This window comes from Glycine soja, chromosome 13, assembly GCF_004193775.1.
Source record: "Glycine soja cultivar W05 chromosome 13, ASM419377v2, whole genome shotgun sequence".
Classification (NCBI taxonomy): Eukaryota; Viridiplantae; Streptophyta; class Magnoliopsida; order Fabales; family Fabaceae; genus Glycine; species Glycine soja.
In genome coordinates, this window is record NC_041014.1 from 3846834 (window position 1) to 3907781 (window position 60948).

The window sequence follows — 60948 nt, forward strand, 5'->3', positions numbered from 1 at the left end:
CTCAAAATTTAACAATGAAAGCTCTTGAGAAATTCAAATGGCCATAACTTTTCACTCGGATGTCCGATTCACGCGCATAAGATATCGAGACCCTCGAAATTGAACATGGAAGCTCTTGGCAAATTCAAAAAACCATAACTTTTGACTCGAATGTATGATCGGGGCCGATTATATATTGAGACACTCAAAATTGAACAACAGAAGCTCTGGAGAAATTCAAACGGCCATAACTTTTCTCTCGGATATTCGATTCACATGCATCATATATCGAGACCCTGAAAATTGAGTAGGGAAGCTCTCGTCAAATTCAAATGGCAACAATTTTTAAGTCGAATGTATGATCGACACCCATGATATATCGAGACGCTCAAAATTAAACAACAGAAGCTCTCAAGAAATTTAAATAGCTATAACTTTTCACTCGGATGTCCGATTCACGTGCATCATATATCGAGTCACTCGAAATTGAACACTGAAACACTCGGCAAATTCAAACAGCCATAACCTTTGACTCGAATGTATGATCGTTGCCCATGATATATTGAGACGCTCAAAATTGAACAACGGAATCTCTCGACAAATTCAAAATGGCTATAACTTTTCACTCGGATGTCCGATTCACATGCATCATATATCGAGTCCCACGAAATTGAACATGGAAGCTCTCGGCAAATTCAAACAGCCAGAACCTTTGACTCGAATGTATGATCGATGCCCATGATATATCGAGACGCTCAAAATTGAACAACGGAATCTCTCGAGAATTCAAATGGCTATAACTTTTCACTCGGATGTCCGATTCACGCGCATAATATATGGAGACCCTCGAAATTGAACACTGAAGCTCTCGGCAAATTCAAACGGCCATAAATTTTGACTCAAATGTATGATCGATACCCATGATATATCGAGACGCTCAAAATTGAACAATGAAAGCTCTTGAGAAATTCAAATGGCCATAACTTTTCACTCGGATGTCCGATTCACGCGTATAAGATATCGAGACCCTCGAAATTGAGCATGGAAGCTCTTGGCAAATTCAAAAAACCATAACTTTTGACTCGAATGTATGATCGGGGCCAATTATATATTGAGACACTCAAAATATAACAACAGAAACTCTGGAGAAATTCAAATGGGCATAACTTTTTCTCTCGGATATTCGATTCACATTCATCATATATCGAGACCCTCAAAATTGAATAGGGAAGCTCTCGTCAAATTTAGATGGCAATAACTTTTGAGTCGAATGTATGATCGACACCCATGATATATCGAGACGCTCAAAATAAAACAACGGAAGCTCTCAAGAAATTTAAATAGCTATAACTTTTCACTTGGATGTCCGATTCACATGCATCATATATCGAGACCCACAAAACTGAACACGGAAACACTTGGCAAATACAAACGGGCATAACTTTTCACTCCAATGTATGATTGACGCCCAAGATATATCAAGACGCTTAGAATTGAACAACAGAAGCTCTCGACAAATTCAAAATAGCTATAACTTTTCACTCGGATGTCCGATTCACATGCATCATATATCGAGTCCCACGAAATTGAACGCGGAAGCTCTCGGCAAATTCAAACAGACATAACCTTTGACTCGAATGTATGATCGATGCCCATGATATATCGAGACGCTCAAAATTGAACAACGTAATCTCTCGAGAATTCAAATGGCTATAACTTTTCACTCGGATGCCCGATTCACGCGCCTAAGATATCGAGACCCTCGAAATTGAACATGGAAGCTCTTGGAAAATTCAAATGGCCATAACTTTTGAGTCGAATGTATGATCGACGCCCATGATATATCGAGACGCTCAAAATTGAACAACAGAAGCTCTCAAGAAATTCAAATGGCTATAACTTTTCACTCGGATGTCCGATTCACGTGCATCATATATCGAGTCGCTCGAAATTGAACACGGAAGCTCTGGACAAATTCAAACAGCCATAACCTTTGACTCGAATGTATGATCGATGCCCATTATATATTGAGACGCTCTAAATTGAACTACAGAAGCTCTCAAGAAATTCAAATGCCTATAACTTTTCACTCGGATGTCCGATTCACATGCATCATATATCGAGTCCCACGAAATTGAACACGAAAGCTCTCGGCAAATTCAAACAGCCATAACCTTTGACTCGAATGTATGATCGATGCCCATGATATATCGAGACACTCAAAATTGAACAACGGAATCTCTCGAGAATTCAAATGGCTATAACTTTTCACTCGGATGTCCGATTCACATGCATCATATATCGAGTCCCACGAAATTGAACACGGAAGCTCTCGGCAAATTCAAACAGCCATAACCTTTGACTTGAATGTATGGTCGATGCCCATTATATATCGAGACGCTCAAAATTCAACAACGAAATCTCTCGAGAATTCAAATGGCTATAACTTTTCACTCGGATGTCCGATTCATGTGCATCGTATATGGAGACCCTCGAAATTGAACACTGAAGCTCTCGGCAAATTCAAACGGCCATAACTTTTGACTCAAATGTATGATCGATACCCATGATATATCGAGACGCTCAAAATTGAACAATGAAAGCTCTTGAGAAATTCAAATGGCCATAACTTTTCACTCGGATGTCCGATTCACGCACATAAGATATCGAGACCCTCGAAATTGAACATGGAAGCTCTTGGCAAATTCAAAAAACCATAACTTTTGACTCGAATGTATGATCGGGGCCGATTATATATTGAGACACTCAAAATTGAACAACAGAAGCTCTGGAGAAATTCAAACGGCCATAACTTTTCTCTCGGATATTCGATTCACATGCATCATATATCGAGACCCTGAAAATTGAGTAGGGAAGCTCTCGTCAAATTCAAATGGCAATAATTTTTTAGTCGAATGTATGATCGACACCCATGATATATCGAGACGCTCAAAATTAAACAACAGAAGCTCTCAAGAAATTTAAATAGCTATAACTTTTCACTCGGATGTCCGATTCACGTGCATCATATATCGAGACCCACAAAACTGAACACTGAAACACTCGACAAATACAAACGGGCATAACTTTTCACTCCAATGTATGATTGACGCCCAAGATATATCAAGACGCTTAAAATTAAACAACAGAAGCTCTCGACAAATTCAAAATGGCTACAACTTTTCACTCGGATGTCCGATTCACATGCATCATATATCGAGTCCCACGAAATTGAACATGGAAGCTCTCGGCAAATTCAAACAGCCAGAACCTTTGACTCGAATGTATGATCGATGCCCATGATATATCGAGACGCTCAAAATTGAACAACGTAATCTCTCGAGAATTCAAATGGCTATAAATTTTCACTCGGATGCCCGATTCACGCGCCTAAGATATCGAGACCCTCGAAATTGAACATGCAAGCTCTTGGAAAATTCAAATGGCCATCACTTTTGAGTCGAATGTATGATCGACGCCCATGATATATCGAGACGCTCAAAATTGAACAACAGAAGCTCTCAAGAAATTCAAATGGCTATAACTTTTCACTCGGATGTCCTATTCACGTGCATCATATATCGAGACCCACAAAGTTGAACACGGAAACACTCGGCAAATACAAACCGGCATTAATTTTGAGTCGAATGTATGATCGACGCCCATGATATATCGAGACGCTCAAAATTGAACAACGGAAGCTCTCAAAAAATTCAAATGGCTATAAGTTTTCACTCGGACTTCCGATTCACGTGCATCATATATCGAGACCCAAAAAATTGAACACGGAAACACTCGGCAAATACAAACGGGAATAACGTTTCACTCCAATGTATGATTGACGCCCAAGATATATCGAGACGCTCAAAATTGTACAACGAATGCTCTGGAGAAATTCAAATGGCTATAACTTTTAACTCGGATGTCCGATTCACGCGCATAATATATCGAGACCCTCGTAATTGAACACGGAAGCTCTCGGCAAATTCAAACAGCCTTAACCTTTGACTCGAATGTATGATCGACGCCCATGATATATCGACACGCTCAAAATTGAATAACGGAATCTCTCGTGAATTCAAATGGCTATAACTCTTCACTCGGATGTCCGATTCACATGCATCATATATCGAGTCCCACAAAATTGAACACGGAAGCTCTCGACAAATTCAAACAGCCATAACCTTTGACTCGAATGTATTATCGATGCCCATGATATATCGAGACGCTAAAAATTGAACAACGAAATCTCTCAAGAATTGAAATGGCTATAAATTTTCACTCGGATGCCCGATTCACGCGCCTAAGATATCGAGACCCTCGAAATAGAACATGGAAGCTCTAGGAAAATTCAAATGGCCATAACTTTTGAGTAGAATGTATGATCGACGCCCATGATATATCGAGACGCTCTAAATTGAACAACAGAAGCTCTCAAGAAATTCAAATGGCTATAACTTTTCACTAGGATGTCTGATTCACGTGCATCATATATCGAGACCCACAAAATTGAACACGGAAACACTCGGCAAATACAAGTGGGCATAACTTTTCACTCCAATGTATGATTGACGCCCAAGATATATCGAGACGCTCAAAATTGTACATCGGAAGCTCTTGAAAAATTCAAATGGCTATAACTTTTAACTCGGATGTCCGATTCACGTGCATAATATATCGAGACCCTCGAAATTGAACAAGGAAGCTGTCGGCAAATTCAAACATCCATAGCCTTCGACTCGAATGTATGATCGATGCCCATGATATATCGAGACGCTTAAAATTGAACAACCGAAGCTCTCGAGAAATTCAAAATGGCTATAACTTTTCACTCGGATGTCCGATTCACGCGCATAATATATGGAGACCCTCGAAATTGAACACTGAAGCTCTCGACAAATTCAAACGGCCATAACATTTGACTCAAATGTATGATTGATACCCATGATATATCGAGACGCTCAAAATTGAACAATCAAAGCTCTTGAGAAATTCAAAATGGCTATAACTTTTCACTTGAATGTCCGATTCACGCGCATCATATGTCGAGTCCCTCGAAATTGAACACGGAAGCTCTCGGAAAATTCAAACGGCCATAACTTTTGACTTAAATGTATGATTGATGCCGATTATATATCAAGACGCAAAAAATTGAACAACAGAAGCTCGCGAAAAATTCACATTGTATAACTTTTCACTCGGATGTACGATTCTCGTGCATCATATATCGAGTCCCTCGAAATTGAACACGGAAGCTCTCGACAAATTCAAACAGCCAAAACCTTTGACTCGAATGTATGATCGATGCCGGTGATATATCGAGACGCTCAAAATTGAACAACGGAACCTCTCGAGAATTCAAATGGCTATAACTTTTCACTCGGATATCCGATTCACGCGCATAATATATGGAGATCCTCGAAATTGAACACTGAAGCTCTCGGCAAATTCAAACGGCCATAACTTTTGACTGAAATGTATGATCGATACCCATGATAAATCGAGACGCTCAAAATTGAACAATGAAAGCTGTTGAGAAATTCAAATGGCCATAACTTTTCACTCGGATGTCCGATTCACGCGCATAAGATATCGAGACCCTCGAAATTGAACATGGAAGCTCTTGGCAAATTCAAAAAACCATAACTTTTGACTCGAATGTATGATCGGGGCCGATTATATATCGAGACACTCAAAATTGAACAACAGAAGCTCTGGAGAAATTCAAATGGCCACAAATTTTCTCTCGGATATTCGATTCATGTGCATCATATATCGAGACTCTCAAAATTGAATAGGGAAGCTCTCGTCAAATTCAAATGGCAATAACTTTTGAGTCGAATGAATGATAGACACCCATGATATATCGAGACGCTCAAAATTAAACAACGGAAGCTCTCAAGAAATTTAAATGGCTATAAATTTTCACTCGGATGTCCGATTCACGTGCATCATATATCGAGACCCACAAAACTGAACACGGAAACACTCGGCAAATACAAACGAGCATAACTTTTCACTCCAATGTATGATTGACGCCCAAGATATATCAAGACGCTCAGAATTGAACAACAGAAGCTCTCGACAAATTCAAAATGGCTATAACTTTTCACTCGGATGTCCGATTCACATGCATCATATCGAATGTATGATCGATGCCCATGATATATCGAGACGCTCAAAATTGAACAACGGAATCTCTCGAGAATTCAAATGGCTATAACTTTTCACTTGGATGCCCGATTCACGGGCCTAAGATATCGAGACCCTCGAAATTGAACATGGAAGCTCTTGGAAAATTCAAATGGCCATAACTTTTGAGTCGATTGTATGATCGACGCCCATGATATATCGAGACGCTCTAAATTGAACAATAGAAGCTCTCAAGAAATTCAAATGGCTATAACTTTTCACTCGGATCTCTGATTCACGTGCATCATATATCGAGTCCCTCGAAATTGAATACGGAAGCTCTCGACAAATTCAAACATCCATAACCTTTGACTCGAATGTATGATCCATGTCCATGATATATTGAGACGCTCAAAATTAAACAACGGAATCTCTCGAGAAATTCAAATGGCTATAACTTTTAACTCGGATGTCCGATTCACGCGCTTAATATATCGAGACCCTCGAAATTGAACAAGGAAGCTCTCGACAAATCAAAACGGCCATAACTTTTGACTCGAAAGTATGATCGACGTCGATAATATATCGAGACGCTCAAAATTGAACAACAGAAGCTCTCGAGAAATTCAAATGGCTATAACTTTTCACTCGGATGTCCGATTCACGTGCATCATATATCGAGTCGCTCGAAATTGAACACGGAAGCTATCGGCAAATTCAAACAGCCATAACCTTTGTCTCGAATGTATGATCGATGCCCATTATATATCGAGACGCTCAAAATTGAACAACGGAATTTCTCGAGAATTCAAATGGCTATAACTTTTCACTCGGATGTCCGATTCACATGCATCATATATCAAGTCCCACGAAATTGAACACGGAAGCTCTCGTCAAATTCAAACAGTCATAACCTTTGACTCGAATGTATGGTCGATGCCGATTATATATCGAGACGCTCAAAATTGAACAACGGAATCTCTCAAGAATTCAAATGGCTATAGGTTTTCACTCGGATGCCCGATTCACGCGCCTAAGATATCGAGACCCTCGAAATTGAACATGGAAGCTCTTGGAAAATTCAAATGGCCATAACTTTTGAGTCGAATGTATGATCGACGCCCATTATATATCAAGACGCTCAAAATTGAACAACAGCAGCTCTCAAAAAATTGAAATGGCTATAACTTTTCACTCGGATGTCCAATTCACGTGCATCATATATCGAGACCCACAAAATTGAACACGGAAATACTCAGCAAATACAAACCGGCATTAATTTTGAGTCGAATGTATGATCGACGCCCATGATATATCGAGACGCTCAAAATTGAACAACGGAAGCTCTCAAAAAATTCAAACGGCCATAACCTTTGACTCGAATGTATGATCGATGCCCATGATATATCGAGACGCTCAAAATTCAACAACGGAATCTCTCGAGAATTCAAATGGCTATAACTTTTCACTCGGCAAATAACTTTTGAGTCGAATGTATGATCGACGCCCATTATATATGAAGACGCTCAAAATGGCCATATATCGAATGGCTATAACTTTTCATTCGGATCTCTGATTCACGTGCATCATATATCGAGTCCCTCGAAATTGAATACGGAAGCTCTCTACAAATTCAAACATCCATAACCTTTGACTCGAATGTATGATCGATGCCCATGATATATTGAGACGCTCAAAATTGAACAACGGAATCTCTCGAGAAATTCAAATGGCTATAACTTCTAACTCGGATGTCCGATTCACGCACTTAATATATCGAGACCCTCGAAATTGAACAAGGAAGCTCTCGGCAAATCCAAACGGCCATAACTTTTGACTCGAAAGTATGATCGACGCCGATAATATATCGAGACGCTCAAAATTGAACAACAGAAGCTCTCGAGAAATTGAAATGGCTATAACTTTTCACTCGGATGTCCGATTCACGTGCATCATATATCAAGACCCACAAAGTTGAACACGGAAGCTCTCGGCAAATTCAAACAGCCATAACCTTTGACTCAAATGTATGATCGATGCCCATTATATATCGAGACGCTCAAAATTGAACAACGGAATCTCTCGAGAATTTAAATGGCTATAACTTTTCACTCGGATGTCCGATTCACGCGCATAATATATCGAGACCCTCGAAATTGAACAAGGCAGCTCTCGGCATATCCAAACGGCCATAACTTTTGACTCAAATGTATGATCGACGCCCATGAGATATCGAGACCCTCGAAATTGAACATGGAAGCTCTTGGAAAATTCAAATGGCCATAACTTTTGAGTCGAATGTATGATGGACGCCCATGACATATCGCGACTCTCAAAATTGAACAACGGAATCTCTCGAGAATTTAAATGGCTATAACTTTTCACTCGGATGTCCGATTCACATGCATCATATATCGAGTCCCACGAAATTGAACAATGAAGCTCTCGGCAAATTCAAACAGCCATAACCTTTGACTCGAATGTATGATCGATGCCCATTATATATCGAGACGCTCAAAATTGAACAACGGAATCTCGAGAATTCAAATGGCTATAACTTTTCACTCGGATGTCCGATTCACATGCATCATATATCGAGTCCCTCAAAATTGAACATGGAAGCTCTTGGAAAATTCAAATGGCCATAACTTTTGAGTCGAATGCATGATCGACGCCCATGATATATTGAGACTCTCAAAATTGAACAACAGAAGCTCTCAAGAAATTCAAATGGCTATAACTTTTCACTCGGATGTCCGATTCACGTGCATCATATATCAAGACCCACAAAGTTGAACACGGAAACACTCAGCAAATACAAACCGGCATTAATTTTGAGTCGAATGTATGATCGACGCCCATGATATATAGAGACGCTCAAAATTGAACAACGAAAGCTCTCAAAAAATTCAAATGGCTATAACTTTTCACTCGGATGTCCGATTCACGTGCATCTCATATCGAGACCCACAAAATTGAACATGGAAACACTCGGCAAATACAAACGGGCATAACTTTTCACTCCAATGTATGATTGACGCCCAAGATATATCGAGACGCTCAAAATTGTACAACGGAAGCTCTGGAGAAATTCAAATGGGTATAACGTTTCACTCGGATGTCCGATTCACGTGCATCATATATCGAGTCCCTCGAAATTGAACACGAAAGCTCTCGGCAAATTCAAACATCCATAACCTTTGACTCGAATGTATGATCGATGCCGATGATATATCGAGACGCTCAAAATTGAACAACGAAATCTCTCGAGAATACAAATGGCTATAACTTTTCACTCGGATGTCCGATTCACGCGCATAATATATCGAGACCCTCGAAATTGAACAAGGCAGCTCTCGGCAAATCCAAACGCCCATAACTTTTGACTCGAAAGTATGATCGACGCCGATAATATATCGAGACGCTCAAAATTGAACAACAGAAGCTCTCGAGAAATTGAAATGACTATAACTTTTCACTCGGATGTCCGATTCACGTGCATCATATATCAAGACCCACAATTTGTAACACGGAAGCTCTCGGCAAATTCAAACAGCCATAATCTTTGACTCGAATGTATGATCGATGCCCATTATATATCGAGACGCTCAAAATTGAACAACGGAATCTCTCGAGAATTTAAATGGCTATAACTTTTCACTCGGATGTCCGATTCACGCGCATAATATATCGAGACCCTCAAAATTGAACAAGGAAGCTGTCGGCAAATTCAAACAACCATATTTTTTGACTCAAATATGTGATAGATGCCCATGATATATCGAGACCCTCAAAATTGGACAATGAAAGCTCTTGAGAAATTAAAATGGCCATAAATTTTCACTCGGATGCCCGATTCACGCGCATAAGATATCGAGACCCTCGAAATTGAACATGGAAGCTCTTGGCAAATTCAAACAACCATAACTTTTGACTCGAATGTATGATCGGGGCCGATTATATATTGAGACACTCAAAATTGAACAACAGAAGCTCTCGAGAAATTCAAATGGCCATAAATTTTCTCTCGGATATCCGATTCACGTGCATCATATATCGAGACCCTTGAAATTCAATAGGGAAGCTCTCGTCAAATTCAAATTCCAATAACATTTGAGTTGAATGTATGATCGACGCCCATGATATATCGAGATGCTCAAAATTGAACAACGGAAGCTCTCAAGAAATTTAAATGGCTATAACTTTTCACTCGGATGTCCGATTCATGTGCATCATATATCGAGACCCACAGAACTGCACACGGAAACACTCGGCAAATACAAACCGGCATAACTTTTTACTCGAAAGTATGATCGATGCCCATGATATATCGAGACGCTCAAAATTGTACAACGGAAGCTCTGGAGAAATTCCAATGCCTATAACTTTTAACTCGGATGTCCGATTCACGCACATAATATATCAAGACCCTAAAAATTGAACACGGAAGCTCTCGGAAAATTCAAACGTCCATAACTTTTGACTCGAATGTATCATCGATGCCGATTATATTTCAAGACGCTCAAAATTAAACAACAGAAGCTCGCGAGAAATTCACATGGCTATAACTTTTTACTCGGATGTCCGATTCACCTGCATCATATATCAGACCCTCGAAATTGAACAAGGAAGCTCTCGGCAATTTCAAACAGCCATAACTTTTGACTCAAATGTATGATCGACGCCCATGATATATCGAGACGCTCAAAATTGAACAACAGAAGCTCTTCAGAAATTAAAATGGCTATAACTTTTCACTCGGATATCCGTTTCACGTGCATAAGATATCGAGACCCTCGAAATTGAACATGGAAGCTCTTGGCTAATTCAAATGAATATAACTTTTGACTCGAATGTGTGATCGATGCCGATTATATATCGAGATGCTCAAAATTGAACAACAGAAGCTCGCGAGAAATTCAAATGGCCTTAACCTTTCACTCGGAATTTCCGATTCACGTGTATCATATTTCGAGACCCACAAAATTGAACACGGAAACACTCGGCAAACACAAACGGGCATAACTTTTCACTCGAATGTATGATCGACGCCCATGATATATCGAGACGCTCAGAATTCTACAACGTAAGCTCTTGAGAAATTCAAATGGCTATAACTTTTCACTCAGATATCTGATTCACGCGCATAAGATATCGAGACCCTCGAAATTGAACAAGGAAGCTCTCGGAAAATCTAAACGGCCATAACTTTTGACTCGAATGTATGATCGACGCCGATTATATATCGAGACGCTCAAAATTAAACAACAGAAGCTCTCTAGAAATTCAAATGGCTATAACTTTTCACTCGGATGTCCAATTCACGTGCATCATATATCGAGTCCCTCGAAATTGAACATGGAAGCTCTCGGAAAATTTAAAAAGCCATAACCTTTTACTTAAATGTATGATCGACGCCCATGATATATCGAGACGCTCAAAATTGAACAACGGAATCTCTCGAGAAATTCAAATGGTTATAACTTTTCACTCGGATGTCCGATTCACGTGCGTCATATATTGAGGCCCTTGAAATTGACTAAGGAAGCTCTCGGCAAACTCAAATGGCCATAACTTTTGAGTCAAATCTATGATCGACGCCCATGATATATCTAGACGCTCAAAATTGAACAACGGAAGCTCTTGAGAAATTCAAATGGCTATTACTTTTGACTTGCATGTCCGATTCACACGCATAATATATCGAGACCCTCGAAATTTAATAAGGAAGCTCTCGTCAAATTCAAACAGCCATAACTTTTGACTCGAATATATGATCGACGCCAATTATATATCGAGACGCTCAAAATTGAACAACAAAAGCTCTCGAGAAATTCAAATGGCTATAACTTTTCACTCGGATGTTCGATTCACGTGCATCATATATCGAATCCCACAAAATTGAACACGAAAACTCTCGGCAAATACAAACGGGCATAACTTTTCACACGAATGTATGATCGACGCCCATGATATACCGAGACACTCAAAATTGAACAACAGAAGCTCTCGAGAAATTCAAATGGCCATAACTTTTCTCTCGGATTTCCGATTCACGTGCATCATATATCGGGACCCTCAAAATTGAATAGGGAATCTCTCGGCAAATTCAAATGGCCATAACTTTTGAGTCAAATGTATGATCGACGCCCATGATATATCGAGACGCTCAAAATTGAACAACAGAAGCTCTCGAGAAATTCAAATGGCTATAACTTTTCACTCGGATGTCCAATTCACGTTCATCATATATCGAGTCCCTCGAAATTGAACACGGAAGCTCTCGGAAAATTTAAAAAGCCATAACCTTTTACTTAAATGTATGATCGACGCCCATGATATATCGAGACGCTCAAAATTGAACAACGGAATCTCTCGAGAAATTCAAATGGTTATAACTTTTCACTCGGATGTCTGATTCACGTGCATCATATATTGAGGCCCTCGAAATTGAATAAGGAAGCTCTCGGCAAATTCAAATGGCCATAACTTTTAAGTCAAATGTATGATCGACGCCCGTGATATATCTAGACGCTCAAAATTGAACAACGGAAGCTCTTGAGAAATTCAAATGGCTATTACTTTTCACTCGGATGTCCGATTCACGTGCATAATATATCGAGACCCTCGAAATTGAATAAGGAAGCTCTCAGCAAATTTAAATGGCCATAACTTTTGAGTGAAATGTATGATCGACGCCCATGATATATCTAGACGCTCAAAATTGAACAACAGAAGCTTTCGAGAAATTCAAATGGCTATAACTTTTCAATCGGATGTTCGATTCACGTGCATCATATATCGAGTCACACAAAATTGAACACGGAAACTTTCGGCAAATACAAACGGGCATAAGTTTTCACTCGAATGTATGATCGACGCCTATGATATATCTAGACGCTAAAAATTGAACAACAGAAGCTCTTGAGAAATTCAAATGACTATAACATTTCACTTGGATGTCCGATTCACGTGCATCATATATCGAGACCCACACATGCAGAGGATTGTGTTAAATTTTTAGTTTCAGTTTTCCTTCTCAATCAAGGTGCTCTTTAAATTAATCAAAGTTTCTATCCTGACATCGTATTTCCTTATTTGGAATGTGTTTTCCATTAATGTTATCACTCCATTTTTGTAGCTATCACTGCTTTGCTAAAATCATGTGTTCGATATTTCAGTTGCAATTTTTAACTTCATTGATGGCTTACGCAACTTTAATCTTGATTTTAACTACAGCAAAGTAGAACTATATAAAACAGGTCTAATCTATGGCGAAGAGAAATCAAAGAAAAAATTGTGATGTGCTGGACAAGGTTACATAATGCCAAATAAAAGATGTAAAATAGAAATTTCATATTTCAAATTGAACTCATGAGCTAATAGATTTGAGCGTACAAATTAAACAAATTTGTGTTAGTGAATGGAAAATTCATCAACATATATACAATGTCTTCCATTGCAAGCTTAGTAACAGCTACAGAAGTCAATATTTCCGCCAATAACTATGATCATTTCTACCTTACCTATTTTCCAATATGGCCTTGGTTTGTGTGTTTAGATTGCCACCAGAGTCCTAAATAGACAATATCTTTCATTACAAGTTTGCAACAGTCCCAAAACCCAATTTTTGCCGAAACCAAGTGTCATGATTTCTATATTACCAATTTTGCTAGCTGTTGATGTTGCATCATAGTTTTGCTATGTCATCTACCTTTGGTCTCATCTGTTTACCTTACAATTTAGGCAATTCTATCATTAGCCTTTTTCAATATATAGAATTGGCAACATGCAAACATATCTAATCCAAGAAATTCCACCACTAATAGCCAGCCTATAATGCATAACCAATGAAGTCCCCCATCTCCAATTTATTCCATCTTCTAATTTTATTGTAGTTTCTGCAGATTTAAAATAAGCGTTTGGTTCTTCGTTTCAACATAAATCTATTGTTTAGTTTATAATTCACCCAATTCTGCCTTTAGTCATTTTCAACATGCAGAACTATCAACATGCAAAGAGATCTGATTCTGCAAAAGCCAGGATCAACAGAAAACGTATTATGCAACAGAAGCGACATGGTCATGCTCAGTCATCTTCACAACCAACACTTAACTGCACTTCAGAATATAATAGTGAGACATCTCATATAGCATGTTCTGCAAGAAATTAATTTACTTAGCTGCCTTAATCACATTTTCTTTTGTTTTTCCTCTATGTTTTAGTGATTGCGTCTGATTCATCAAAAAGTGAAGATTCTAAATCCACACAAGGTACTGGAAAAAAAATGTTCCATCCTCTTTTTTGCTATGGTTTACACATTGCTATTATATGTATTTCTAATTTATGTCATCACTAATAGTCAGCCTATAATCAAGAAACAATGAAATGCTTCATCCTCGATTTTTTCCATCTTCTAATTTTATTGTAGTTTCTGTACATCTAAAACAAGTATTTGGATCTTCGTTTGAATGTGAGTCTATTGTTTAGTTCACAATTAACTCAATTCTGCCTTTAGTCATTTTCAACATGCAGAACTATCAACATGCAAAGAGACGTGATTCTGCAAAAGCGAGGACCAACAGAAAACGTGTTATGCAGCAGAAGCGACATGATCATGCTCAATCATCTTCACAACCAACAGTTAATTGCACTTCAGAATATAATAGTGAGACATCTGATATATCATGTTCTGGAAGAAATGAATTTACTTAGCTGCCTTAATCACATTTTCTTTTGTTTCCTCTCTATTTTGTAGTAATTGTTTTTGATTCATCAGAAAGTGAAAATTCTGAATCCACACATGGTACTGGAAAAAAAAATGTTTCCTGCTCTTTTCTGCTATGTTTCAAATATTGCTATTATATATATTTCTAATTTATGCAGGTTCAGGCTCTAATTTTATGACTCCCTTTGAGGATTGTCAATCTCCAACTAATCAGCCTGTAATCAACACTAAAGGTAATGACTATAATTCTTATTTCTAGTTTCAGATGCTACTCTACATGTTCTTAAGTTAATATTCAAAATTCTGATCATGATATTGTACTATGATATTGAACAATTTCAGGATATTTTGATATTGGTGAGCAACTCATCCAATGTAGATATTGTAATGCACAAATGTGGTATGATGAAAGAATATCAAAAAATAAGAATTATCAGAATCCAAGGTTCAGTTTATGTTGTGGAGATGGCAGAGTTGAATTGCCATTATTACAAAATCCACCCGAATATCTGCAACAACTTCTATTTCATGATGATACAATTGATAGTAAAAATTATCAACATAACTTGCGAGCATACAACATGATGTTTGCCTTTACTTCTGCTAGAATTAAGCTAGATAAAACAATTAATAATTCAAGAGGACCTCCTACGATCAGAATACAGGGGCATCCATGCCATAGAATAGGCAGTCTATTACCAATGCTTGGCAAAAAACCCAAATTTGCACAGCTATATATCTTTGACATAGAAAATGAAGTGCAAAATAGAATTAATGTCATGAGGTAGAAGTTCTTTTATTTTTGTCAGTGAGAAAATTATTCATTCACTTTCAATACTTTGTGCAGTTATCAATATTTTTAAATATTGTTTTTTCAGTCAATATTCCGGAATTCAGATTCATATTGTTTCAGCTTTAAGTCACATGCTAGATCAACACAATTCTCATGCTAAAAGTTTTAGAATGGCCAGAGATAGATTGGCAGCTGATCAAGCCAATAATATCAAATTGCAACTCATAGCTGCTCGGGGAAAAGATGGTCGTGTATATAATATGCCTAATGTTCCAGAAATTGCTGCACTTATTGTTGGCGATTTTCATCCAGGCTCAAAAAGAGACATTATTGTTGAAACTCAAAATGGAGAATTACAAAGAATCCATGAACTTCATCCTAGCTATCTACCACTGCAGTATCCTCTACCCTTTCCTTATGGAGAAGACGGATATAGAGCTGACATACTTCATCGTTGTACTTCATCCAGCAAAAAAAGAAAGCGAAACCGTCTGACAATGAGAGAGTGGTTTGCTTATAGACTTTAGTCCAGGTCAAATGAAGCATAGACTTTATTGCATTCTCGAAAATTATTTCAACAATTCATTGTTGAAGGTTATACCATGGGGGAATCTGAAAGACTTAGCTATATCAGAAACAACCAAAAGAAGCTTAGAGTTGATAAGTATTCTAGCTTACAAACTTCATTGGATACTAGAACAGCTAAAGGCTTAACCAAGGGAAAAAGGGTCATCTTACCCTCAATGCTTGTTGGGAGCCCACGTTATATGGATCAACTTTACTTTGACGGTATGGCAATATGCAGTCATGTTGGTTTTCCAAATCTTTTTATTACTCTAATCTGTAATCCAAATTGGCCTGAAATTCGTAGATTACTTTCACCTTTGAATCTCAAACCGACAGACAGGCCAGATATTGTATCACGAATTTTCAGATTAAAATATAAACACATGCTGCCAGACTTAACAAAGGGTCAATTACTGGGAAAAGTGGTTGCATGTAAGTTGACCATCATTTTTATGCTTAAATACAAATATAACTTGGTCATTTGGCCATTTTTGTTTGTTGTATAACGCAGATATTCATGGCTAAAATATTACAATTTAACCAACACTTTTACAGATATGAAATACAGAATTATACTTACCATCATAAGATTATCTTTTGTGAATCACAGATATGCATTTTATAGAGTTTAGTTGATCATCAATTTTTATACTTAAATTAAATACAAATATTAGTTGGTCATTTGGAGATTTTTCTCTGTTCTATAACGTAGATATTAATAGCTAAAATATTACAATTTAACCAACACTTTTACAGATATGAAATACAGAATTATACTTACCATCGTAACTTTATCTTTTGTGGATCACAGATATGCATACTATAGAGTTTCAAAAGCGAGGACTCCCTCACGTGCATTTATTACTATTTCTACATCCAGACAATAAATATCCATCTTCAACTGACATTAATCAGATAATATCAGCTGAAATACCTTCCCATGAAGATGACCCATAACTCTACAGATTGGTGGAGAACCATATGATACATGGCCCATGCGGAATTTTACAACCCAACTCTCCATGTATGAAAGAAGGCAAATGCAGTCGTTTTTATCCTAAACAATTTCAGCCTCAGACTCTTTTGTATTCAAACGGTTATCCAATCTATCGTAGAAGAAACAATGGTCATTCAATTTCAAAGAATGGTGTTATCATTGATAACAAATATGTAGTACCTCACAATCCAAAATTACTGAAAAAATATCGGGCTCATATAAATATTGAATGGTGTAATCAAAGTACTTCAATCAAATATTTATTTAAATACATAAACAAAGGCTATGACAGGGTGACTGCTGTTATGCTTTCTGATAGCGATAATGCAGCTCAAAATGTAAATATTCATAATGATGAACTTAAAGAATATCTAGATTGCAGGTAATTTCATCTTAACCTGCATAATTTATTATCTCACTATTATTTTTACTAACCAGGCTATATCACAGATACATTTCTCCCTGTGAAGCTGCTTGGAGAATATTTGCTTTTCCAATCCATGGCAGAAAGCCTGCTATTGAGAGATTGTATTTTCATCTTCCAGATCAACACAACATTATTTATGAAGATCATGATGATATAGATGATGTACTATCGAAACCAACTATTTCAGATTCAAAATTCCTAGCTTGGATGAACACTAATAAAGATTTTGATGAGGCCAGAAATCTAACTTATTCCCAATTTGTGTCAAAGTTTGTATATAATAAAAGAAACAGATCATGGCAACCCAGAAAAAAGGGATATACCATTGGAAGACTCATATGGGTACCACCAACCACAGGAGAATTGTTTTATTTAAGAATGATGTTTGGCAGCTGCAAAGGACCTACTTCATTTGAGGATATCAGGACTGTTGCAAATATCCAACATATAGAGAAGCATGTTTTGCAATGGGCTTTCTACAAGATGACAGAGAATATGTTGAGGCAATCAAAGAGGCCAAGGATTGGGGCACAACCAATTATCTAAGGAAATTGTTTGTATTAATTCTGTTAACAGGTGCCATGAGCAAACCTGAAGAAGTTTGGAATCAATGTTGGCATTGGCTAGCTGATGACATTGCATATCAATATACTAAATCAACAACCAACTCAGGTAGGTTGTAACAGTTTTTATGTTCCACAGCAATGGTCACAATCATTCACTACCAACTTCATTTTTCTTTTTTATTGACTAACAACTTGCTTTTTTTTCTTAGAAATACAGATCAATGATGATACTCTTAGAAATTTGACATTGATTGAAATTGAACAACTATTGCACATAAACCAAAGATCACTAAAAGACTATCCTACAATGCCATATCCTCAGGATATCAATCTCACATCCTACCTACAAAATAACTTGGTATTATCAAAACTCGACTACAACCATGATGAAACGAGATCAGAATTTGAACATCTTTTTGCATCCATGACAGGCAATATACCTATTCATACATTATAAATTCTATTAATGACAGTTAACATCTTATAAAAAATGGTCATTGCGAATTATAAATTATATTGATGCTTTTAACATTCTATTAATAACAGACAATCTACCCTCACTTAATTATTTCCATCAATGACTAAATTAATCTTCATTTCAATATAACATCAGCTTACCTATCAATGCAGATGAACAAAAACCAATTTATCACAGAATTATCCAAACTGTCAACAACAATGAAGGTGGAATGTTTTTTCTATATGGATTTGGAGGCACAGGAAAAACATTCATATGGAGAACATTAGCAAGTTCATTGAGAGCAGAAAATCAAATTGTAATTATTGTTGCTTCTAGCGGAATAGCCTCTTTATTATTACCAGGAGGCAGAACTGCACATTCCAGATTTATAATTCCTGTACTAATTTTTGAAGACTCAACATGTAATATCCATCAAGGCACCAAATTAGCAGAATTATTGAACCAGACAAGCCTAATAATTTGGGATGAAGCACCAATGGCCCACAAATTATGTTTTGAAGCACTTGATCAAAGTTTAAGAGATATTATCACAGATAAATCAAAGTCAAATCAAATATTTGGAGGCAAAGTTATAGTATTTGGTGGAGATTTTTGCCAAATACTACCAGTCATCCCAAGAGGAATGCGCTCAGACATTGTAAATGTAGCAATCAATTCATCCTATCTACGGGATTCGTGTGAAATATTAACCTTGACAAAAAACATGCGCTTACACAGCAATCTAGAATCAGTTGATGAACAAGAAACTGCCACATTTGCTAAATGGATTCTAGACATTGGAGATGGAATTATAGATGATGAAAATGATGGTTATGCTACAATTCAAATTCCTGCTCATCTACTCATTACTCAATATGATGATCCAATGAGTGCTATAGTCAAATCAACATTCCCAGACTTAGATCAGCACCATAATAATCCTGAATTCTTTAAATCAAAGGCAATACTGGCTTTAACAAATGAAACGGTAGAACAAATCAATGATTACGTGCTATCCTTCATTCCAGGTAATTATATCATTACTTATTTAATTGTCACTTGCTCAAACAAAAATATAACCACTGAAATTGAAATTTTGCAAATCATAGGTGACCACATGGAATATCTAAGCTCTGATTCCATTGATAAATCAGAAACCAGTGAGAATTCGTATTTCCAATCAATTACTACTGAATTCCTTAATTCATTGAAAACATCCGGTTTGCCAACTCATTCTATCAAACTTAAAATTGGAAGTCCTATAATGTTGTTAAGAAACCTCGACCAAAATCAAGGTCTATGTAACGATACTAGATTAGTGGTAACAAAGATGGCAAAACATGTAATTGTAGCTGAAATTATCTTAGGTAAAAACATTGGCCTGGCTATTTATATTCCAAGAATGTCAATGTCTCCTTCACAATCACCCTGGCCGTTTAAACTATTAAGAAGACAATTTCCGATTATGCTATCTTATGCAATGACAATAAACAAGTCACAGGGACAATCACTATCCATGGTTGGACTTTATTTGCCGAAACCGGTATTCACTCATGGCCAATTATATGTTGCATTGTCAAGGGTCAACTCAGCAAAAGGATTAAAAATTCTGATTCATGATGATGAGCAGAAAAGCATGAATTCCACCACCAAAGAAGTGTTCAGAAACATTAAAACTTAAATTTTAGTTGTTTAATATCAGATTCAATTCTATTGTCATGCTTTTTCAAACAGTTCTATTCTTTAATAATCAATTGTTCAATATTATATTATCACTGCATTATATAATTTAAGTTATTACAACCTTCAATACAATTCAATTGATATTAAATATTGAAAATTCACAATCAATTTCAATTCTTTTCTGATGCGTTCTGAAACAGTGCTCCTCTTTTGTGATCACTTCTTGCAGACAATTCCATTGATTTTAAATACTAAGAATCCAGCAAGAATAACAACAACCAATCTATAATTTTTTAAATAACAATGACAATTCCATTCATATCACCACTTTCACACAGACACACATCGAGAAAAATACATACATACATACATATATATATATATATATATATATATATACACGTGGTTTTATTAATAGCAAAATATGCTAGATCAGTTAAACATCTTATCTTTTAAATCACATTATAAATAAAAAAACTAAGGATAAATAAGGGTGACTAAGTAGCGGTAGTAGTAATTAGTGAACTACAATACTTTGGAACTTGATATGTCTGGGAGAATTAAAGTCCTCACAGAAAATCCTTTTCATTTTGTTTTAATTTATTTCAGTTTGAATTTCAGTTTTTTTACTCTATCTTGCCTATTCTTCTCTATTTTCTAACGTCCCTCCATTTTAAGCATTTTTTAGAAACTGCACACACAACAGTTTCACAGGGCCATTTATTGAGAAGATATGGATGACGACAGAGTTGATACTGCAATTACTTCAAGCACGGGAACGTGTAAAATACTTTAATGATTAGGTGAATTTTAAATTATTAATCTATTAATTAATCTATCAAGCCGAAAACCTCATGGAAAAAATTAAGGAATTTAAGGCCCAACTATTATATGCACACCACAAACAGCACTAAAGTCCAATCACTTCTGAAACCATTCAGAAAAAAACCCTTCGGTTACTTCCACAACTATTCATGTTGAGGCTCTTCATATCATCACTTCCTTTCACATTCAAGAAGCAACCATTCACTTACACCGTTTCCAACATAAACCTACCGCCACTTATGCCATCGAAAAGATAAATCAATTAACCAAGTGCACTCAACTATTAACCCATATTACCCGTTCCTCTGCAAACATCATCCTAACATCAAATCACCATACTTTTACTTCATAAAAACCCAACATGAGTACCTCATCCTCCACCGCTTCAATCAGAGTAAGGAGCCACTCTTACAAAGTTTATACCTTGCAATGCATTATTTTTTCGTTTAAACTTTTGACATTAGCAAATCTTTTGTTCATGCAAATCAGATGTCCAATTGTGAGACCACCTGCAATCATGCAATTCAGAGTAGCTTTCCACAATGACCAAGTTATAGTTTAAAATACAAAAAACTTTTTTTCCTTCCCTTGCATCTGTTGGTTATTGCTTACATTCCATTTGCATGGTTTTTGATTGATTATGTCATTTCTCTTCGTTCTGTTTTTTCCCTGTTTCCTGTCTTGTGTGTTCTGTTTTTGCCTATTTGTACTAACTTCCATGCTTCCATTGCATTTGCATGCTTTTCAATTCACCATATTTTAAATATATAGCATTTTGCTTTGACTGTGGATTTCGCGTGGAAGTTTATATCATTTTCATTTAGTTCCTTTAACTTTTTTCATTTTCTCTTTTGACATATTATTTCTTTTCATACATTTTCTTGCTTTTTATATTCAGACATTCATAGAGATACCTCCATTTTACCATGAACAATGGGCACCTAATTACCCATACAAAGTTCAGTTCAAATACAATGGAGCAACCTACCCAATACAGGTCCAACAACACCGAGGAAGATATTTTTTTGCAGATGGACTCTCAGAGGTCAAGGCAGATTTAAAAATTTACGAGTCTATTATCATCAACTTCTTTGCCTGTGATGATAATACCATCTTTGATCTACATTTTACACCTCCCCTGAATCAACAAACATGTGGTAGACCAATACTTCATTCCCTTGTACATGCCTAGAGAACTGAAATTACCCAATGTATAATGGGTGCTCCCCAACCACTGGTAATATACAATCACATTAACTTGCATTATTATGAGAATTTCAATAACATTATTAATCTCTATAAATGACCCGCAGGAAATCCCATCACATGCAAGGAAATATCTGAAACAATGTGAGAATCACTTGACAATTTTAAGGAAGAATGCACCTCCTCTGCAATGGGACGTCGTTACACTTGACCGCGACATTAAAGATAAAAGTATCGTCCGGCCATGGTACAAGTTTCTCAGGGAAAACGATTTCCATCATGGAGACAAGGTATCATTCTATTACCGGCCACATGAAAGAATTTGGGAAATAGTCATCAGAAGAGAAAGGAAGTGGCTATAATTTTCGCTTTATATGTGATTATATTTTGTTTTATATGTAATTATGTTTTGTTTATTTTCTCTGAACAATCTCTATTTCATCAACATTATAATTATATATCTATTTAATATTCAATTATACTCCTGTGATTGCAATTTTATTAACCAAGTGACCCGTGCGTACGCACAGGTTACAGACTAGTATCATTTATTTTCCTTCATGGTGACGAAAACCAGTCAAAAAATCCACCATTTAATATTATATGATTTGAATGGTTGGGAGTTGAATAAAGAAGTTGCAAGTTTCCCATAGGACACCTCAAATGCAGCGCAACAGGGTTAGGGACAAATAGCAATAAATTAAAGACCACTGTCTTTGAATTTTGTCACTACGCTGCACCAGGAAGCAGAAACGAGAAGAAGAAGAAAAATGATACGTATAAGACAAATTAATGTGCAGTACATACCCGATCCTTGCTATTCTGGGATTTCAAAGGCGAGCCATTATAAAATAAATAAATTCACTAGTATTTCCATCCCCGTTCCATCCTCCTCTTATTCTTCTTCTCTCTTCATTCTTTTTCAAGTCTCCATCCATTTGCATCCAGTGAAGATAAGTTTAAAGGCTTGAATTCAAGCACACAAGATTAGCCTAAGCTAGAAGTTAAATTCCTAAAGGACATTACCCCACAATTGGAAAAAAGAGCTAGAAGTAAATTGTCCAATGATACCAAAATAAATTCAAGAACATGAAATAATCGAACCTACTTTTCCTATATCAACTTAAAGGAGCAAGGAAAGCTTACAAAACATTTTCCCCTTCTTACTTTCTTGAAAAGTAAGCAGAGGATTGAAGCATTTACCTATCAAGTTCAGTAACTTTCACACTTACACATCACAAGATTCAGTTTTTCAGTAGGAGAAAAATGATGACAATGAAATATGCCTCTATAGCTCAACTCAATTTTCGGATTAACAAGTTGAGCTCGCGAGTAAATGAGTTCAGCATGACCTAGAGTAAAAAACAATGATGTTAAACAAATTAGTTATCTACTCATCCAATGTTTTGGTGAATAGATGCAGATCCAACCCAACAATCATTCAATCATATGCCTCACTCCATATATAAAAATGAAATCATCGAGCTATATAAAAAGGGTTTTGAAATAATAGAAGAAAATAAAAAACCTTTGTTCCCTGGGTACGAGAGACGAGGGTTTTGCCAACAAGAACATGATGTCTCTCGACTCTGCCGCACTCGTAGAAACCAACAAGCCCTTCTAGCGCTGAGGCTCGCACCTGTGAGAAAGGGTCCTTCGTGAACCTTAACAGCACCACGAGCAATAAACTGTGTCGAACCTCAAACTTTGCACTAGCGACGTGAACCACTCGTCGTCGAGGTGGAGGCACATGAGCGAGGGGGCGAGGCTCATGCAGGTACCAGAAGAGGAGAGGTGAGAGGGCGAGGTTTGGACGGTGAGTGAGTGAGGGTCTGAATGTATCTTTAATTTGTAAATTTAAATAGTGCGCAAATCTCGATGTTTTTACAAAAAAAAAAAAAAAAACCTCGTTAAACACAGAATTCCACAACAGTTTTTGTAAAGCCGTTGTCGTTGAACTCTTCCTATTTACAAAATTATTACCGTCATATATTCTAAGATAGTTATTTAATAGTTATTTAGAATCGACGTCTTTTGGTGTCATAGAATGTACTCTTTTTAGCCGTGAAAAAAAATATTATTCCTTAATCCATTACTGATCTTTCTTTTTTTTTTACTGCTGGGTGGACAAAATGTTTTAGTGTATCTCAACTTTTGTTATTTTATGAAATTATATTGATCACACTTTGTCATTTAGAAAACATATTTGGACATCGATACAATATATTTTTATATTCTAATACGGTTATTTAAATATTTATGTCGCACCACCTGACTAAAACGGTGGGAACGTACACGGTACACTAGACGGTGTCCACTGCTTTGTCCAAAATTAAACAACTTTTTCCTTTCAGCAATTCTAGTCGCGATCGATACAACACTACAGTACCAATAATACGTTAAAGATGTTTGCCAAGAAGTTTTCTGATTTTTTTTTAATTTTAAAAGAAAAAGAGAACACATTTTATTAAGTACCAGTTTGGAAATTAATATAAAAAAATATAAAAATGTTTTGATTCCCTCTTTTATCTTATATTTAGTAATTTTTTCATCTCATTCTTTTTTTATTAAATTATTTATCATTTTTAATACTTTTTTCTTCTTCTTATTTTTACCCGAATTCTCCCAAAATAGGGTACATGTTTGTTTTATCATATAATCCTTATATGAAATTACTGAACATATTTTTACTTTTTTTTCATCTCATTTTTATCCTATATATTTTGTTATCTTTATATGTCACTTATTTTTTCATCACATATATTTTTTACTTTCTCGGAGTATCTTTCTTTTTTTTATCTCTATTTCTTGATGCCAATCCACCTCATTTCGACGTGTGCATTTATCATTATTCATCCTTATATAAATAGGAATAATTACTGTGTTTGTTTTTTCCATTTTGAACCCATCAAATAAAGTTCAAGCAAGCGCAAGAATTTATTTCTTCTCACACTTAGATAAGTATAACGTGTATATCAACATGCTCATTATTATTTGACGAGATTCTACTCCTTCAATAAATTTTATTAATGTTTTGTCAAAATAAAAAATATTAACATAATATATTTCATTAAAAAATAAAAGTCTTAAAAAATTAAAGATGAAATCTTAACACATGAGACTCTCATTTTGTTTTACCACTTGAGAGAATATCTTTCCCCTAACATCTAGATAACACCTAAGGAGAGAAGAAAGAAATAAAAGTACAATAGATGAGAAAATATATTAAAATTGTGAAAAAAAATTATTTTTTATAATATCATTAATCATAAATCATTATTATATATATAATAATAAATTTATTAACTTTAAAAATAATTACTTTAAAATCACACTAAAATTATTAGTGTTTTTTTACGGGGTAAAATTGATTAGTTACGTCTCAGTACTTATTCATTTAACTTATAAATTTTTTTGAGAGCTTCATTTAACTTATAATATTTAATAAGTTTAAATATATTTTTTTATCTTAAAAAAAATCTAAATTTTGTTTATGTTCCCTACAATTTAAAGACACACGTCACCTATCCATGTGGTAGCAGACGAAACCTAATTAAAGGGAGCAAAGACAAAAAAAATAATTAATTATAAGAACCAACATTAAAGAAAAAAATTTCAGAGAACAATAATAAAATTTAACTATTTTTTGGAATAAAAAACATATTTAATTCCGATTAATATCATATCATACTCTAAATAAACGACCCCCGACTCTCCAACAAAACTTAAAACCTTTTCATTCATCATTCCTTCCTTCGAATCCCCAAGCACACATCAATGGCAACCAAAACCTCCACTCCAAGTTCTCAATCCCCAAAACTCTCTCATCTCCGCCCTCAATACATTCCCAACCACATCCCCGACTCCTCCTACGTCCGCATCTTGGACACCACCCTCCGCGACGGCGAACAATCCCCGGGAGCCACCATGACAGCAAAGGAGAAGCTCGACATCGCACGGCAGCTGGTGAAGCTGGGCGTGGACATCATCCAGCCCGGCTTCCCTTCTGCGTCGAACAGCGACTTCATGGCCGTCAAAATGATAGCACAAGAGGTTGGCAATGCTGTTGATGATGATGGTTATGTGCCTGTCATTGCTGGCTTCTGTCGGTGCGTTGAGAAGGACATTTCTACTGCATGGGAGGCTGTGAAGTATGCTAAGAGGCCACGGCTTTGTACTTCCATAGCTACGAGCCCTATTCACATGGAGCACAAGCTGAGAAAGAGTAAAGATCAGGTGATTCAGATTGCCAGGGATATGGTCAAGTTTGCACGGAGTTTGGGTTGCAATGATATTCAGTTCGGTGCTGAAGATGCTACTAGGTACGAGCCTTTCATTTGTCTTACTCTTTTTGGATCACGTTTTTAGTCTTTATATTTTAAAATAAACATATTTAGTATTTCATTTTTGTAAATTTTGGTGTTTTCATCAAATTTAAAAGGCATGATTGATAAGAAATTAGCATAATGTGATTAAAGTATGTTTTCACATTGAGAGAGAATGACCAAAACTGCAAATCTTGCAAAAAGTAGAGAACTAAATATCTTTATTTTAAAATAAAAAAATTAAAATTATGTATTTTAAAAAATAAGAAAATTAGATGTATTTATTTTAAAATAGGATCAAAATTAACGATTTTAAAAAATAAAGAGATCAAAATTTCTTTTAAAATGTTTATGAGAAATGCTAGGAACATCTCTCACACTTTCCTATTCATGATTAACTAAAATTTATTAAAAATTTCTCATTTTAGCAATTGTCAATTTTAAATCAGAAAAGAAACATTAAATAAGAAATATAGTTTATGAGAATATAAGATTGGTCTAATTCTAAAAAGAGAAGGAAAGAAAAATAAATCGGAGTTCAAATTTTTTCACTGACAAAAACTAATCATATTTACAATTAATAATTACTGATAAAAAGAGAGTGGTATTTACAATTAATAATTACGGATAAAAAGAGAGTGGTAGAGAAAGTATTCCTACCATTTCTTTAGAATTTTGATAATTTTATCTTCAAAGACAATTTTCATCTTTCTTTAGACTCATTTATACCTAATTTTATAATATTGGATGAGACAAGATTCATAGATGGAAATTATAAGTATATTTTCTTTAAAGAATTCAAGAGGTTATAGTTAATTATTTGGCTACCCACTTTATTCCTATCTGTGTTATAAATATATGTGTCAGAAGATTAAGATCCTTATATTTTTTTAGTGGCAGCCATGTTTCCATTATTTTGTGACACTTTAAGGCCTACTTATCGGAAATATTCGCTCTCACAACATCACTAATGGCTGTTGTTTTATTTCTTTCAAAATAAATAAATGTATCAGAAGATTAAGATCCTTCATTTTCTTTTAGTGGCAACACCATGTTTCTATTGTTTTTTACACTTTAAGGCACACCTATCGGAAATATGAATTCGCTCCCATATGGCATCACTCATGGCTGTCGTTTAATTTCTTTCCAGAAATATACCATGGTGAAGCCAAAGCAACCACCCTTCTTAATTACCTTCTTGTTGAAATTTCTTTTGTGCAGCGAGAGATTTTACTATTTTCGTTACAAGTACTAGGACGATGGACTAATTTAGGGAATTTGACAAATTATTTACTAAAATGAGGTTGTTTTAAAACAAAAATTGCTGACATAAGATTGGTTTAAATTACTAATGATTATCTTCTGAATATCTAAAAAAATACACTAATGATCATTTTTTGACAGTTTTTCTAGACTATAAAAAATGACATTGAGTAGTTTTAAATGATCTCATACCAGTGATTCGTTTTAAATAATCCTATTTTTGAAAATAATTTGTAAGAGAGACCCAAAGGTCAATCACTCTTGATATGATGTATTTTTAAAGTGTCAAACTTCTTTACGCATTATGTTATTTGTCTTACATGTTAATGTTAATTACTTTGAAATTCCTTCCCAAAAAAGGCCTTCACTTCTATCCCGGTAAAATCTATATTAAATTACTGTTGATATACACCGTTGACATGATATTTTGTAGCTCATATATACGCTTGTTCTAAGTTTTAAATATTGAATAAGGATTTAACTACACTTAATCACTTATGTTGAATCCTTGTTTTCTCTTAAAGTAGTCTAGAATGAAATCTTTTAAATTTTAAACACCGGTTTTATATTGAGATAACTTCCTTTTTAAATGGGTTGTCTCTAGTCCGAATTTGACTATTGAATTCTAAGGTTGGCAAGTGTACGATGATCATTTCTTCCTCTCAAGATATACTATATGTTTCGAATTTTAAAACTTATTCATGTCATTGGAATTTGTTTAAAAACAATATTTTTTATTTATTTAATAGAAAGCATTAAATTAAGAGTGTCAAATTAATATTTCGTTAAGATTTGAGAAAAATAAAGATTAGGTAATTGGCAAAGAAAAGAGGAGAACAAATATATTATAGGCTAACCCGCTAGATCAGTTGATTTAGTGGTTGAGAGTTTGAATAATATGTATGAGATTAAAGGCTCTATCTACCCTGTAACCATTGTTATAACAGCTTGTTACGTAAAGCTACAGGAGGAAGGAGGAGAGTATTCAGAATAGAGAGGGAACTAGATATTTTCTTCTTATTCCTCCTACAATGCGCTATCATATATATAGGCACTTGTAGGGCACCAAAAGATAAGCACTACACGAAAATACAAATATTATAATAGGGAACAAGCCCTAACATCAACTCGATAAGCATAAAGAAATATAATTGCCTAATAGCATATTGTTGTATGCTACCCATCACTCGACAAAGACATGCACTAAATAACAGAATCTAACAACGTCCAGCTACGCTTTTGAAACATTAGCACTTAAACGTAATCGCAAAAACGTTGATGAGGTGTGACCTTCCTCTGAGGCCTTCCATGCTGGGCTTCATGCATGTTGACTGGTCTATCACTCCTGATCCCTTCAAAAATCACCTTGTCCTCAAGGTGATATTTCTCCTTTAATGAAGCCCAATATTCCCAAGATGTGTCGTCAACTGGTAAACTGGCCCTTTGCACTAGCACATGTAAACGAGGTCCATTGTTTGTGTCTACCCAACGAGTATTGAGGATAGTTAGAGGGGTGATGAGAGGACGGTTGTCGAAGTCCTTTCCAGGTAATGGAAGTGGGCTGGGTTCATTTCTTGCATCATGCCGGAATGGCTTGAGGAGTGAGCAATGAAAGACAAGGTGGATACGTGAGTCCTACGGAAGAAGGAGCTTGTAAGCCACAGTACCTATACATTCCAAAACCTTGAAGGGGCCATAGAAACGTTTAGTGAGCTTGGTCTTGTTGGGGCCCGTTAGGGACGACTGACGTTGAGGACGGAGTTTGACCATAGCCCAGTCACCTTTTTCATAGTGTACTTTTGGACGGTTATTGTTTGCAAAATGTTTCATTTGAGCTTGCGCTTTTAACAATTTATGACGTAAGCTATCAAAAACTGCCTCCCATGTGGTGAGTAATGTGTCCACTGCCTCTACTAAAGAAGAGCTTGTGATATACTAAAGGATTGTCGATGGTTTATTGTCGTATGTGACCTCAAATGGGGAGGTTCAAGTGCTAGTATTTCTGGAAGTATTATACGACCACTCGACCCAAGGTAAGAACTTACCCCATGGCGATGGGCGATGATGAACAAAGGCACGCATAAATTGCTCAATTATGCGGTTCATAACCTTGGTTTGACCATTAGATTGAGGATGATAAGTCAAGCTTAAGTGTAACTTTGTGCCAGATAGCTTAAACAGTTCTTGCCAGAACTTACTAATAAACAAGGGGTCTCTGTCGGAGACTAAGCTCTGAGGCATGCCGCGAAGCTTGGAAACTATGTCCAGGAAAAGAGTGGCAACTTGATAGGCAATATTGAGATGGAAGAAGGCCCAAATGAATACCTTTGGAGAATCGATATACAACCACCAGTATTGTGGTGTTTCCTTTATATATCGGTAATTCGACAATGAAAATCGAGTGATAAGTTCTCCTATGGCTGAGTAGGAAAAGGTAGTGGAGATACAATCCTGCTGGTTTCCTGGTCACATATTTGGTGTGTCGACAGTTGAGGCACTGTGCAACAAAATCATGAACGTCCCGTCGAATAGAATTCCAGGTGAAGTTGTCTTGTAGTCTGGCCAAAGCTTTTGTGACACCCATATGACTGCCTATGGGTGTGGAGTGGAATTTATGCAACAAAAGCCTGATGAAGTTCAGTTTGTTGGGCAGCCAAATGCGACCATTTTGTAAGACCAACCCATCACTATAAGTTAGAGTAGGACGATTGGTTGGGTTCTCTTGTAAGCCTTATCGTAGAGCATTAAACTCGGGGTTATCAGCTAGCTCTCCTTTTAGTTCATCTATAAAAATGAAATATGGCATTAACAGAGTGAGGACCATTCCCTTGGAATGGTCAAAGGTACAAGATAAGGCATCTGTGACCACATTGGAGCGGCCAAAGCGATATTGTATGATAAAATCATATCCCATTAAACGTGTGAGATACTTCTGTTGCTCCGGTGTCTGGATAGTTTGAGCCATTAGTTCCTTGAGACTCCTATGGTTAGTGAGAATAATCAATACCCAATAGGTATTGTCTCCATTTTTTTACGGCAGCTGTTATGGCGCATAATTCACTAACATAGGTGGAGGCTTGAAGAAGCTTAGGGCACAATGGTTTACTGAAAAAAGCTATGGGGTGCTGGTAGGCATAGCACTGGTGCTGAGCTGACTGTAACGACCCGCCTCGTCGCTACGGTATCCACACTCTAATATTCGATGATTTCAATTTTTATTTTTTTTTATAAAAAGAACTTCCTTAATTTTTGACTATGAAAATAGAAGTGATTTTATCACAACATAAATTCATCCAACAACATGCCATTACTTAAGTGAATATGCATAATTACCTAGAAACAATAATTCGATACACGTCATACACATAACGAAAATTAAATATGTTCATAGATATAATTAAAATCCCAGTTTTACATCTTTAACTCAACAAAATAAAACTTAAAAACCAACTACGGAGGAGTTGATTACACTCTCCCAAAATAACGCCAACGCCAATCACGTCAGCTCGATGGCTCCTCACCAGAATCTTACTCCCTGCACCCTTCATCATCCATCCATGGACCCAATCAAGACTGCACAGAATGATGCATGCACCTGACTCAACACTCAGATGCAATGTGGTACGTACCAACAACAACCAAATCTCAGGAAATTGCCTAAGCGTGTCCACACGACACTCTCACTTAGGGAACTGTGCTGAGTTTGTCGAGACCACCCGGTTGTGCATGTAACAGCCCCCCTCCCATAGGTGATCAGCCTCGGAGCCCAAAGGTGTTCCCTACCAGGTGACAGCCCCCTAGTACAAAGTACACTTGGCCACAGTTACTCTATTTCCTGTGTTGTATGAGCTATGATCACGGCCAAAAGTAAGTGCCAAAGACCATGGACCAATTAAAGCGCCTAAGCATCCCCTCAGAAATGCTTAGATTCTCTAACCACGCTAGTTACCCACGTCTGGGCCATCCGACAAGGTCAATGCACTCTACCCCCCATGACATACACTTCATACGACGTATGTTCGTGGCCAAAAGCTAGTGCCAAAGACCCTGGAAGGTCAGTGCACAGTGCCCCCCACGAACATACACAACATGCACATGCTAATGCATTTCCAACATCAATCAACATTCCATTTCCATGTCATTCTCAACATGACGGTATCAACAACAACAACAACCTTATTTTATATTCACATATTCCTCAATAATAACAATTCATGTTGACATGGTCTTTATTAACAACGTCATCTCAAATCAATATCATCATAATCATCATTATCATCACATATCAATTAAAATCCTCAATAGCAACATCAACAACAAATTGCATTTCGCACATATATACATATATATCTTTCATGGCTGAGATTCACACTCACAGGTCTTCAAACAACACAAATCAAACAACCACAACAACATCATTCATCACAATACATATATATATATATATATATATATATATATATATATATATATATATATATATATATATATATATATATATATATATATCGCATCCCATTAGTTAAAATGTAATTTTCTTTGAAGAAAAATCAGCATGCAACAGGGACAGGCAGATATCCTCATAGCTAGGTTCCCTGACCCTAACTATGGTGTTAAAACGGTAAATTTTATAATAAACTCCCCTTACCTATCGTGAGCTACCACACGGATTCCTCGTCGCATCACTTGAAGATTCCTTTTTGTCCTTGCTCGTCGATTCCACGCAAGCCTCTACTGTGCCAAAACGAAAGAGACTTAGTATGGATTTCAGAAAACAAAGCTAGTAACAATGCTCTGGGTCAAACACCCACATCACTATGAAAGAGCTGAGAGAATTTCGGGTTTTACAAAGGAACATCATTTGGAAATTCCGACCACGCCAATGTGACCAGGGTTCAGTGTAGGTTACGAAAATAACATGCATTTCAAAGGAAGCATAAGACATGCAATGGCGGTTCCAAAGTCAGAAAAGATGCAAAGACAAGAAACAAGCATAGAATCATGGTTACGTTGAAAGAAAATGAAAGGTCAGATTAGGGTTTCATTCTCTATCGAAACCGCAAGCCAAGTTGGAAGATTCCGCTTCGGTTGAAGGGTTCCTCTTAGTGTGGGGTTTCAATGGAGAACAACGATGGTTTGTGATGGCTAATGGTGGCTATGGGTGATGGAGAAAGTGATTGGGACTTTAGAAATGGATTTGGAAGAAAGAAAGAAGAAGAAATGACATTTTTCCTAAGCTACATGAAAGCAAAGGCTGAAGTGCTTAAATAAGGAATGCTCTCGGGAACGGAAGCTTCTAGCACACTCCAGACATTTTCTCAAAGATCCCAACGGTCTGATCATGGAAAATTATCTTGTGAAGTTACAGACCAAATTTCGAGAATATCCAACGGTTAACGAAGGCTGGGTAGCATTTTTACCGAGACAGCTTCATGTAGCTTTCTCTAGAAGCTTCATTAAGAGGCTTCCTCCAGAAGCTTCCTCGTGGCTTCTTTGAGAAGCTTTCTAAAGAGGCTTCTTTGAGAAGCTAGATCCTTATCTATCCACACCCCTCTATTAACTAAATTAACCTCCTTAAAAATAATTACGGATGAAAATAACGCAACAAATAATCAAACATCAAACATAATTACTAATAATATATAGATATATATATATATCAGGGTGTTACACTGACTGCCTCTTGTAACGCATGAAAGGCTAGTAGGGCCTCCGGTGACCAGATGAGGTGTTCCTTGGTCAAGGGATGAATCAGAGGGGCTGCTATGGTAGCATATCCTTTGATGAAGCATGTATAAAAACCTGTGAGACCCAAAAATCCTTGCAGGGCTTTAAGGGAGGTGGGTCATGGCCATTGTTAAATGGCAAGTATCTTGTCGGGAAAGGGCTGAACACCAGTAGCGGACACCACATGACCCAAGTATTCGATTTGTTGTTGGAAGACACAACATTTAGATAACTTAAGGAAGAATTGACCATCTTGTAGGATCCAAAAAGCACAATCCAAATGTTGAAGGTGGTTTGCGAATGTCTGACTGTAAATTAAAATATCATCGAAGAAGACGATAATGAATTTACGTAGAAAGGGTTTAAAGGTGGTGTTCATCAATGCTTGGAGTAAAGAAGGAGCATTGCAAAAGCCAAAGGGTATTACAAGGAATTTGTAATGCCCATGGTGAGTGCGGAATACAGTTTTATGTACGTTGTCCTTGCGCACAAGTATCTGGTGATACTTTTGTAGCAAATCGAGTTTGGTAAACCAGCTTGCACCACCAAGCTCATCCAAGAACTCATCAATATTTGGAATCGGAAATACATCTTTAATAGTAATGGTGTTTAATGCTCTGTAATCAACGCAAAAATGCCAGGAACCATCGTGCTTCTTGACCAATAAAATCGACGAGGAGAATGAGCTCCGACTGGGTCTGATGATACCATTGCTCAACATGGCTTTGACCTAAGTCTCAATCTCATGCTTTTGAAAATAGAGGTTTCTGTAGGGTTGTACGTTAACGGGAAGGGAGTTTGGGAGAAGGTTAATGGTGTGGGTAATATTGCGGGGTAGGGGTAAAGTGGTTGGTGGTTGGAAAAGGCTATGATATCGGTGAAGTAGGGAAATAATGGTTGGGTCTTGGGTCAGGGGTTGTGCTTGTTGGTTAGAAGGGAGCTCAGGGTTCATGCGGTCGATATGGAAAAAAGCACTGACGCCATCTATTTAAACCATCCCTTTGAGTTGATAGTGATTGATCCCGCGAATGGTGTAATCACGTTCATCGTGAAGTTCGATGATCTTGTTGTGGTGCTTAAATTTCATAGTCAAGTCTGTGTAATCCGTCAAGATTGGACCCAGTGACTTGAGCCATTACACACCCAGCACTAGATCATCTCCGCATAAGGGTAGAACATGAAGATTTATAGTGAATCCATGTCCCTAGAGCTGAAGCGAAATGTGCTTGCAAATTTGTAGACATTCAATCTCGATACCATTACCAATCATAATGTGTAATGGTGGAGTAGACTGTGCATGTGGCCCTAGCATGGTGACCAAGCGTTCCTGGATGAAGTTATGAGTACTACCTCCGTCCACCAAAATGAGGACTTTCTGGTCAGAGATAGACCCCATCACGCGTAACGTTTTCGGTGCCATGTGCCCTAAGATGGCATGGAAGCTAATTTGAGTTGGAAGTGGATCATCAGGTTCCTGTGCAACCGGAAAAGCTTTAGTTGGTGGCATCTCTTCCGGTGAAAGTTCATCATCATCAGCTATCAGTAGAAAAAATGTGGAAGAGCATTGATGGTCGCGACTAAACCACTCGTCACAATTAAAGCAAAGTCCCTTCTCTTAGTGTATGGCTATTTCTTCAGGTGAGAGGCGTTTGAAAGGTATGGAGAGTTTTGGTGGTATGGGTAATAAGGGTGGAGGTAGGAGTAATGGTGGGGTTGGTGAAATATTTGGTTGAGGGGGACGAGGGCTGAAGGAATGCAAAGAGTAAGCATGAGAGTGGGTTGGATGACGTAAGTCACAAAACTTCTCCTCCTGAAGCTGCACGAGAGCGGTGGCTTGACTAAGGGAAAGAGGTTGGAGCGCTTGGACTTCCCATCATATTTCAGGTGAAAGGCTGGAGATAAAACAACTTAATAAAAAAGGAGGCGGAAGGCCTATTATTTTGTTAGCCAAAGCCTCGAAGTAAAAGAGTAGTCACTCACGGAATCTTGCTGGATGAGTTTGAACAGGGAACCGGTGGGATCATCAAAGTGAGAGGGCGCAAAGAGAGACTCCAGAGCTTGCAGGAATCCAGGCCATGATGTAATCTGGCCATTGCATGACATCCATTGATACCACACGAGCGCAGGTTCGTCCATGTAGAACAAGGCAATTGTTAAGCGCTTATGGTCCGGCGTTGCATGATATTTAAAGAACTGATTGATTTTGAATAACCAACCCATTGGGTCAGACCCATCAAAACATGGAACTTCGAGTTTCATGCAATATGGTTGCATGGACAGAGAGACGGAAGAACCGGGGGAGTGTGTGGAAGACGAGACCGAAGAATGGTGAGTGGACTCCATAACCACTAGTTTCTGATGAAGGTCATTGAGCTTGGTTGACATTGATGCTTGAGTCACGGCGAGCTTGGCTATCGCATCCTCCAAACAATCGAGGTTGGATTTGGAGCGAGTGGATTCCTCCATGATTTAACTCAATGAAAGCACCAGTACAAGAGGAAGAAAGAGAGTATTCAGAATAGAGAGAGAGAGAGAGAGAGAGAGAGAGAGCTGGATATTTTCTTCTTATTCCTCCTACAGTGCGCTATCCTATATATAGGCACTAGTAGGGCACCAAAAGATAAGCACTACACGAAAATACAAATATTATAATGGGGAACAAGCGCTAACATCAACCCGACAAGCATATATAAATATAATTGCCTAATAGCATACTGCTACCCATCACTTGACAAAGACATGCACTAAATAATAGAATTCTAACAACGTCCAGCTATGCTTTTGGAAAATCAGCACTTAAACGTAATTGCAAAAACGTTGAAGAGGTGTGACCTTCCTTTGAGGCCTTCCGTGTTGGGCTTCATGCATGTTGACTGGTCTATCACACCCAATGGGATATTACATTTGTCTTCTTATATCACTAAATTATAAAACTTAGCATATAAAAATTATGAGAGTAACCTACGCAGAAACTAAAACTTAAAAGTTAAAACATACATTACATGAACAAACTAATACAAATCTCTTGACTCATATGTCTTTTACAAAAACATAAGAAAGATACATTAACATCCACTAAAATCCCATACATTGGGAGACACAAACCATACTAAACTTTTTCCAAGTAGCTCCATGCTCCAAGCTTCTCCTTGAGCACATTCACCTGCTTAACTTAAACATAAAACTAAAAGGGATGATACATATCTCAATGAGTGCTCTAAAGACTCTAAGCCAACTCTCCATTCTAGATATCCTTTTCTTAACTCTCATGCTTTCTCTTTTTCTTATATACCTCACGACTATTGCCCTAGAACATCAACATTATATGCGTGTTGGATCATACCTTAATCTTTACTTAGGCCATTAGAATTGATCTCCTATACCAAATCTAAGAGGGTAGAAATAATGCATTACGTTTCCCTTGATAATGTTCATAGTCTCTATATTTGTAGCTTTCTTTATTTCTTCATCATTTTCTGTCATCAATTTATTTACATAATGTAATCTAAAGGTTTTTGGTTTCCTTTGTTATTCAACTTAAGTATCACTACTCTTAACATGCATGTTATCACTGTTTTTTTTTTGGAATAAATTTTTTAACATGCATCATTGATAATTTTTGTTTGCCATTATGCTAGTTATAAAGAATATCAATGACACAATTAGTTTCTTAATCCTAAAAATTAACAAATATCACATTTCTAGGCATGTTATCTTCCATGAGAATGTTTTTTGTTTTCTTTTTTTAATTTTTCCACAATCTGTTTCTTTTGTTAATCTTTTAAATTACTTAATCATACCATAGTTTCATATTTCTTTTCCAATATCACTTCACAATAAGCCTATACCTATTCAAACTTTCTGAAAGATGATCATAAATAAAATTTTGTTTTATTTATGTAACCATTCAATAGTCATGTTCTAATTAATCTTATGTAACCATTTCCCTCCTTATCATTGTTTATAACTTAAATTTTATGTCATATCATTTGTACTTTAATTGGCTCCTAAAAAACATTCTATAACATTCTTTGAATATAAAAATCCTTATTAGAGGGTCTCAATGAAAATGTTCATGAAATCTAGTTAATACACACTTTGGAGTATTACTGTTAATGGTGATTATAATGTTCCAAAATCACCTCTAGGGATTCCTTTCTTAAGGGAAAAATAGGCTATAGAAAATGTAAGCAAGATTCAATTGAATACAAAAGTATGATACCTTATAATCTTTTTCCTTATAAAATAATAGAATATATGATTAGGTATATGCTATTGCACACATCCTTGTACTTACTGGAAAAACAACGTTCCACCATGATTTTTCAAAGCATTCAAAGACGGTTTTGAATCGTCTTTGAATCCAACGTCATGGAAAGTGAAGACTTTCCACGATGATTCTTAAAAAACCATCTTAAAAAAGTTATTATTCTAAGACAGTTTTTAATCAAATAATTGTCTTAGAATATATATTTTTTTGAAAAACAAAAGGTTCAAAATTGAGAATTCTAAGTTGGTTTTTCCAAAAAATGTCTTAGATTGTAGACGGTTTTTCAAATAATCGTCTTAGAATGTCTTTTTTTTTAACAAAAAATTTAAAAATTGAGAATTCTAAAACGGTTTTCCCAAAAACCGTCTTAGAATGTCTTTTAAAAAAAGGAAAATTAAAAAAAAAACACTATTTTTTTGCCTAATAAAGAAGATTTATTCATGAAATCATGTAACATATAACAAATCATATATATTACTTTAATAACTATTTAAGTGACATAGCATATCTAAATAATTTATAAAGAATAAACTAAAGTCAAAAGGAAATAAATTAATAACCATTGAGCTGAACCAATGAGCATTTATATCATGTGGATAAAGAACATAAAATCTTACAAAAAAAAAAGAAAGCTAATTAATGCAATAACGATTCAAGCATTGTTTAATTCTTCATCGTCCCTCATCGCCAATCGAATGTGGCGCGGCATAATTCGAGTCTTCTTATTGTCTCTCGCAACGTTTCCAACCAACTCCAAAACTTAAAAAATAAAAACATCAAATTCCAATTTTCCAATCATCCAATTGCTCAAAAACAAACAAGTATTAGGGGAAATTAAAACAATTGAAATTCAAAAACCTAGATCGAATCACATGGTGAGATAATTTCAAAATCAGATTTAAAATTGCGGCTATTACCTCGGCTGTGAGATATTCGAGGATAGTGGCGAGGTAAGCGGGAGCATCGACGCCAACACGCTCGACATATTTTCCGGCCTTGAGGAATTAGGCGATAGGTCGACGGGGAATTGGAGGCCGGCTTTGCTACTCCTTGAGGTGGCCTTTTTGGCAGTGCTGGACCCTAGGGTTTTGCCACAACCAGCCATTGATGAACTTTAACCTAGTGGTTGGAAAGAGAGGGTTCAAGATGTGCGAAGTGAAGGTAGAAATGAGTTCTGGTGACTGAGAAATATGAGAAGAGTATGTATTTCAAGACTTTTAGTAAATGCAAGGTTTATATGGTGGGATGCGTGAAAATTCGGCCAATGAGAGTGAATGATGTGGAGCCAAACCAAAACATAAAGGAAGGGAAAGGGCATTGCAGGTGAGAGCAGAGGTGGAGCCAAACCTCAAAATGAAAGCGCGAGAGGTGATGGCTTGGGAACCCTAGAGGGGGAGTCGAAGGGGAAGTTGAAAAGTGAGAGCGCGAGAAGGTGGAAGGAGAAATGAAATATTAAAAACAGTGTAAAATATTCTAAGACTGTTTTGTAAAAAATATCTTAAAATGACAGTTTTCTAAGAGGGTTTTCACACAATTATCTTAGAATGACAACCTTCTAAGACGGTTTTTGAAAAACCCTTGTAAAGTTGTTACATTTATTTACAAAAATGTCATTGTATTCTCTCTAAGTTGGTTTTTTTTTTTTTATCACAAATGATTTCTTCATGAGGTGTGTTTTGGCAATGCCCCTAAAAGATTTATCTGCGGTATCCCGTGCAAGTCCCTTATGACACAACAGGAACTTCTTATACATTATGAGGCTCCAAAACTAGCAAGGGCTAAAACTTAAACCTAGGAACAGAGAAAGCAAACTAGAGAAGAGAAACGAGGTGAGATAATTCTTGATGTGAAAAAATAGAGTCAAAGAGACTCATATTTATTGGGTTGGAGGGGACCACATGACTGTTTGAGTAATTAATAATAATAAAGATGATAATTAAAATAGTTAATGATAATTGATACTAATTAATTAAACAATCAAATGATTGAGGTAGAAAGAAGGAAAATCCCATGATTTTCGTAATTGGATCAAATAAAAAAACTGTCTCATTAAAATTGGGACTTTTGGATAGGCGTGCTTTTTGAATTCAAAATAAATCTCAAAATAATTTAATTGAATAAAACGTAAAAGGATTGCACTCGCAAGGGGGAGGGTAAAATTAGTGGATTTGCACTATGACAAACCCACACAACTCATGCTCATGTGCATGAGACTTCCATCTCCTGGTAGCCACTTTGAAAGTCCATATCACAAAATGGTATATAAACACTTGAGCCAAAGCTATCCCAAGCAACATGGGACTTTGTCTTTTGCAATACTCAAAACTACAACATATTCATGTATGGTTGCAAAGGAAATATAAGTCACCTTGACTTTCACTTGTGATTGAACTAAGTTCAAAAAATGAAGATTGTATATGTTGGTGGATGAATACAATATATTGAAAATGAAATACATAGAAACTAATGATAAAATGTTTCAAATATTAAACACTATCATTAATGGTTTTATGGCTATCAGAAGAAAATACAAATATAAGGATAACATTATAAAACTCCTCACAACTTCACCTTTATCTAAGAGCCTAAGATCATTGTCAATCAACAACCTTTTTAGATGAAAGGAAAGAGAAATTAAATAACTTAAAACTGCTGAAATACATGTAAAGAGTGCATAAATACACAAGCATACCGAGTTTTGAAAGTGTTAAATACATCCAAGGGCATGAGTGAGTCAAGGCGCATATAATGGAATCTGATGGTTGAATATAGAAATAAAAGTCTGAAGCCTAGGCCTACCCATAACAAATACATTGAGAGATAAAGGTCTTGGACTTAGAGCAATAATCTCTAACACCCAAGCCAATTTGGAAACTACACCCAAGCATAAGTCAGTAGGTGTTTGAGCATAATTAACCAGTATACCCAAGGATGTGATCTACGCCTCTGATCACATCGTGTATCCATCACCTCCAAGTGCACTTATCCTCGAGATAGTGTCATCTCTTTACCCGTAGTATGATCCTAAAATAAAAACATAAGGGGTGAGTCATTTTGCTTCATTAGCCAAAACACAAAAACCCTAAGTCAAGTCAAAACACACAAGGATAACAACCACTGCATTGTGGTTATTCACTAGGTCTTACATGCATCCTAAGGTGTCTCTTTTTACTAACTCAATCATATAGATCACATTAGGCAACTGCCACTGAAACTCCCAAAACTCATTGGAGTTACAAAATTTTATTTTGAGTGATTACCAGGAGTACACCCTATGCCATGGTATGATGGCAAGCTCTCACTAGCTAGTTATGTCTTGCATTTGTCAGGATTGCCAAGTCGGCACTATGGAAAATGAGACCTCAACCTCAACACCATATCCCCAAGAAACAATAAGTTAGTGAACAAAACCCAGGTACCACCTGTAAGGCCATCCTAACTCTAAGGATTTAATCCTCTATCACTCCTCACCGAGTGCTTACTTTGTCATTACCATGGGGCCCAATTGCATAGGTACAAAACATCGTAGAAAGGTGAAACAAGTCCGAGAATCAATCAAACTTAAGATAATCACAAAATAGGAATCCCATCTACACCTCTTAGTGGAAACCGCCAATCGATCATCTTCTAGAGAACTCTCACAACTTCCTGCATGTCCCCCAAAGTCAACTCTCTTGAAAAAAATCTTCACATATCGTTGAGAGTCTAAATTTCCTTGTACGTCTCTCAAGCGCATTAATCTCTCGAAGGAAACATCCTAGTCACATGGGTACTTATGTTCATGTTCTCGCAAACTAACGCAAAGCATTGTACGTCGTTCGAGACACACAATGTTCACTAGAACGGGGTTCTAATCCACACCTGGTGCATGCCTTTCGAGATGCACTATGCCAATTAGAACATTGTCCTAGTTGACACCAGGACTCGTGCTCGAGTCCTTGTATCTACCACACATAGGTCTTAGCACACAAATCATTATCGTCTCCAGTTGCAAGCCAACCAGGTCACACACAAAAGATCACGTGCAACAGTGCCTGATGTCACACCTCCCGGTCTCCAATTAAAACATCACATTCCATAGTTATAGTTGCTCAAAATTCACACTCCTTTGGCCTTTCAATAATCAAAAAACAGGTCTTAACTCATTGAAATCATTAAATTCAGCACACAATCCTTAGACAAAAAATTAACAAGGAAACACATCAACACATAGTGAAAATTTAATGATTCAATACATCAAGTAACATGCATTAAAGACCCTAGGTTTTAAAAGCATAGAACATTCAAGCCTCTTTAAAATTGATCAAAAAAATTTATGATTGAAAAATTTTCATACAGCCTTAAAGGAAAATTTCTTATCTTTCCAACAAGGTAAAGTACTTCATTAGCAAAAATCTACAAAAACACATAAAAATTTCAACAAGGCAGCAAGACAGAGAGCACTTCAATTTGGACATAGTTCAAAGATTTGCGAATTTATACCTCTTCCCAAAACCAAAAAGAATTATATTTTTTACAGTGTGAAACTAAAAAACCTTCTTTTAAGAAAGGTAAAAATTACACAAAAATTCTCCCTATGTTGCTCCTAGTAAAATTTTATTTCTAACACTTTTCCCAAAACCTAAATATTTCATTTCTTATTCAACTCCGTTTTACTAGGCCTTTAGAAAATGAAGATGAAATCCATATTTTTTGAAATTTACATTTCTAAATAGAATTTATTTCTATATTTTCATAAAAAGTAAACCTTTTGTTCAGATGACAACCACATAAGCTAAAAGTTACAAAAAATTGAGCACGATCAGACACTCGTTGCACAACAAGTTAGTCACTTTGCATGTCATAGATGGGCTTCAAAATGACCCCATCTCTCAAGGTCTTGAACACTAAAGGTGTTGAAAATTGTGTCTAGAGTTAAAAACAATTTCACGAAAAACCAACAGGTAAGTTTCATTCAAGGCTTGAAACCTCGAGACTTGTCCAGAGAACTAAGCCTTCCAGCCAACCTCTCCCTAATCATTGCCCATTTTCGAAAATCCAAACTTTCTTTATAAAATATAAAAAAAAAACATGGAAAAAGTTTCCTTTGTACTTGGAGCTCTTCTAAAGCATGAAAATGAACAAAAGAAGAAGATAAGTCATGCATGCAAAGAAAAAGATCTTAGCTTGTCAAAGTACAGTTGCAAAAAAACTATAAAAAAGGATACTTTTGATGTGTGCAATGAAATGGAGGATCAAATCACCATGGTTTCCAGGGTTGCGTTCACCAAAAAGACCCCCTGACCATAGATTTCACTGCTACATGAAAATTAGAGGAAGAGGTGGTTAAGATTATGTAAGCTCCCATGCCTTGCAAGCACAACACAAAACTAGTGCAAAGATTTTAGAGTGACTCTTCCTTCCTACTTGATGGTTAACGAATTTGTGTGTTTCAGAAGAGGATATGAGTGCTCTTGGTTCAATTGAGGGTCATCTGAAGCATTTTTGGTGAGAGAGAGAGAGAACCTAACTTGTTTGCTAAGTTGAGGGAAAATGAGTAGAGAGTGAGTGTGAGGGGTATGCATGAATTTTGATTGGTTAGGAGGGTGGTGTGTGAAGGTTGAGTGTTGAAGTGGCTAAAGAGAGGATTCAGGAAGGGTGTGGCAAGGAATTGTCAGCCCCTTCCCCCATTGGTGACTAGAGATTTGCTATGATTGTGAAAAGGGTTTACACTGGGTAATTAATTTACACAGTGTAACTCTACATTGTAAAAATATATTTTTCTCGTGACGGAAATTATTTTTCTGCTAACTTTAAGAATTAAATTTAATCAAATTATTTTTTTATAAAACTTAATACTTGAGATATATTTGTGTAATTAAATAAATTCTAATGATCAAATATATATATTCTGTCTCTTAAAAGGAATTAAATCACATCAAAATGTCATAGGCAAAATAATTCACTAGCAAACACTTACCGACAATTAATCTAAAGAAAACCAATTATTTAAAGACATTTCGCTAACAAATAAATAAGTTAACACTTAACGTTTAATCAAATCACACACTACATGCAATTCTCATAACAAGAAACACCGAGATATAATTACACACATATTCACATAATTGATTTTTGTAGACTTTTCTAAATAACCATTATTAAGAAACTACTAATTTCTTCTATTTTTCATTATTTTACACAATTATTTTATTAATCACATGCAATTTCTGAAGACATTCTTATTATAAATAATTAAATAAATCTTAATTAAATTACTTACGTAACAATTTACAGGGTTATAAATTTTGAAGTGTTACAAATGAACATTTTAGTTTATTAAGAATCTGAGTTATATATTAATAAATAAGAACCTAAGTGAGCATGTCCATTACCAATCCAAAAATAATATTCTAACTTCAAGTCTTAAAATTATAGTGACCATCCCTATGTGTTTTGGGTGTTGTTGGGGCATTTTGTTTGGGGTTAAGTTGTTGGTTTTATTTGGCTAAATCATATGTGAGTTTTTAACATGGCTAATGCACTTCTCTTGCTTTTAGCTACTCTTTTTTTTTTATATGAAATTTTAGCTTATATTTTAAAAAATTATCCCTAAATTTACATAGTAAAAACTATCATGAAAAACCTATTACATATTACAATCAAATGTAATTTATGTTCAATTTATACAAATAAAAATAAATAGTGAAAGTAAGAGTATTACACAAGGAATTTGAATAATAACTTAAAACTTTACTAAGGATAGTTTTCCATAAAGATGTTTATTTACATCTCATCTGCACATATCAATAAGTCATATACATCTTTACTAAGGCTTTGTCATATTTTATTGTTCCATTATTTTTTAAATAATCTATTTTTTTTTGTTTCTTAAGAGTCAAGATGGTGATCAGATAAAAAAAAATATATTCATTTTATTTTCATAAGATAAGATCAAAGTGCTACTTATGATGTTGGTTGATATTATTATAAAAATGTGTCATAGATTTCTATCATTTAATCTTTCTATAATTATTAAAAAATATCACTTGTTGCATTAACATTTACTCTTTCTATAAAAACTTAAAAAAAAGTAAAAGTTGTTTGTGAACTTTCATTTTTGAGATTAAAAGTTCCTTTCAAACAAAAAGTTGAATGGTATTTTTTTTAAAAAAAATGCAGTTTTATTTAAAAATCATTATCTTATCAAAGACAAAATATTTTTTAAAATAAAATTAATATTGAGAAAAATTTATTTTATGTGTATAGAATTATTTTAAAGATGATAAAATATTAATTTAAGTAATTAAAACTTTTAACTTTAAAAATATTAAAAATATTCTAATTAATAAAATTTTATGAAATTATATAAAAAGATTATAATTTTATAGTTAATAATTCATACATAATGGGAATTAAATTTACAGGTCAATAATCTATATTTACAAATATCCCATGAAAAGAAAAGATTGAAGTTAGCATAGGTGTGTTCCACCCAATCCATTTAGGTTGCTTTTAAAATTATAACAACTGAACTTTCAAATCAAAGCAAAAAACTAAAGAAGCAAAGTAAAAAAAAAAAAAAAAAAACATATGATGACATGATTCAAACAATGAATGTTTAGAAAAAGCTCCACTTAAGTTGGATTTAAGCTCCTCTCATTAGCTTTTATTTAAGCTATATTATTTTGACAATTTTTTTAAAAAAATAAGTGACTTGTTTTTTAAGTACATGATTTTTAAAACGAGTGTTTGGATCAACTTCTCTTTTTTAAGATATAAAAATGTAGAAAATAATTTGGGCTAAACATACTCTTATAGTGCTTACATGTGTCCATTGTTATTTAATCAATCTTTTCCTTAATATTCTATCACACATTCCCTTGTTATTTTTTTCATTCTAGGTTGTGATGGTCTTGGCATCCAAGGGAGATCATGCCTTAAATGGTCTATATACAAGAATCAATACAAGACACATATTAGAGACAAGCAAGATGGTTTTTAATTTGAATCCATTCTTGTATTTTATATTTTCTCTCTCTTCTTTTTACTTACCTTTGTTCTTTTCAAATTTTCATAACTTCTATCAATAGGTTGAAGAATACTCTGGTATGCATTTGCAACCTCACAAGCCTCTTGTTGGTGCTAATGCATTTGTCCATGCAAGTGGCATTCATCAGGTTAGTCGTATCCTGTACATGCTATGTGTTGCTATATAATAGTATTAAGACACTTCACTCATTGTATTCCTAAAGCATGCAGGTTTTAGCTTTTATGTTGTCAATTTAATCTACCAGTATGCTACATTTTTTTTTTTGTAAAACTTGTTTACTAGAGTTTTTAACAATTAGTAATTTAGTCATACTAGTATACTAGCATGAAAGAAGTATTAGCAAACACTTCATTGCGATATCCAAATTTCAAAGTTAATTAGTTTCACAATTTGTGTTTTCTTTTCATAAATCTATGGAATTTTAAACTTTGCATTGTAAATGAATATCCACAAATAACATTTAAGAATTTGAAAACTTACTTGATTTTCTTTTAATCTATTATCTTAATGTATATTTTGTTCTTACGTTGATTAAGATTGTCATTTAGAACACAAAACAACACTTCTCTCTCTCTCTCTCTCTCTCTCTCTCTCTCTCTCTCTCTATATATATATATATATATATATATATATATATATATTAAATATTTCAATATTCATTTTCTATTACTTATAGTTTTTTGGATTCGTGAATTGCTTGTCATTTACAAATTTTAATGTCTTTAAAATTCTTAGCTTGTTTTAAATAAATACATATGTTGAATTTTCTATTATATTAAACATTCAACAGTGCAAGATTTATAATTTATAGTAACAATCTAATATATGATTAAAACCTTTTAATCTTCATTTACACAACCCTTGTAAAACTCAAAATCAAATGTCTATTATAATTTTATTTTGATTCCTTTTATATAATTAAAGTTCTTTGCAAGAATACAATTTAAGTTTTTCATTTCTTTCTTTCTTTCACGGGTGTTATTTGTCTAGTGAAGTTAGCTCTAAGACTATATGAAACTTCTCCTTTATATTTTATCCAATTTTTTATTATTTTATTTTCTACTTTGTAGGATGGAATGCTTAAACATAAAGGTACATATGAAACAATATCTCCTGAGGAAATTGGACATAAAAGAACCACCAGAATTGGTATTGTGCTAGGGAAGCTTAGGTATGTAAAATACTTTTTACTCAAATATGCTTATGTTAGAAAAAGCATGACTATCAATATAAGAGGAAGGTGAATTGGATTTTCAACAATATTATTTCACAAATTTGTTTTTGACTTCCTCAAATTGAAATTTAATTGAAAATATTGTTTTGTGTTGTGCTTGTGATGTAGAAATTGAAATAAAAGAAACACACTAGAAGATGAATTGAATAGTGAGTATATGAACTTTGAAAACTTTTTGCAATTTTTTTGCAAAACACAAACTTTTAAAACAAGTCTGAAAAGCTTTTCATCTAGGAAAATGTGAGAAAAGAAAAAAAAGTGTAAACACAAGAACACAAGTTGTATACTATTCACTCAAAATGAGCTATGTCAACTTTTCCTTCAACCTTAGAAGGGTTATACTTATCAAATTGAGGTTGTGGACGAGTATTTTTTATGCCACTTATGGCTACACCAAATATTATCTAGTCCACTTTTGACTTTACAACAAATAATTTCTCATTGAGATTGAAAACTTGAGAGTTGTTTCAAACTATCTTAACTTCTCTTTCAACCTTAGAAGGGTTATACTTACCAAATCGAGGTTGTAGACGAGTATTTTCTATGTCACTTATTGCTACACCAAATATTTTCTAATCCACTTTTGACTTTACAAAAAATAATCTTTCCTTGAGATTGAAAACTCAGGTATTGTTTCAAACTAATCCACTTCTCACTTACAGAAACAACATGTTTGAAGATTACAAGAATCTACTCACAAAGTGAGGATATAGAAGTTTAGCACACAATTATAAAAACTGTGCAACGCATAGGATGGACATTTTAGAGCGCTTATAGTATCAGAATGTCTTGTCCACATATGCTTTGAATATTTTTGTTAATGAATCCTTCTTTTAAGGTCTTCTCTCCTAGTCTTTATATAGGCACTCAGAATAATATTTTCATTGGGAAATGAGACCTTGAAAATTTCCCATTATCAATCTTTATTGAATGTAAGGAGAGCTTGACACTTTTCTACTTTTAACATGTCTACAATTGGAAAGGAGAAAGAGACATGTTTCTTGAAAGGTACTGTCCTTTTTTTAATAAAAAGACACAACTGTCCTTTTTCTGACCATTTTTTCTTTTATGAAAATCCTTGCCTTCACTACTCTTGTCTTTGATCAGGAGTGGTACTTAGACTCAATTCTTTTTTTGCTTTTTATTAAATTATTGAAATTCAAATGTTAGAGACAATACAAAAAGTTGAGGAAATATTAAATGCATAAAGAAATATAAGAGCAAGGAAACCTTAGCATCCAAAAACACAAATCTCATCCTGTGATATTGCTTTGGATGAAAAACTTAATAAAATATATAAATTAGAGTGTAAGTTTCTTGTTAAGTGTTGGATAGAAACAACACATTGAACATTGGGTTTTTTGCAAAGCATCGAACACAATATTTTGTTAGCCTGTTGGACACTATGTATTTTATGAAATCTGATAGCAATAACAGCACTACAAAGGTGGTAGCTAATGGCAAACCAGCAAGGAACCATAACAAACCCACTTACCTCAGGGATTATGTTTAGTGGAGACAGCCTTAGTGCGCTTTATTCAAGCTCCAACAGCACAACTCAGTGAATGAGTATCTCACCGAGTTCAAACGCCTCGCAAACCGCATAGCTAGCCTAGCTCCACCCTCCTTGCTGAGTTGTTTCATCTCTGATCTACCCCGAACTCCACCGCGAAGTGCAGGCGTTTCAACCCCTATCCCTTCTGTAGGCCGTAGCTCTCACAAAGTTGCACGAGGAGAAACTCAACTACCGTCGCTGCCATTATCGGCCCAACCCTTCTTCTCCTATCCCTGCCACTACCTTCCCTCCAAACCCGAAACCCTCGATTAAACGCCTTTCGACGGAAGAGTTGGCCACTCGATGAGACAAGGGCCTGTGCTATCATTGTGATGAGAAATGGGTTCTCGACCACAGATGTCGCCCTTGTCTTCACTTACTCATCACAAATGACGAAGACGATGAATCCTCCTTGATTCCTCCAGCTCCCATTTCCACTCCTGATCTGGACCACCATCAACTCGACTTGCCTTGTGTGCCCCAAATCAGCTTTAGTGCCCTATCAGAAATGCCCTTGCCGGAGACGTTTCGCATCTACGGCACTATCACTCACAACTTCCTCCAATCCCGCTTGGCTAACCTCCTCCACCTTCCTTCCACCCCGACGTCCACGATGCGCGTTATGATTAGTGATTGCACCACACTGGATTGCACCTCTATGTGCCTTAACATCCCCGTTACGATCCAGAGACATACTTTTCCTGTGGACCTTTACCCCTTACCTATTGGGGGCACAAACATCGTCTTAGGGGTACAGTGGTTAAAACTTTTAGGTCCTGTGACCATAGACCATTCTGCACTCACGATGAGCTTTAGTTATTTGGGCCATAATATAACATTACAAGCAGATGTTCCCCTTTACCCAAGCCTAGCCTCAGCCCTACAACTCAAACGGTATGCCCAGACTCATAGCATTTCTCCTCTTTACCAGATAACCCACATCCCAGACCCAATAACCCCTCAGTCATCTTCTACACCACACCACGACCTCCACACACCCCCTTCCCTCGACAACCTCCTTCACTGTTTCGCTTCACTTTTCCACGAACCTCACCAACTCCCACCGTCTCGCAATATTACTCATCATATTCATCTTTTACCTAATTCGAGCCCCATTAATGTCAAACCATACAGATACCCATACTCTTAAAAGAATGAACTCAAACGCCAAAATGCCGCGATGCTCCAATCCAACATTATCCAACCTAGCCATAGTCCATTCTCTTCCCCTGTCTTACTGGTTAAGAAAAAGGATGGTAGCTGGCGCTGTTGTGTTGACTACCGGGCACTCAATGCTATCACCATTAAGGACTATTTTCCCATGTCGACAATTGATGAGCTACTGGATTAATTGGGTCGCGGTTCTTGGTACTCAAAACTGGACCTCAACCAAGGTTTCCATCAAATTCGCATGCACGAAGCCGACATCCATAAAACTGCATTTCGAACGCATCACGACCACTATGAGTTTAGAGTGATGCCTTTCGGACTTTGCAATGCTCCGTCAACATTCCAGGCCACCATGAATGATCTTCTTCAGCCATTCCTCTGGAAATTTGTCGCAGTCTTTTTTGAAGACATTCTAATTTACAGTCCTTCATTTCTCTCTCATTTGGAGCATTTGGAGGCCGTTTTCTCGTCCTTGTCCCATAATGAATTGTACCTCCGTCGTTCCAAATGCATATTTGCCAAACAACAACTCAATTACCTTGGCCATATGGTGTCGTCTCAAGGAGTGGCCCCAGACCCCAACAAAATCCAGGCCATGCTGGATTGGCCTACTCCATCCTCCCCCTAAGATTTGCGTGGTTTTCTAGGCTTAACCAGTTTTTACCGAAAATTCATTCGCCACTATGCAGCCATTACAGCACCATTAACTATGCTCCTGTGGAAAGACCAATTCTCCTGGTCACCATCCGCTCAGACTGCGTTTGACCAATTGAAGCTGATAATGATGCAAGCCTTGGTGTTGGCGATGTCGGACTTCACCATTCCCTTCACCATTGAATCTGATGCTTCCAGCACGGCGATGGGCACAGTGTTGTTACAAAACTCTCACCCAATCGCTTTCTTCAGCAAGCCATTATGTCCACGGCTTCAATGGGCCTCCACATACGTCCGAGAGCTTCATGCTATTACGTCCTCCATTCGTTAATGGCATCACTACCTTCTGGGGCATTCATTCATCATTTTGACTGATTACCGGAGCTTAAAGGAGCTCATGTGGCAAGTCATCCAAATGCAAAAACAACAACTTTATTTATCGTAGCTACTCGGGTATGATTATATTATCCAATATAAGTATGGCTCTTCAAATGTCATCGTCGACGCGCTATCCCAGATTCCAGACCAGTCCACGAGCCATCTCCTTTTATTGTCGACACCCAATTTTCTTTTCTTGGATCAATTATGACAATCCTTACAGACTAATTCGGATTATCAGACTCTGTTTCAACAGATTCTTTCGGATTCAGCTTCCCACCTAGGTTTCACTATTAACAATGGTCTCCTACTCTTCGAAGGGAAAATATGGTTACCTTTGGGCCACACCTTTATTAATCTAGTCATGGAGGAATTCCACAAAACCCCTTTGGGAGGACATATGGGTGTCGCGAAAACACTTTGTCGTCTGCGGTACAATTTCTTTTGGCCCCATATATGCCAAGATATTACACGTTATGTGGCCCAATGCTCCACCTGTCAACAGATGAAATACAAGGCTAAGAAACCGGTGGGTCTGCTACACCCATTTCCAATTCCATCCGCTATTTGGGAAGATTTAACCCTAGATTTCACCACTGGGTTGCCCATATCTAATGGTTACACTATGATCATGGTGGTTGTCGACAAATATTCCAAAGGCACCCATCTTGGCCCTCTTCCATCGCACTTCACGGTACACAAGGTTGCTGTCCTATTTTTGGACACAATCTGTAAGCTACATGGTTTTCCTCGCAACTTGGTGTCTGATCATGACCCAATCTTCATCAGCAGTTTTTGGCGTGACCTATTCCGCTTGAGTGGAACCAAACTCTGTATGAGCACGGCGTACCACCCATAAATAGATGGCCAGACGGAAGTCCTCAATAGGGTCATTGAACAATACTTGCGCTCATTCTTTCATGATCATCCTAATCAATGGTTCAAGTTTCTTCCCCTGGAAGAATGGTCCTATGACACATCCGTGCATTCTGGCACAAGATTTTCTCCCTTCAAAGTCATTTATGCATTCGACTCTCCAGCGCAGGCTGCTTAAATCTCAGAATGCGATGAAGACTCAAGCTGATGCTCACCATTGGGATGTCCAATTAGACGTCGGTGACTGGGTGTACGTTAAACTCTGGCCTTATCACCAGACCTCTATGTAGCCTTCTTACTTCAAACTCTCAAAGAGGTACAACGGGCCTTACCTTGTAGAAGCGTGTGTCGTCCCAATCGCGTATCAACTACATCTACCTCCTGGCTCCAAGATACACCCTATTTTTCATGTTTCACTCCTGAAACCACATCAAAGGCCCATTACTTCTGACACCTCCCCTCTCCCTCCTCTAGGTACAGTCAATCATCCAATTGTCCGTCCTTTGCAATTCTTGGATTGGAAGATAGACACTGCTTCCACTCCACCAACCCAACAAGTTTTAGTTCAATGGGATGACCTCACCCCAGAAGACACTTCTTAGGAGCTTTGGGATCACCTCTGCCTCACTTACAACCTTGAGGACAAGGTTGATCTTCCATAAGGGGGTATTGATAGCAATAACAACACTACAGAGGTGGTAGCTAATAGCAGACCAGCAAGGAACCATAACAAACCCACTTACCTCAGGGATTACGTTTAGTGGAGACAACCTTAGTGCACTGCAGTTAGTTAGGGGCCAGATATAGTGCTCCCTCAAATTCTGTTATAACAAAATTTGCTATCTTCTGTTAAGAAATCAATAAGCAGTGTAAGCCTATAAATATCTAGAGAAAGGAATGAAAATACACAGAAACAAAATTTGAATTTGCTTATCTTCTCTTAATTTCTTAGTTTCCTTTATCCTGCTCCTCTACTTCACCATTAGCTGATAGTCTCTGCTATCAAAATCATTGGACATAGACCATTTTAGCAATTTGGACACAAGTTCATTTAAAACAATTTTATTGTTGTTTTGGCTCATGATTTCTTTAGAAAATTTTAAATTATAGATCATGAAACCCAACTGTTTTTTATTGGTTGCTTGTAGAGGAAAGCAATGCTATCATTTTGAAAGGCAATTCTAAAGTTAAATAAGTTTTCTTTGGCACCAACAGTATTAAAAAGATACAACTTGGTTTTGATTTGAAAGTAAAGCCTAAAAGAGAAAAAAATCTAAATAACAAGAAAGAAGGGAGAAGAAAGAAGAAGGCCAAAGCTAGTGGTAATGGATAAAGAGACTTTTGAGTTCATTGACTCTGATAAAAAAAATCAAAAAGTTGGAAGCTAAAGAGAAAAAGTCAAATCCAAAAACTTGTGCGTCTAGTAAGAAGAAGGAACTTGATGTTGTTGAGAAGGCTCGTTTGTCCAAGAAATCCAAAACTAGGTTGAAGCTTCCACAACCAAAGACAACCTTGAAGTTGCACTTTAATTCTATCTTAGAATGAGGAAACTGAAGAACCTCTTAAGAGGAAAAGAGTGGACGAAGTGGAAGCCACTACTGAATCTGATGAACCTAAAGCTCCATTAGCTCAAGTGGTGCAACAACCAAAGAGGATCAAAACCTTGGAGTCATTGAACATCTCATTCCCTTAACTCAAATTTGAAAAAAAAAATCATCCCAATGTTGTTCGAGAACCTATAAAGTGGAAGGAATACCTTGGAATCATTCAACGTCTTATTCCATTAACTTCGGTGAAAGCCATCAAGGAGAAAGAGCTAAATAAGGAGACTGCAATTGTTGTTGCTCCTAAGCTATTTAATAGAAGGAGAAAAAGAAGCCAAGGAAAAGAGAAAAAGAATGTTGTACAGGAACAATGTTGCTATTGCTGCAATACTAGACGAAACCACGTATTGCTCATCCTGAGCATGAACTTGTGATCAGACATTTTAACTTAAGGTTCCGTCCATTGCACAAAAAGGAAGAAAGCTTCTACCTTTCTACTAAACATAGAGTGCATTGTGTGGATTTATAAATAATTAAAGAAATATTTAAATAAATTATTTGTTTGATAAATTAAATTTTAAATTAAGATATTTTTTATTTATCAATATATTATAAGAGAATATTCTAAAATTGGAGGTTGACCACTCAACTAAAGTCGATTAACTTGAAGACAAAAGTAAGCGCTATGTATAAATTTTATAAGAGCAATATCAGAATAAAGTGAAATTGACATAATAGAGCAGTCAAAGAAATATATTTAATGAAAGAAAAAGTCAACCATAATGGTAAAGAACATAAAAATGATGCGAATAAAACACCAAAAATTATTCATTTAAATAGACCTTTTGTATTTATTTCCTTTTTTCGGTGACCTATTGTTGAATTTTGTTTTCTTTGGTGTGCTCCTTTTTAAACTTTGAAGTAAGATTGACTCTTGACTAGAGGATGTTTGAACAATTTGTTTATTTGCCTTTCTCCTTAATGGACTTTCAGAGATTGAATAAACTTCATTTGATGATGAAGATGCATCTTTTGACTTCTTGGATGCTTGTAGCTTTGAGCTTTTACTTATGACAGATTGTTTTTTCACACTTTTCTTTAATAGACTTTCTTCTTTTGATGATGAAGATACATCTTTTGATTTCTTGGATAGTTGTAGCTTTGGACTTTGACTTGTGACAATTTGTTTATTCACATTTTTTCTTAATGGACTTTGTGATATTTGGTAAACTTCTTCATTGGATGATGAAGATGCACCTTTTAACTTGTTGGATGCTTGTAGATTTGGGCTTTAACTTATAATTAGTTCTTCACCTAACTCATCTAATGATATTTTTTATAGTGAAGTTGGTTGTTTTTTTAATAAAAATATTAATTAGTGGATGAAAGTGCATTTGCAAAGGGTATACAATATTGGGGTATGTCAGCCTTATTCGCATTTTTTGTGTGAAGGAGTTCAAATGTTGTTGTGCTTAGAATTTGTTGCGCATCTCGATCAAACAATTTGAATGTTGCTACACTGGCATCATTAGAGACTTTCAATTGTATCTTGAACCTAAAAAATATTTTAAAATTTTTTATATTTATTTAATTGTTATATAATTCATTATATACAAAACATTAAACCTTGTTGTTGGGCCTTTGGATAGTTGTTTGCATTCTCTAAAAATGTATTGATTTCCCTCTTTTGTAACTTTCTTTTGGCACCTCTCACATGCAACATAATTCCAACCGAACCGTTGATTTCATTGATTGTTGCATGAATTGTGAACACATTATCCTATTATTTTATATATGTTAAAACTAAGAAAAAATAAAGTATTATTGAATATTATGAATATGAAGGTCATGGTAGGTTAGCATACTGATTCTGATATCCATCTCATGGACATTATATCTTGCAAAGATTTTCTATTTTTTGATATTCTCTTGTCAAGATCAATGTTGGCAGAACTTGGAGGAGATAATTCTTTTATTTGATGTTGCTCCATTTTTTCCACAAAGTAGATATTTAAAATAAAATTTATAATTTTTTAGCTACATCAATCAAAGAATTTGAATAAACTAACAATTTTGTTTGTTGAATGTTACAAAATGTGTATAATAAAAAAATAAAAAAAGGAAGTTCAGTTTACTCTATCTTGAACTTTGCAAAATCAAGATTGTTTAGATTGATATAAATCCTTGTACTTGAAATTGAGTTGATTGAATATTCATCTGAAAAATTATTATTAAAATATAATTGTTAGTAAATTAAAATTATTACAGTAAATAAAATATAAAAAAATTATTGTAAGCAGAAAGTATGATATAGACTTAATTGAATTAAAATTATTTATTTATTAAATAAGTTGAATTGAAAAAAATACTTAAGATAGTAAAGAAACATCTCAAATAAAGAAATAAATATCAAATTAAATAAACATGCTAACATAAAAATAAAGAGAGAGGAAATTATGGATCAATTTTTATTTAAATGTTATTTAAAGATTATATATATCTTAATATAAAAATTAAATTTAGAAAAATAATTTCAATTCCATAGTGAAATGCATATGAGAATTGTTCAATGTAAATATTAAGTACAATTTGATCATCCATTTATTTAGTTATCTATATTTTTTTGGCTGAATTATATATATATATATATATATATATATATATATATATATATATATATATAAAGAAAAGAAAAGAGATAGAGTAGTAAGATATATAAAGTGTAGAATATAAATTTTGTTAAAGATTTTAAATGTGTGAAAGTAATCAAACCTCTTAATTTCTTAACCATGATAAAAGTGATTGTAACTATGTTTGAATCTTCTTCTTAGATGTTGATTGTTTTTTCAAATTCTGAGGCTATGTTTGTCTACAGACGATGTCTAGGGTGCGAAAGTTAAACAACTTTCGCACCGTGCGAAAGTTTCGCTTTTTCAAAGTTAAATGCAATGTAGTCAACGTGAACCGTCCGATTAGCGAAAAGAAAATCTAACGGTCCTTATTTTTTCCTTGCTACCGGTAGTAAATGGATGCCTCGTTTTCTCCGTCTGGTTCCCCCCCCCCCCCACGCGCGATTGAAGACCAAAGCTTCCCTGGACTACTTTTCTACTTTCCTCAAAAGGTTTTTTCAAAAGCAAAGGAAACAATCAGCCCCTTTTGGAGAACGACGGGTGGGTTTGTCTTCTCCGTGCGCTAATTCCATCGTGGAAGATTTGATTTTTGAAGCAAAGCAGTTGGGTGCTCATCATTTCGAATCAGAGCTCAATTCTAGGGTTGGGTTTGAGTCAGATGTTGTTTTCATTGAGTACTATTGAGTAGAGCAGTAGAGCATTGTCTTTGTCGTGGTAAAACCATGGTAGGCCAGCGTTCAGCACTATTGGAACAGAGGACTAAAGAAGGGCGAGGTCCATCAAGCTTCCGTCCGGGGCAGATCTGCAGTTAACGTTGTAGCTATCGTCGTAGGTGAATAACGTTGTACCTTCCGGGCCGGTTTTTGTTATTACGGTATTTGTTCTGTTCAGTTGTCCCTTATATTGAAGTGGTTTTTATTATGGTATTTTCATTCATGTTTGTTTTGCAAATTGTGTTGCCTGAATGTTGTGATGTGGTGTTGTTAAGTGTTGCAGTTTTGAACATGCGTTGTTTTTGTATGACCAGTAGCATTGCAGTAGATGTGGTAGTTTGCAGTAGTTGTTGATGTATGTATTTGATATATTTTAAAATGTGTTGGGGTGTAGGATTTGGATGCTATAATGTCAGAGTTGGAAACTACTGATAATTTTCGTAGCTTTGTTAATGGTGATGGTGCCAATGATGATGGAGATTATGAAAATGATGACAACTACCAAGATGATGTCGGAGTACAAGGTGAGGAGGAGGTGGATTCGGAGTTACAGAATGAGGATGATGGAGATTATGATGAATTTTGGATTCCAGGTTTGTCGAAAGAAGAATGTATAAGTATTGATAGCATGGTAGATATTAGACAGTTTGACATGAAAGAAATTACCGATGAAGTTGTCCGCAGGTTGGATTTTGGTGATTTGGAGTTAGCGTATCAATTTTATTGTTGGTATGCTAAAATGAGTGGTTTTTCCGTAAGGAAGAGTCACATTGTTAGAAACTCATTTATGGAAACACTGCAACAAACATTTGTTTGTTCATGTGCTGGTTATAGGAAAGTTACAACCTCCGATACAAGGATACGAAAAGAAAAAAAAAGAAAGCAGGTGTGGTTGTGAAGCAATGTTTCGTGTTCATGTGCATTTTTCGACAGATCGATGGTATGTGACATGTTGGAATTTTGAGCACAACCATGTATTATTGGACCTAAAATTGTCGTGCTTGTTGGCAGGACATAGGAAGATGTCGGCATCTGATATTATACAAGTTGAAAATTATAGGAAAGTTGGCATTAGACCTCCGCACATGTACGCAGCATTTGCCAATCAATGTGGTGGATATGAGAAGGTGGGGTTTATCAGGAAAGATATTTACAATGAAGAAGGGCGCATGAGGAGGCAACATAGTTTAGATGCAAGGGGTGCATTGAAGTATTTATATGATTTACGCAAGAAAGAGCCAATGATGTATGTTTCATGCACCTCGGATGAAGAGTCAAGACTACAACGGTTGTTTTGGTCTGATACTGAGAGCCAATTGCTTTATCAGGTATTTCGTGACGTTCTGGCATTTGATGCCACTTACAAGAAAAATAAGTATTTGTGCCCTTTTGTTGTTTTCTCTGGTGTGAACCACCATAATCAGACAATAGTTTTTGCTGCTGCTATTGTGACTGATGAGACGGAAGAAACATATGTTTGGTTGTTAGAACAGTTGTTGGTAGCAATGAAAGGAAAAGCTCCCTGTTCAATAATAACTAATGGAGATCTGGCTATGAGGAATGCTATAACAAGAGTCATGCCAGGTGTTTCTCACAAATTGTGTGCGTGGCACTTATTGCGTAATGCATTGAGCCATGTCCGAGACAAACATGTTTTGAAATGGTTGAAGAAACTAATGCTTGGTCATTTTGAAGTGGTGGAATTCGAAGAAAAATGGAAAGAGATGGTTGCTACGTTTGAATTGGAAGACAATAGTTGGATTGCTGAACTTTATGAAAGACGGATGAAGTGGTCTAGTGCCCATTTGAGGGGTCGTTTTTTTGCGGGCATACGGACAACATCTCGTTGTGAGGCTTTCCATGCACATGTTGCAAAATATGTTCATTCACGCACCAATTTAACCGATTTTGTAGAACAATTTCAAAGGTGCCTGACATATTTTCGATATAGAGCGGTTGTGGCAGATTATTCGTCAACATACGGGAAAGAAGTTTTGCAAACAAATCTTCGATCTCTTGAGCGGTCTGGTGATGAATTGTTTACAAAGGAGATGTTTCAACTTTTTCAGTCTTATCTATGTAGGACTATTAAGCTAAGAGTCGTTGATTGCAAAGAGATGGCCACGTTTTCAATTTTCACAGTTGTCAAGTATTGTAGTGGAAGTGTTTGGCGTGTGTCGTATTGCCCATCAACGGTTGAGTTTACATGTACTTGTATGAGAATGCAATCCATTGGTCTTCCATGTGATCACATATTGGCCGTGTTGGTTTCTTTAAATTTTATGGAGTTGCCAAGTAGTTTGGTTTTGAATAGGTGGTCCAAACTTGCCACCGAACAGATTAAAGACAAATATTCGGATTCCGCAATGTATTGGGATTCGCAATTGATGGCCAGGTATGCCACTTTGGTTGAAGTTTCTAGAGAAGTTTGTGCAGCCGCATACCGTGATGAAGAGGAGTATGACAAAATGTTGCATTTCCTATCCAATGAGGCTACAAGGCTGAAGTCGAAGCAAAACAGCGAACATTGTGTTGATGATAATCAGACGCACCAACAAGATGATGATTTTGCAGGTATTTTAGACCCTGTTGTGGTTCGAAGTAAAGGATGCGGACAGGTCGGAATGGATGAAAGTGGCAGACAAAGGAGAATCCAAAAGTGTCGGCAATGTGGTGGAATTGGCCACAACAAGCGTTCTTGCACCAACCGTCCTCGAAATGTAAATGGTTGTATGTCATCCACCGAACAAACTAATAGTATGTTGCAAGCTACACATGAAAATTACTTTGAAGTGGTAATGAACCTGTTGTTTGCCACAATTTGCTTTTGAATTTTTATGTTATGCAGGTAATGATTACAATTTGTATTTTGTTAATGTTGGACAAAATGCAGAAGCCGCAGACACAGTCATTTGTTGCTGGTAGTAGCCGTGTAGGTCCGTAAAGATATTTTTGTTATGTTGCAGAATTTGATCGGTAATGAGTTCATGTTTGCAAATGTTAGGGGTGGACTACTCTGGTCTCGAGGACCAGAACCTCCTATGAAGAGGAAGAAGGAGAAGCTAGAGGTAATTGTATTTTCATTGATCTGCAGGTTTTATTACAATGTGATATTTATACTATGCTTCTAACAGAATTGTAATTTTGTTACTAGAAAAGACAAGAATGGAAAATGGAAATATCTAAATGGAATATTCTATGCTTGTTGGTTATGGCTGTCCCTTACACGAAGACAACTACCCTGCACATGGTCCTTTAAGCCCAATCAGTATCCTCACACACAGTCTCGCAGGTACACAGGTCTAGCAATTGCCCTCTTTGCTTTGTTTTGTAATTGCACCTTGCTATTAGTGTGTTTGCTGGGTTTCTCATGTATTACTTGCTGCACCCCTGTTAGTCTATCAGCATTACTTCATAATTGTATATTGTATGTAGTATTGTGAATTTGTGAAAAAATTGGCCTAACATTGTATGTTTGTGGATTTTGTTTTGCAGGATTATTGACAAAGATTGTAACTTCTGCAACCATTAAATGTTGATACCGCAGGACGCTGTTATGTAATCCATTTTTTTAGTGAAAGATGACGTTATACTTGGTTGCTGGTGTTTATTATTATTTGGTGAAGGAAGTGTGGATTATAATTTCATTTGTTAAATTAGCGTATAGCAAATAATGTTTACGTTATACTTGGTTGCTGGTACACGATATATATTTGGTGAAGGAAGTGTGGATTATAATTTAATTTCTTAAATTAGCGTACAGCAAATAATGTTTACGTTATACTTGGTTGCTGGTACACGATATATATTTGGTGAAGCAAGTGTGGATTATAATTTAATTTCTTAAATTAGCGTATAGCAAATAATGTTTACGTTATACTTGGTTGCTGGTACACGATATATATTTGGTGAAGCAAGTGTGGATTATAATTTCATTTCTTAAATTATCACCAGGTTCAGATATCAAAAGAAACAGAACAGCTACATCCAAAATAACTGCCGAATTACTAATTTAAATTATACACCAGTATCTAAATTGATATGAGGAATCCAGTTTAATTATTTAAACATTCTACTACCATTATAAAAAGCTATTTCAAAGGAAGAAATACAACCATTTCCCCTAATGAACTTTGTATAGAATAATATATTTTTCTAAGTATTTTTGGAGCAGCAAGAGTCACCGATATTAAACTCTCCAAGAAACAACAGAC

At 35.9% G+C, this 60948-nt stretch overlaps 2 protein-coding genes, 2 long non-coding RNA genes and 1 pseudogene across 4 annotated transcripts; 3 read left to right on the forward strand and 2 right to left on the reverse strand.

Annotated features, from left to right (window-relative positions):
- Positions 1-14107: 14107 nt before the first annotated feature.
- Positions 14108-20330, forward strand: LOC114381526 (annotated as a pseudogene).
- Positions 20331-20962: 632 nt separating this feature from the next.
- On the reverse strand, positions 20963-24428 carry LOC114381304. Its single transcript, XR_003660001.1, has 2 exons — positions 23892-24428; positions 20963-23715 (listed from the first exon to the last, which is right to left on the reverse strand). It is a non-coding gene; the product is annotated as an uncharacterized LOC114381304 (long non-coding RNA).
- Positions 24429-26053: 1625 nt separating this feature from the next.
- On the forward strand, positions 26054-45909 carry LOC114381311 (probable 2-isopropylmalate synthase). Its single transcript, XM_028340532.1, has 2 exons — positions 26054-26685; positions 45832-45909. Exons 1-2 carry the CDS (start codon positions 26141-26143, stop codon positions 45836-45838), a joined length of 552 nt encoding a protein of 183 aa, XP_028196333.1. The 5' UTR covers positions 26054-26140; the 3' UTR covers positions 45839-45909.
- Positions 40491-43614, reverse strand: LOC114381312. The gene is made up of 2 exons (XR_003660005.1): positions 43192-43614; positions 40491-40972 (listed from the first exon to the last, which is right to left on the reverse strand). It is a non-coding gene; the product is annotated as an uncharacterized LOC114381312 (long non-coding RNA).
- Positions 45910-57143: 11234 nt separating the features above from the next.
- LOC114381527 (protein FAR1-RELATED SEQUENCE 5-like) lies at positions 57144-60238 on the forward strand. Its single transcript, XM_028340801.1, has 6 exons — positions 57144-57488; positions 57569-57674; positions 57746-59464; positions 59583-59655; positions 59739-59802; positions 60230-60238. Exons 1-6 carry the CDS (start codon positions 57144-57146, stop codon positions 60236-60238), a joined length of 2316 nt encoding a protein of 771 aa, XP_028196602.1.
- The last annotated feature ends 710 nt before the right edge of the window (positions 60239-60948 follow it).

Excerpts from the sequence above, each read along its gene's own strand:
- LOC114381311 (XM_028340532.1), top strand. The coding sequence starts at position 26,141 with ATGGCAACCAAAACCTCCACTCCAAGTTCTCAATCCCCAAAACTCTCT.
- LOC114381527 (XM_028340801.1), top strand. The coding sequence starts at position 57,144 with ATGTCAGAGTTGGAAACTACTGATAATTTTCGTAGCTTTGTTAATGGT. Across the intron at positions 57,489-57,568 it reads CTAAAATGAGTGGTTTTTCC|GAAAGTTACAACCTCCGATA; the intron begins GTAAGGAAGAGT and ends TGCTGGTTATAG. Across the intron at positions 59,656-59,738 it reads GACACAGTCATTTGTTGCTG|GGGTGGACTACTCTGGTCTC; the intron begins GTAGTAGCCGTG and ends TGCAAATGTTAG.